This window comes from Wolffia australiana, chromosome 10 (genome assembly GCF_029677425.1).
Source record: "Wolffia australiana isolate 7733 chromosome 10, ASM2967742v1".
In the NCBI taxonomy this organism is placed as follows: Eukaryota; Viridiplantae; Streptophyta; class Magnoliopsida; order Alismatales; family Araceae; genus Wolffia; species Wolffia australiana.
In genome coordinates this window covers 12,255,454-12,326,837 of record NC_135844.1, presented here as the reverse complement: position 1 = coordinate 12,326,837, position 71,384 = coordinate 12,255,454, and the positions used below count along the sequence as shown (strand labels likewise).

The following is a 71,384-nucleotide window of genomic DNA, read 5'->3' as shown; positions in this document are numbered from 1 at the left end:
AATCTGTGCATGGCCCAATTGTATTTGACTCACTTTTTCCTATGATTGGCTACTCCAATCATTAAGAAAATGAATCATTAGGGCGTTGTGATTCACAACACTATGATCTACCGAACAGGTGCCTAACTTCCTTTTTTAAGTGTGCAGGGACACGTGGCGACAAAAAATAGTAATTAAAATCACAAAAAATGCAACAGGTCACGTGGACATATGCCGTTAGTAAAAAATCTGACGATTAAAATCACCATAAATGTTGACTATAAACTGGCCTAACAAGCAAACATGGCTTTATTCCATTGGTTGTAAAGGAAATTTTCTGGCATGGCACTGCAAGTCATAGTGCTTGGTTGTACATTTATTGCTTTAAAAATAAAACCTTATTCTTTATTTCTTTTAAAGTATAATGTTAGAACAGAATTCTGAGATGCAAAATTATGTACCCTATCATGGCCTTTTTTTGTGGAAATGTCTACAAAGTGAAATCCTAGGTTGATGCGGCACCTTGGAGAGAGAAAGAAACTAGAGAAATCAGCAGTGGGAAATGCTCCAAATTGTCCTCTTGATAAGTAAAGATCGAGAAGGTGCATTGTACAAAAAATTGTAGGGTAGTTATGTCTATCTATCCTCTAATCATCAATGTCCTCTGATCTATAAAGTAAAATTTTCATAATACAAAAATTATCTTTGAATTTCTTCTACATTGATAAGCAAAATGAAAAAGGTGATTTCATGATCCATCAAACTTTTTTTGATGTCATCATCATTGGTTCAGGTTCAAGTTTCAAGACAAATGAGAATTGGATGCCTCATGCAGCGGCAAATTGCCTCAGTCCTAGAAGAATATAAAGATCTAAGATGAGTATGCTGCACTTACATCGTCACCTTCTTCACAACGCCCTTAGTTTAGATCCATCCATCTCATCAATCCAAAGGTATTTTATCCATCTCATCCATTTCATCACACTGCAACCTTAATACACATCTATCTATCCATTGTCTCTATTCACCTTCTCATCTCTCCATTCCTATTGTTTATTACTCATCTCCTTATAGCCACAGTCTGCAATCCTTCCACATATCATTTCTTTTCAGAATATCTATCATTGTCATTTATCATACCTTCTCATATTACCATCACCCATCTACCTCTTTTTCTTATTATATGTTCCCTGCGAAGAAAACCCTTGCACATCACTATCTGGTTTTATTTTACAAAGTCAAGTTTATTCAAATTTGACTGAATAAATTCAGTTATCAACAACTTCAACACCCTAAAATTGAGTTCATCTCTCATATATTTTGGTGTGGAACCTAAGATACATGTGAAAAGTATGGCGTCATCATATAGCCATATCTTAATCTTCTAATCCTTTGACCGGCGATAGATTTGTTCACCTATTGTCAGTCAAGTGATTGGCAGATCATCAGTTTGGATGTATTTACTCCATTGGTGTAGGTTGTGTCCAGTGAACGGGTGCAGTTGGGCAACATGAGGATGATAGGTATACCATTTCTCTCTCATCGGTGCTATGTTATCACTAACTTCTGATGTCATTTACTCCTTGGCTGTTTGGCGCTTCCAACATCTCAGTTCAGATCCCCTATAGAACAAAGATAACAGACACAAAGAAAGAATAATAGGACTGCCTAGAAAGACCAACCGGCTGCAAGAAGCAAGTACACGATAGATAACTTACAGGAACAATCGCACCTGGATGGCCAAGAGAAGTGAGTGTGAGTGAAATCAAGAAGTAAATCCAGGGGACAAGCATAGAAATATGGGAACCAGAACCCCAATTAGTTGGGAGATGATCAATGAGAATGCAAGCATTGGCGCCCGATTGAACACCCAAGGAATGCAGGGCAGAACAGTTGGCATCACCGAATTGCCCAACGTCAAGGACCACCACAAGCTCTAATACTTTGTTGATACGAACCTTTTGCTAGGTTCGGATTGGAAGGAGAAGAGGATGAGGCGATGTAGGAAATTCCCGGGGTGGAGAGGTGAAACGGGAAGGGTAGGAGAGGAGGCCGAGCAGGGAGATAGGGATCAGCCGAGGACGAGCCCCCTGAAGATGCGGTGAGGTAGAGACAATCACAAGGACGGGAATCGTAGAGGGAGAGAGGGAGGACAGACCTAGACAGGGAGAGGGGAGACAAGAGTACTTCTTTCTTCTTCTTTGTGGCCGCCCTCCTAAAGGGAGGGCATCCCATGTAAAGGAAATACATAATTGCCAAATGACTGAAACACCCTATGGGCTAACATGACGAAACTACCCCTAAATAGGTTGAGGATCCTATCAAGGATCCTATCACTTGTCAATAGCCCTCTAGTTCCTTAGAGGTTCTAGGGTGTAGAATAGAAAGTAGAGAAAGATCTAGAGCAAAAGAAGAAAATTGAGACAGGTAGGCTTTTACGAAGGAAAAGAAGTTACATACAAGGTAGAAGCCCTACTTGACCAGATTAGTAGGCTCAATACGTGATTACAACAGCTAAGTGCCAATAGCTACATTAGCTACAAACTGTGTGCAAGCACGTGATGGGATGTGTCATACCATAACAGTAACTCATGGATCACCAAGAACTAATGATGGTAACTAATAAACTAAAATCATCATGGAAATTTCAAGGTTTCATTTTGGTGTGCAGAATCAGGAATAAGTTTCCAGCAGTGTTTCAGGATATCTTCATCTATAAACGGCCTCAGTTCCCACATTAGGCAGTAGCTTTCGAGTTCCTCTAATGACGAGCAGAGACCCAATGATAGTATAATTCTTTCCTGAAAAGGAAAGTTGCTTCAATGTTATCTCAAGGAATAGAAATATGTTGACCTTAATTGCCTATATCATGCATCACCTGCATTTCGAAGTCCTTTTTCAGTGCGGTGAATAGAACCCTCATCAGTATTGAAGGTTCAATAAAACTTGCTGTGCAAGGAATCACAGGTTCAGTTTCCTGTTGATAGTTCCCCATCGAAAAGTCACTCTGAAAAAAAGTAATTTTAGGCGATCAGAAGAATAATGATAATTCTTACTTTTCAGAAGCAAAAGAATTAGCAAAGGATATCTTTTAATTTGGTTTTCTTCCTCATCAAACTGTTATGAGATTTCTCTAATATTAGAAGCAAAAGAAACTTAGGAATCTTTTATTTTCAATGTCTGTTCATTGAATCGGTACAATTTTCTAGTATTTCAGAAGCAAGAAACTTAGGAAGATCTTTTATTTTACAAATCAGATTACAACGAGATTTTTCATATTCCATAAGCACGAGAATCGTATTGAAAGATATCTTTATTTCCATTTTGTACTTCATCAGATTGGTAAGCAATTTCTCAAATTTAAGAAGCAAGAGAATTCAGAGAAGAAATATAACTATTCTTGAAAAAAATAGGGAAGATCACATACTGATCTACCTAATGCTATTAACATGCATGATGACCAGAATGCCCCCTCTTCACTCCCTTCTAAACCAGTACACAACAAGGTTCCCCACATCATGAAGAATGTTATCTTTCAAGGCTGTCCTCTTCAAAAAACCACCTCATTATGGTGCAGACATACTGCCCAGAGTACCACGAGGAGCCTTCCCTCTTCCATCACCCTCGTGGATCTCCTTTAACAGATACAGCCCCAGAAAGCCTCGTATCAAACGGGCAAGTTGTCTCCCATAGGATCTGCAGCAATGCATAAATCGAATGGGCACATTGACATGCAAAGAAAAGTTGGGAGAAATCTTCTTGCCTCTTGTGCACATTGTGCATCCTGACATGTCATCTGGGTACACTCTTCCGGAGGTGTCACAAGTTGTCAGCTAAGCAACAGCCATCCAAAAATATTTGCCTGAACGGGAACTTTATGTTTTTGTAGAAGGCTAGATGTGGTGGTAGTAGTCAGATCTTCTAACAGTCCCCCTCTGAAATGGAGGCTCCTCTCCACTCCCAGCCATCTTGTGTCTTGCTCATAGGTCAAAGATGTAATAGCAACTGTTCCATGTCCAGCATGTCTTCTGCCCTCTGATCCGACAGATACCCTCCAAAGAACAGATTCAATGTGCCATCCTAACACTCGATGATCATGTGATGAGGTTCCCATACAAGGGTGAAAGGGCAAAGAAATTTCTCCCACAGGATGACTCTAGATGACCAATCTTCCAACTAATATCTAGAAACGAAGTCAATCCTTAGTTTGGGGTCAAAAAATTATCGCGTTTCAGGAAAGACAAGTCCCATGCCACGCCAAATAGCTGATTCTCCTCGAATCTGAACCGCATGCCAATCCCAATCCGCCCCGAGCTATAAATGTCAATGAAAGCGTCATGGCCACCCCTGTGCTTCTCAAAGTATATACACAGTAAGTAGGCCCCATTTCCTACAACCCTCTTACATATATGAACCAAAAGACATCTAACCTGAGCCTTGCCTGCCAGCTCCATGATGTCTATCCCCATCTCTAGCATCACGTCGAAGTCCCCACCAAATATCAATGGGGGCTCGTGAAAGGAAGAGACCATAGTCAGCTCCTCCCATAATGTCTCATAGAGCGGCATTTACTAGACCATTGACTGTTATCACAAATTGCCTAGTCCATCATCCCTCTTGGAAAACATCATCTTATTGCAGGCCACCAACAAACCCCCGAATCGACCAACCACACCCACTACCAGGAAACCCCCTAAGAGGCCTCGGCCCACCAAATTTCAATCCTTCGTCTCACAGCTTTCCAATATCGTCTCTTGCAAACAGGTCACCATGGCACTACAGTCGCACAGGTATCTTCCCACCACTCTGCACTGCCGATTGTCTTGGAGTCCAGGCACTTTCCTTGAGATACTTCATATCTGAACTGATGCCTCACCTCCAAGCATCTGCACCCTTCGCAGCCCCATTGCCTTGGCCGTCGCATGTGAGTTGATTGTTCTCTGCCTCCTTCCCTTCTGTCTCTAGGGAGCTCCTTCTCTGTAAGTTCTGCCAGACATGGCTTTCCTCTATGGACTGTGTCTCAATTCAGCAGATACCGCCGTCATCAGCCTTTGGTGGTTCTTATCCTCTGGCATCCGCCACTATAAACGCTGTGATCAAATGACAAATATACCTTATTTTTTAGTTTTCCTCCTATTACGACAACATTTCTCAATTTCCAGATGCAAGAGAAATACTACAAAGTATGTCTTTTATTTTTAAAATACTTTTAGTCGGAAATGTTGATCAGAGTTGAATAAAAAATCTGCATGAGGTAATGAGTAATCTGTCAAGAATACATGCCACAGATAAGACCTCATCAGTGATGAAAAGTTCACAATATATCCCATCAAAAAATATCTTCCCTCTTTTTTTCAAAAAAAATCGAAAAATATCTTAGACGAGATACAATAGAAATATCCTTAAAATGTCTAAAAAGTACCTCTTCTATCATACTATCTGCTGTAAAATATTTTTCTAATAAGCGTAAAGAGTTTTGATTCGCAGCTTGTGCTTTTGCAGCACTATCCTCTGACAGAGATCTAAGGTCATCAAGCAGCAGGCCCACTGAAAAAAATGAAAATCATAATCCATAGCAATTGAACGACGGAGAACAATCATAATTTTGACAAAACATGAGGAAACTCGAAGTTATTTGTATATATTATATTTATACATCATGAATGAATTCGAAGTTCGAGAATGAAATTCGTCAAAATAAAGGGATATTTCAAGATTGAAACCTTATAGAATATCCCATCAACTATTGTTAGTTCGTATTCTTTCTTTTAGTTATTTATGATTTTCTTCGGTACAGCCATTGCAAATGGGCCACAGGTCATAAGTGGTCTGATATTTCTAATTTTAGATGTTTGTCTCTAGATGGGTCAAGGCCCACTCCGTACATATCTCTGGCAAAGGCAATATGAGAATTCACTTTTTTGTATTTTCATTCATGAGAGAGACGGATAAGGGAGTAAAGGTGCACGTGTAAAACACAGGACCTTGGATAAACCACCACAGTCAGAGTGCCATAAAAAATACCTTCATGCAAGTGTCTGCGAAGTCCCTGCTCACAAAGGTTTACTGCCGCAAAGCCACACATGGAGAAAAAAAAGACAGGTTATATGGCCATTAGATGGGAAAACATTAGAAGCGTTAAAGAAACAAAAGAAAAAACCAGTTAATCATCTTTGAATCAATGCCTCGACATCTGTTTAGTCAAGAACTTTCAGCTCAAACAACAGATTATTGAAGAGAAGAAATTTCTATACATAACTAACAAAGAAAATTTCAGATTTATATGGCTTAATGGTATCAGAATGGATCCTAATAAGCAACACGAGACAATAGAATGTGACAGAAAAAATGTTAAAAATAATGATTCGCTTAGCATGGAGAGAATATTTTATCATTTGAAACGATATAGGAGAATGAAGAATAATAATTTGGCACACTGAAGACGAACTTACTCGTGCATATGTTTTTGCCGTTCATGTAAGCATTTCTGCATCCCCTTTCAACATATTGCTTCATTCCACGAGTTTCATTAGCTTTTATAACAGTCTGAATAACTTTAGACTCTTTTCCCAGAGGCGTTCTTCCAAAAAACCCTGATTCACAGAAAACGCATTTAGATAAGAGTCCATGTCACTTTTGTCGCCTGTGCAACACAACAAATTTCAGCACTAAGGGAAGAAATACAGGCATCTAAAACGCAAATTTTCTAAGAAAGAAGTACAAATAAAATAAAATTATTCAAATAACTAAAATCCATCCCCCTCCATAAAGATATCCGATGAAATCCACTGCAACTTAAAAATCCCATGTGGCGCAGAAACGATGAATAAAGGATCCTTCGACCAATCAATTAAGAAACCGGTAAGTGTTCAGAAGTACCCTTCCTCCTCCCAGCTGCCTAGGTACTGACAAAAGAGTTTCTTTAATTCACGGAGGTCATCTATATCACAAGTCGAAGAGTCTTCCATCAATTTCCCTGTCCATTCTTGATCAGTCCAAAGCTTCCTTCATTGGTGTATCCATGTAATGGGGGAGGGGTCCTTTTGATCTTCCTACCACAGGTGTCGGATAAAATGTAGGTATACATTCTTCTTGTTTTTCACTAAACCAACGGCATGAGAAATTATTATGAAGTCGATAATTCACGTTTCAATCAAATATAAATAAATCATTATACTTCGAGCCAAAAAAGCAGCATCCATTGGATAAAACTAAATGGAAACTGAGATTAGCAAACCACAACCAGAGTCAGAATTGATGTTCATGGATTGGGGATGTTCGTATTGACATTGATTAAGCAAAAAATATAAATTAAATGTGAGAGTAACCACAAAAAATGCTCCTCTGGTTATGTAGTTAGAACATACAGGATAAAGTACAGACCAAGCTCTCGTTGGAACTCAATGAGAAGTTGATGTCCAACGCTCCTCAGCTCCTCAATCTTTGCAACCCTGAATCAATACAACGTGAGAGATTGCTCTTCAGAAGCGCGGCCGAAGAGCTAATTTATTTTTTGAAGTTTTTTTATTCGGAGCATAGTAGAAACCAGATGAACTAACAAAAATATATCGGGGCCAAATATTAAACTGGCGTAAAGGAACACTTCTTCCTTCCTTTTACTTCAAGAACGTGTGCTACAGACTACGGAGAGAATATTCTTACGAGAAGTTTGATGGGATCTTCAAGAGAATGAAGATTCTTTCAGTTTCGAATAACACTGACCCTGCAGTGATACCAAGTTTTCCCGAAAGCACTATTTGTGTTGCATTTCAATCAGGTGAAGATTCAGAAATATGTACTGAAGCTTAAAATTACCTCGTCACGAAATCACGGAATATCAGAAATGTTGCGCCGCCCAAATCCCTCGATTCGCTGTCGATTTGAAGATCCATTTGAAATCCTACAGAAGAGAACAAAAAATCACATATATTTTAACTAAAAATCACAATAATTGCACGTAAAATCTGAAAGCTAGACTCGTATACAACGCATTACATCCCCGACCCATAACATCTACCCCCTTTCCTCTCTTCATCTAAAATGTTACCTTTCACCAATTGACCTTGATCTTCTCTTCGCGCGATAATCACCTGTAAGAGGAAGAAAGAAGGAAAAACGCACGCCTGTGTAAGGCAGAGGCATTTATACGAAAACTATGAGTAATGTATAATGATTTGTTAACAAATATATCAATATCCGAGTCAGATTAGGTTCAGAAAAAAGATGGTAACAAAGTTACTGGACTAAAAGTTAAGAAGAAATCAATGAACACAATAATAAGAGGAATTTCCAGAGGGGAATGACTAATGGTCTAAGATTTCATGCTGCTGAGAGAATGAAAAATCTGGCCGTAGGTGGTCTTTGTATTTCTGATAATTGTTTTGTGTGAACAATGGGGATCATCTTATGATGGTTAATGGGTTTACCTTTGCAGTTTGAGCAGAAGTTCAGTTGTGGGTTTTTATTAATATTTTGATAAAATTAAGCTATTCAGAGCTGTGAAAGATTAGATTGAAGATGATGATAATAAGATTTTTGAAGAAATAATGATGCAAACATGAGAGAGTTTGATTGATAACAGTATAGATATGTCAAAGAAGACAGTGGTGGCCACACATTTAGAGGATTTATATTTTCCATTTTCTGTTTCATATGGGGCATACTTGGAAGATGACTAAGAAGATAGTGGTGGCCACAAATATAAAGGATGGATACTTTCCATTACATGTTTGATATGGGGCATACTTAGAAGATGAATAAGAAGATAGTGGAGGCCACATACTTAGAGGATGAATATTTCCCATTATCTGTTTCATTTGGGGAATACTTGGAAGATGAATAACATGGGTGAAGTATATGGAGGAGATCCCAGTTCAATGGAAGTGAGGGGAAATCCCAGTTCAATGGAAGTGGCAGTAGCTGGTTCCCAGTTCAATGGAAGTGAGTGGTCTACTTTTTGTAGTTTTAGGATTTTCACCCTAGCTTATGTCCAGCTGCATGGTGGTTATATATGATTGTACATATGGCTGGTCTAGAAGTTATGGTTGTTAGTTTTTCATAAAGTTCTTGCCAGCTTCTAAGGCCAGTGAACTCATTCAAGTACTCCTTTAATATTTTTATTTAACCAAATGGATCAACCAAGACCAATCAAATGCTAACTTTGAAAGTGATATGAGGCTCACAATCCTAAATCAACATTTTAATTTCAACTACAAGTTTGAGATGACTTGAAATCTATTTCAGGAGTTTAATGAATGAGTACGATAAAATAATCTACACAAAATGATTTAAAAATCAGAACAGTATGATATAATTTTCCAAAAAGCTTTTCAACTGGCCTAATTTTCAACCCAAAACTTATTCAATGATGTTATTTCTTGATCTGTTTTTTCTCGAAGTGATTATTAGGATTTAATGAACTCAACAGTTAACGAATATTGGTGCAAATAAGTGTTTTGGCTTTTTTCACCCGCAAATACCTTATGTCAATATAAAATATGCAAACATATTTTAGTGCTAAATATATTAGAAAATAAAGTATTTGGAAAAAACTCATTGTAGGGATAACATTAATTGTATTAAAGTTATGTGTTCCCACTGAAAAAAACATTAGGATATTTTGACGAACTAAAAATTAAAATCAGAATTTCAATGGAACACAATATATACTCAAACATAATATTGTATAATCTATATCCATTTCGCATTTGTTGAGATGGAAAAATATTTACTGTGCTCGAAATTTCCCAAAATCCAAAGTATGTAACACATTGGTCAGATCATTGGAGATCTCAGAGAGATACTTTAGGCCATAAAGTCTGAATAAATGTCTGGTCTAAAGTATATGTTGGATTATGAGGCTAAGGTATAACCTAAGAGGGGATGAATTAGATTCTATAAAAAACTTGTTTACTCTAACAGAGTGTTTAAACTATTGACTTTCCTACTTGTCGAACAAGGTGCATGATAAAATATCATTTATCTTGTAGTGAGGAGATCCCGTCTAGAGTTTTAAGATCACTAACCAATATGTTTTTGAGGTCACTCAAGTCAAAACACTTGGTAAAATTGAATTTTTACAATTATCAATAGAAGAAAACTGTAGTTCAGTAAAGATCATTGTGAATCCAAATGCCTTTCACTGATGATCAATACCAAGTCCTCCAAGTTGGCCACTGCTTTCTATTGTTAGTTTCCCTAAGCCTTCTAGAATAATATTAAATGTATATCTCATGTTTTATTCAAGCGTGCACAATAATGGCCACAATTTAATCCAAACTCATGGCTCCATTAATTCTGGATCATAATCAATATGTATCATATAGTCTTTCAAAGGAATTTTATATGTGATTTGGTAATTCAGGAATATGCTAAAATGAATGTTTAAGCTATTTTGAATTTTAGAGATCCTAGATATTTTAGTACCTCTCCTCTACCTTTTGTGTTTATGGCTCTTTATTCTGATTGCGTGAAATCTTCTCTCGGTCAAAACTGACCTTAAAACCTTTCCTCAAACTTATTCAAAGCCAAATTTAAGCATTACACTTAAGAAAATGAATAGGTTGGCACATCTGTGTTTCTTCTATAAGACGTTGTCATTCTTATTGCATTTCTAAATTCTGGGCATAAAAAATGCACAAATTTAGAATGTGTATCATTAATATGGTGATCATTGGATAACCTCTTCTTCAATATCTGCACTACCCTGGTCAGTGAATTTAATCCATATTCTACAAGTCAGTCTCCCCTGAAAATGAGGGTAGATAATCCCATGTTGTGCATCCAATCATATTCATGTACTTCTTATAAGTAGTTGTAACAATAGCTCAATATCTAACCTCATTACTAGACTTAAGACCCCATTTTGTTTCTTTCTTCAGGTGACGGCATTCCTGACAAGTTACATACAATATTTAGAAGTGGAATTTAAATCACGTTTGCAAATTAGAGAGTCAAAGTCATAATAAGCTCCAAGCCTCATTTCCATCTTGTGATAAATAGTTCATCATCTCAAGGCATGTCTGATTTAGGCCAAGACATTCTAATAAAGTGGGTCATGCATAAATTGACCCCTCTACATTGACAATATCCAATTGAGTGAGAGTCATAAAATTTTGTTTTCCAAACAACTATCAACATTGATTAATATCATAGAGGAAAGAGGATATAATATCCTGTCAATTGGGCAAATAATAAATTATTTTTTATGGTTTACACTACAATAAGATAACATACCATGAGATCCAACATATGCTTGCGCATATAGAGGACCATCCAGTCAATCATGATATACCAACTCAATCTGCGCAAAAATATTGTGGCTTGCACAAAAAGTGAGGTGTTGATGTATATACTACTTGTATTGGATAATGCATCATTTATCACATACAATGATCACAATATCAACCACATATAATGCAAGAATGCTAATCCTACCGCGAGTTTTCTTCGTGAATATACAAGGAGTTATTTTGTGTGTTATAAACATATTGGCACTTTTTATCTGGCTGAACTTTTCAAAGATATTAATTAATTTTGGATTTTGATTTAGGTCATTAATGACAGGTTTTAGCTGTCAGAACTTTGATGCCACCCCTTAAGCAGAATACTCAGAAGGCTGTTATCAGTCTTAATTGATCACATGATTTGGGAAATGACCGGGCAGCAAGAAACAAGGAAATGAGTGATAGGCGGGATGAAGGTGGGCACATGAAAAATAAATAAATTTGATGAAGGATATATGAACATGAACCTATGCAAATAGAAAGTGGAGATGGAGCTCGATATGTGATGGAATGGTTGGTGCTGCTAGATTTGAACATGGAATATATGATTTGACATGTGAGGGCAAATACTCATACCTGAGAAAAGATTATCCTTGTAGATTTGGACATTGTTGGGATGATGTATTTGATTGCTTGGGAAGATCAATGTGATACCCCTTAGGGGTTCTGGATTCGTTGACAACACACCTTTGAGAGGGTAATGGAATATACTTGATAAGATTGTGAGTGATTAGGATTAATGCAGCATATCTTTGTAGACAAGATGGTAGGGGTAAAAGGGCAGGGCATGTATGGATTCAACAAAGAGAAACTTCATCATCCAGGGTAAAAGAAGGTAGGCAATTTTTATATTTTTGTACAATTTCATCGTGACACTCTGTCTCCATTTTTTTGTTTATTTCTATTTATTATAAAATAACCCTCATCATAAAAAGTCCATCCTAGGTAAAAAGTTAGTAATGAACATTTTTAAAAATAAGATCCCTCCACCTTTAACCATTTTAATTAATAAAATAATTACATATAATGCAAAACAGAGTCAACTTAAATCAACATGCATCTAGCTTGGTTTACAGCATCATTTAATCAAGGATGATCGTTAATAAATTATAGAATGTTTTTCAACACATTTTTTAAAATAAATAAATATTTTTTATGGCCATAAGAGTTGGTTTCTATATGAAATAAATGCCTAAAATTATAGAAAAAATATAAAAAAACTCAAAGAAATTTCTAGAATAAGTTGACCTCCTATTCATCATAATAAATAGTATCTTAAAAGCACAGAAAAATATGATTTTTTTATGCATGAATAATTTCTTCAATCACATTTATAAATTCAACTACTCTTCTTAATATGATAATGAGTGACTTGTAATTGCACATTATGTTTGCATGTTATCACATGCCCTGCATGGTTAACTTTTAGTCCCTTATCAATGACAATGCATAGTGAAGGTGTGGCCATAAATAACATTTACACATCCTCGAGGATGCCACCAAGTGAGCATATCTGAGAAGTCACAATTATGTTCTGCCTTAAGTGCTTCCAAAGTCTATGTTAATTACAAGATTTGGACTTACATTCACTTTGAAACCCCAAACAAGAATCTCAGTGCCTGAAATTGATTGGTATTCGGTGTACAAAGATAGGTAGATAGGAGATTCACCTCAACTCAAGAATAATTCACTATCCACCTTCAAATGTTGAGGATGGTGCATGATGTAAGACACATGTCATTCGATCTAAGTTTATGCTACATATGCAACATCAGATGCATGGGCAATAGCTACTCCAACAGAGATGACTCTTAACATGAAAGGGCATATAAAATTTATAAATTTAAAAGAATTTAAATTTTTAAATAAAATAATTACAAATTTTAAATAAAATATCTTCTAACTTGATTTCCAAAATGCCAACTCTAAACGTGCAAAAGCCGTAAGAATGACATTTCTAATCAGTCATTCGAGCCAGTAGTGATGCACTAAGAAATCATTGGAGAACTCTTATTTGATATTTTACTGCCTTGGTCAAGAACTTCATCTCATCATCTTCCTTGAGCCATCTCCTCTTATACCGAGGGTGGACGATCCCATCTTCATCATTCAATCATCTTTGTGAACTTCTTGATAGATCCAAACTAAGATTCTTTAGAGTACTATGATTAGGAATTCATAAGTCATAATCAAAGTACAATTGTTCGTCCACAAGAGATCTTTGGTGTCTCAGGTGTAAAGAATACTTATACAACTATGATGTGAATCAACCTAATTGACAATTTGGTATAATACCATTCCGAGATTCATGCGGATCAATTTAGTGAACTCTTTCCACTAAAGAGCACCCACTATCTATCCTTACTGTCTCTACACTAATGGCTACGAGTCCGGCCACATTTATCAAATGAGTAAGGCTAGATTGTGCTATTTTATCCGGATACTTTGAAGACTTTGTCGAGTATCCTTCGGAAAATAATATTTTGAACACATGCTTAAAGACTAATGATCTCTATATTACGATATCATCATAATTTACTAAGTCTGATCATGTATTCATGGACTTCATTATAAGCATCACACGTGCACTCTAATGAATTTGTTTTATTAATGAACATAGAACGAGATATGAAATGTGTGATTAGCTTACCGACCACATATATTTCCATTAATTTGATCTCACAATGGAGATGAGAGTCAAGGAACCACAAAAAAATACTATAAAAAGACCTAAATCAAAATTTATGTTTTTATGTTATCAATGATGCTTCCTCATCCAAATCCGATTAATGATGCTTCCTCATCCAAAACTGATAGCTGTTATCCCATTTAAAAATGGATGACAGTTGATGGTGCGCAACATGAAACAACTCATGTAATGGACACAATTTAGTTTTAACCTGTCGGACTTGTAACAGTACTTGTCAACCATCAACTGTTATTTCGTCTATGGATGAGAAATGGGGGATCAGACAAAAGATGGTACATAGGATCGTCCGCCGGTCTCTAGACATGATGATTATTTGCCATGGGACGAAAAAACCAGCCCTTCTGGGTGCTTTGGATGGCGAACAGTTAAAAAATTACAAAAATAACAAGAGCCGAGCGGGAATCGAGAGGCCAAGAGGGAGCTGAAAGGAAAAACAGAGCGGCAGTTGAGAGGGAAAGCCTAGCAGGAGCCGAGATGGAAAGCCGACCAGGAGTGCTCTTTTTTCTGTCTTGGAGGGAGGAGAACATTGCAGACAGGGAATAACAGCTGAAATTATTGAGGACAGGCCTGACTAGGGAACGGCACGTCCGTGACGTGAAGCCATGGACGTGACGGGATGGATGATAGAACGTGGCGGACGGTGACGTGATGAAACTTTTGTCAGGTCACCGTCACGTCACATGTCCCAGCAAATATTAAAAAACCGTCACTTTCTGTCATGCGTCCATGTATTGGGCGTCCTGTCACGTCACCGTCACCAGTGACGGGAAAAATCTCCTCTATCTCTTGCTCTCTTATTGCTCCTCTTTTTCTATCATTTGTCTTTCTTGGCAACCCTCTCACTCTTCCTCTCTGGCGCACTTCTCTCTCTCTCTCATTCCTCTCTCTTAGTCTCTCCCACTTTCTCTCTTGTCCCTCGCTCTTCTCTCTCTCTCTAGTTCTGCTGTCTCCCTCTTTCTCTCTTGTTCCTCGCTCTTTTCTCTCTCTGCATCGTTCTTTCTTGTTCCTCGCTCTTCTCTCTCTCTACATCTTCCTCTCTCATTCCTCGCTCTTCTCTCTCAAACATTCCTCTCTCTCTCTCTCTCCCCCCTTGCTCTTTTCTCTCTCTCTCTTTCCTCACTCTTCTCTCTCTGGTTCCTCTCTTGCTCTTCTCTCTCTCTCTATCTCTCCTCGCACTTCTTTCTCTCATTCCTCTCTCCCTCTTTTTAGCTTCTCTCTCTCTCTCGTTCCTCTCTCCCTCTTTTTAGCTTCTCTCTCTCTCTCTCTCGTTCCTCTCTCACTCTTTATCGCTTCTCTCTCTCCCTCTTTCTGCTTCTCTCTCTCTCTCTCTCTCTCTCGTTCCTCTCTCTGGCGCTCTTCTATATCTCTCTCGTTCCTCTCCCTCTTCCTCTCTGGTGCTCTAGTCTCGCCCTCTCAATCCTCTCTATCCCTCTTTCTCTCTCGAGCTAGTCTCTCTATCTCTCATTCCTCTCTTTACTGTTCCTCTTTCTCTCTAGCGCTCTTCACTCGCTTGTTCCTCTTGTTGATATTTAGTTCTATCTCTCTCTCCACAAACTCTCTATGTCGCTCTCCTTTTGTGGCTCGTTCTCTCTCTCTCTCTCTCTCTCTCTCTTTCTATCTTTCTCTTTTAAATGTATTTAGAAATTTAACGTAACGGCCATCATTGGTGACGGCCGTTCCGTCACGTCACGCGTCCAGGCTACTTCGTCACCGTCACGTAAGCCTCTTCACGCGTCACCGTCACCATCACGACCTCTGAATCCCGTCATCGTCACCGTCAGGTCATCCATCACGTTTCCGTTACGGTGAGGTGTGACGTGATGGATGACGTTGGACGATCCCTAGGCCTGACTATGAACAAGGCGGGTCCGACGAACTTATAAGAGTTGGGACGTGAGACGGGACGACCATTGTGTCGTCCCGTCCAGCGTCCCCGTCGGAAGTGTCGTGCAGTATAGCCGTCCGTCCCGTTACAGCACCCGTCAACCGTCCCCCAACTACCGTGAGGTAGTGGAAGCTGACGTCATCACAATGGCAAAGCAAGATCTACTTGGGAAACGGCAAGAGAGATGTTTTATTTCTATTCCGTCTAAACCAGCGCAACTTCCTCGTTTGTTCTTCCTCGTTCTTCCTCCCCCGGATTTCGACCACTGATTCTCGGTTTTTCTGTTCATGATCATCCTCGAATTCCGATCTACCGAGGTATATTGCAAGTTCTGTTCGTTCTTGTGAGTTGGAATTCGGCAGAAGAATGTCGGCATGGCTCAGCTCAGGCAATCCGGGATGGAGAGAGTCGGCGGCGCGGATCAGATCGGAATCAGAGTCTTGCAGAAGAATGGAAACGGAAGGATCCGGCGATCTGGACTGAGGAGCGGCGGCCAGCGGCGAGTATCCGTCTTCGTCATCTCCGTTATCCTCGGCCTAACCTTGATCTTATCTGCGTCTGTCATCCATTTCTTCTTCTTCCATGACAGAGGTACCAATCGCAGCAGTCTTTTCGCGTTTACTGAATCTGTTCTTTCTCGTACATTGCGGAGATTTCGATTTTACGATGAAATTTCTCATTTCTTCTTCCGTGAAAGAGGTACCACTCGTCGCAGCCTTTTCGCGTATTTTACGTCAGTTTTTTTCATAAATTGCATCGATTTTGATTTTTGCAGGGAAATTTCTCATTTCTTCTTCTATGTAAGAGGTACCACGCGCCGCAGTCTTTTCGCGTATTTTGTCGGTTTTTTCATAGACTGAGTCGATTTTGATTGTACTATGAAATTTCTCATTTCTTCTTCCTTGACAGAAGTACCAATAACGGCAGTTCTTTCTCGTATCTTGTGTCAGTTTTTTCATAGATTGCGTCGATTTTGATGATACGATGAAATTTCTCATTTCTTCTTCCGCAACAGAGGTCCCAATCATTGGCCAACTCTCACATATTTCGTGTCAGATCTTTCATATATTGCGTCGATTTTGACGATTGGATGAAATTTCTGCCGCAGAACTGCCGGAAGGATCGGATTATGATGAAGTTAGGTCCGATCCGAGGGGAAAGCTGAAGCGATCCTTGGCGTTCAAGGAGCTTGGTTTTGGCAAGGGATCTAGCGTGGTTGGGGGTGATTCTAGGTTTTGGGAACGGGACGATAGGCGGAGGGATGAAGAATACGATGAGAGTTCTTCGGACTCCTCAACTGAGAAGAAGATGGAAATGGAAGAGAAGCCTACTTCTGATCGGAGCAAGGGTAAGGCCAGAGGCATGTACAATGAAGCTGGACGAACAGAGCTTAAGGAGTATGAGGACATGTTCCAGGAGTCTCTGAATAGTCCAAAAGAACCCGCAGAGGAGGATAATCAAGGTGAATATGATGATGGATTTGAGATCGAGGACGAAGAACACAATAATGCCAGGGGATCACCATCTAAAAAAGGTTATAAAAGCGGCGTAGGAGATTCAGAAACTGCTTCTGGGAATTTGAAATTACCTGGGTCAGGGAAGAAGTCTGCTGGCGTTAAAGTGAATCCAAAACGCCGCAGATATTCAGGTATACCTCCGACTATTTATGTGTCAAAAAAAATTCTAATAAGCTTCGATTATAGATGACATTTTTAAAAAATATTCTGCAGGTTGTGAAATCAAATTCTCTAATTCAACAGATTCACTTGTGGAGCCTGTAGAGAATAGGAAGTTCTTTAGATTTTCATTACAGTATACAGAAGTCGAGGAGAGGCCCAGCGGATTAGCTGGCTGGGAACCTAGATTCTCAGGGCATCAGACCCTCCAGGAGAGAGAAAATTCTTTCTATGCCCGTGATCAAAAACTTAATTGTGGTTTTATTAAAGGCCCTACAGGCGATTCAAGCACTGGATTCGACCTTGCAGAGGATGATGCAAAGTTCATGGCCAGTTGTCATATCGCTGTATCTTCCTGTATTTTCGGAAATTCTGATCGATTGAGAGCGCCAAACAGTAGAACGGTACGTTATATTCTATTTCTTAGTTTTACCCAAAATATGCTCCCATATTTCTTCAAAGTTTTTGCTGGACTATACAACACAGTTATGGGTGCTTTTATATTAAAATTAAATTCAAGATTCATTTATCTTACACCCTTTTATCATCTGTATCACTTAATTATTTAAAAACGGACAGACAAACATTCTTCATTGCGTCACATGTAGACTTGGCTAGGTAGAGAGACGATCTCTGGGGTCAGGGGATAACTGCAGTTGAGAGAGAGTGATACGAATCTTGATCTAGGTTTGTATCGGAAGGAGTAGAGGACGATGCGAGGAAGGAATTCCTGTGGTGGAGAGGTGAAACGGGAAGGGTAGGGGAGGAGTCCTGGCAGGGGAGGTAGGGATCGGCGGGGGGACGAGCCGCCTGAAGACGCGGTGAAGCAGAGACGATCACGAGGACGGGGATCATAGAGGGAGACGGAGCACGGATGTAAGAAGAGATGAGAGGGGAGAGAGGACCAACATTCACTTAAGAGAATAACCTTCTGTCTGCCCTCCTCAAAGGAACTGTGCTATTTAAAGGAAACATAGAGGGAAAGGAAAAATAGCAAAAATGATGAGAATGCCTCCAATGAGCCGGGGAAACCTATCAGAGAGACTTCAGGATATAGGAGTCAGGAGGTCGACGAAACCCACACATGAGGACTTCTCTTGATGGACTCCACAACGATTCTAGAAGGTCTCAAAAGGAGTCATGAAGACTTGAAGAAGGCAATGATAACTACTTTTCAAAAAAAAAAACTACTCTCGAGAGGTTGGTGAGGTAATTGTAGATATCCAAGTAACTCAACAACCTGCATTGAGGGTTCGGAGGATCTAGGTAGGTGATAAGAAAGAGGGGAAGAGCAGGAAAGAGGGCCAAATGACGGGTGGATGTTACCGTAGAGGGTGAGGGTGGAGCGAGTGTCACCTGTAGAGGAATTGTTCTCTCTGCCCTTCTCCAAGGGAGGCTAGGCTAAAAGGAAAAGAACAAAATACCCTCAGAGGAATTTGGGGTTTGTTTCAATTAGTTGAGTTTGCTGGATGCAGCCATTTGAGGAAGTGTAGGATAGGGCGTTTCCAATATTGTCAGTAGGATCTCCGGTTTTTTGCCTATTTTTTCCATGGATATATTTTCCCTTATTACTAGGAGGATCCCTTATTAAATTATTAATGTGTAATATAGTGGGCTATATGCTGCCCCATCCTACTTTAGTAGGAATTTAAGGTTTGTCTTTATCTCATGGCTATATGAGAAAGCCATATTTAAAGGTTTGTCTTTAGCACTATCATTGACACATGACAACTGCAAATAACATGTCAATGAGTTGTAATGTTTCTTCATGCTCCTCCATCCAAACCCTCTCCTCTCAAGATTGTCTATATCTTGGTTTCGCTGTCACGTGGCTAAACTTACAAGGGTTAAATTTTCAGTTTTAGCAGTATGCTGACCTGATCTTTTTATCAAAGGCAAGCAGCCTTCACCAGCACAGCAGAAGTTGTTTTAGTATACATGAAGAAGCGGTGGGCTCGGCACTTGGCCTTACATCAGATTGGTCTGGCCGAGTGGCCTCCCTCACCCCCGGCTGGAGTAGTAACTCCACTGCTGTTCACCCACAGCGCCTACGCGCCCTTGGTTGGCCCTGCCATGGCACGCCATGCGCATATTGCAAACCCTATGTCCCTTTAGATTTGTCACTGTATGTGCAGCATCCGGAAGCTATGATGCCAAGGATGGGGTCTCCCTACCCCTCGTTGGACCACCACTGGTAAGGCTGTACTTCATGCAAGACTGGCATCAACTCTATGTACGTCATTGTCAAGGACCAGGACGGGCGTGCCAACCAACCATTATGTGCAGGGTGTATGTGTTAAGCTCCGTGTAACTCTAAACAATTTTGATAGAACTTAACAATGTTCTCACAGTATAGTGTCTGAGAAAGGTAGAAGAAGATAGGACGATAGGAGGAGGGAAGGAAAGTTGGGGGGGTTGACGACGCCTCCGAGCAGACGGGGTTGACGACATCTGGACTCGGTCTGGATGCCGCCCTCGAGCAGGGATGGTCGTCTGCAACGAGGATGGTCAGAAGGGCCTTCGAATTGGAGAAACGTGCGAGGCACTTACCAAGGTCAAAAGCCGTCTATCTCCCTTCGCCTGGTGGTTGAAATAGCCTCCACTAATGGGCCCCCAATGTGGGCCTGGGCCAACGTTCGTAGATGTGGTGTCGGATTGCATCAGTATGCAGCACCGCTGCATGGCTGTGGCCTGTTGCAGTGCATCCACCACTGTTGGCGCTAGTCGGGAACACACAAGTCTAACTCACATGCGACGCAATGTTGGCCACTCCTGGCAGTGAAAGCGTATGCCGAGTCCACTGCTCCTTGTAGCCTGGTAGCGAGAACTCCATCTGTGAAGGATGGAGCTCATCTTTAGCGCATCTTGCTGTAGTGCAAAATGCTGCCAGGGCATGTTTTCGCAGTCTCCCCAAGTCATCGCAGTGGAAAGCCTACAGATTATGGGCCTCACAGCCACCCTTTGGAATGATGCTTGCCTCTACTCGGGCTAGCGTCCTGGCAATGACGAGTGGATGATGAAAAAGTGTCATCGTTCTCATTGTTCTCATCGTTTGTCTGTGGCTAGGATAGCGATGATGATGATAGCTCATCAGTGTTATTTTTTCATGCACAAATGACAATGACATTTAATTTTACAAGTCTCTTTTTCTAGCTTTGATTTCTCTCTCTTTGACGGCCAGCATGACAATGGTGATGATGAACTGTATGGATGATGTGTACAGTAATGGATTTATCATCATCCTCCAACCCTACTTTTCACCCCTTCTACAACAGTCAAAGACGATGTGTGTGATCCGGGTCTGACACTGGGCCTCACCGAACCATAATGAGAGGTCAAGTTTCTGAAAAGGGGGCACATTTGGACAAACATTTTAGAGATATCAAATTCAATTTAGAGACTCCGCCTTCCTCCAGATTCAGTTATATAGGCGGAAGTCTTTGACAGAGAGGGCGAATTCTAGGCTCCAAAAGCTGGGCGCAAACCTATTTTTGACCTATTTACTGGAGTGATAATAATAGGGAAATTGAGAAACGTGAGGAAGTATGCTTTGACCCTGTTCCCTGTCCTGTTTGTCTAAAGCTTCCTGATATTGTAGGTGACATCTCTGAAGATTGACTGCTTGCCGTCATCTCTAACAGGCATTCTACTTCAAACATTTTATGATCCCATTATTATAGCTCTACCGTAACTTAGGAAACATATTTTCCGAGTATTTGTGCAATCTTAAAACAAAAAATCATCTTTCATGAAGATTCTTTGTGCAAACTTTGTGACGAAAGAGCTGGCGAAGAACATGTTTTGGCGAATTTTGTATCATGGGATAATAAACAAATGTTGAGGAAACTTCCTTCTAAAATGAATCACAAATTTGAGGCCTGATAAATTTGGGACAAAGAAAAAACTTTGAATGATTAATTGTGTATTTTTAATCATTGTCACCATAATTAGAGGCACGGTCATGATCCTCGTTCGATGAAATAACTTCTTAAATTGCATTCTCTCTTCATGTCAACTGCAGATCAAACGTTCATCGCGGAAACATGTATGCTTCGTGATGTTTGTGGATGAAGTATCCTTGAAGACACTATCCGTTGAGGGCCAGAGGCCAGACGCCATGGGGTTCTACGGCCTGTGGAAGATCGTCGTCGTTAAAAATCTGCCTTACTCAGACATGAGACGGGTTGGGAAAATCCCCAAATTTCTCTCCCACCGTCTTTTTCCCACAGCGAGGTAAAAATGTCCTGAAACACGAGTCAAGATTTTAGGGTTTAGGGTGCTCGGGAATTATGTTTTTCAGCTTTATTTTCATTTTTATTGTTTTTATGATATTAGTGTTAAGGATTGCGTGGTTTCCAGGGTTTTTAGGTTTTTGGGTTATGAGTTTTGGGGCTCTATCGCAGTAAATTGTAAACTATCGGTGGGTAAACACTTTATGTTTAGGGGGCTAGATTTTAGGTTTACGCCATTTGGGTTTTTAGAGTCTTTATGGTTTCAGGCTTAAGGATTGCATGGTTTTCAGGGTTTTTTATGGTTTTGGGTTAAGAGTTTTAGGGTTCATTCCGTGTTAATTTTTAGTAATCCTGAATAAACAATTTAAGAATGTTGGGTCCCATTAATGTTTTTTTCTTAAACGGGACAGGTATTCGATATGGCTGGACAGCAAGATGAGATTGACGAGTGATCCTCAGCTTCTGCTGGAGTACTTTCTATGGCGGAAGGGCTACGAGTATGCCATCTCCAATCACTACGACCGCCATTGCGTGTGGGACGAAGTGGTGCAGAACAAGAAGCTGAATAAGTATAATCACACCCTCATTGACCGGCAGTTCGAATTTTACCAGGCGGATGGACTGACAAAATTCGACCCTGCTGATCCCAACAAACTGCTCCCAAGCTGTAAGAATTTTTTGCATTTTTTCATTTTATTTCGGTCGGTGCTGTTTTTGATTTGTGCCGTTTATTCATATTTTATAGCCTCATTTTTCATTTGATTGACTTTTTTGTTTATTCCTCTCAGATTTATTTTAAATCTTTGATGAAATATTGCGCACAAACTTGATTCTTTTCTTCTTCTTTTGGAAGATATTTCTGAAGGGGTTTTCACCGTTTCTCGGCTGTCTTATTGTTACTTCAAAATTTTGTGCAGTTTCTCAGATTTTTTGCGGTCCTGGACTGTCTTGAGTTTTTTTTTTGTTTTATCCGTCTTTTTGTGTGGAAGCCCGTGAGGATTTAAATGCACATCTAATGCGCATGAAATATAAATCCTTTAATTTATTTTTTTGCAGATATTCTGAGGAATCTTTCATCTTGCGGTTTTAAACCGTCTCAAATTTTCTTCTTTTTGGTATATCCTTGTGCTGTTCCAGGAAATATAAAATGTACATCTAATGCGCACAAAATCTAACTTGTATGTTGAAGATGTTACTGAGGGATCTTCATCTTGCTGTCCTAAGCAGTCCCCAATTTCTTGATTCGATTTAATTTAAAATTCTAATTTTTTCCGTGCAAAACTGAAATGCACATCTAATGCGCAAGAAATATAATAAGTTTTATATTTTTTGAAGATGTTCCGGAGGGATCTTTTATCTTGCGAGCGCACACACCGATGTCAAACTTGTTTTCGTGCCTCTGGTACAACGAAGTGGACCGTTTTACTCCTCGCGATCAGCTCAGCTTCGCGTATACCTTTTTGAAGTTGAGGCGGATGAACCCTGATAAACCCTTTCGTCTCAACATGTTCAAGGTGCCCCTTTTTCTATACAAATATTTCCCAACTTATCGTTTCCTTTTATTATTCGGGCATATTTGCTTATATTCTTATTTCTTATAATTCCTTTCTTACTTTAATTTTGTTCTGATGTCTCAAAATGTTCAAGGTGCAACCCTTTTTCATGCAAATGTTTCCCAACTTGTCATTTCATTTTATTATTTGAGTCTATTTCTTTATAATTTCTGTAATATTACCTTTTTGACTTTAATTTTTTTTCTGATGTCTGAACATGTTCAAGGTGGCGCATATTTTATAAAATATTTCCCAAATTGTCATTTCCCTTTATTATTTGGGTTTATTTCTTTATATACATGTATTATCATAATATCTTTTGACTATTTCAAAAAAAAAACCTTTCTAACTAAATATACCTTTTATCTGTATTTCCAATAATATCTATACTATTCCCAATTTTTTTCCAATCATGTCACTCGCTTTTATTTTTGTAAATATAATTTTACCCTTAATTTTTCTCTGGTGTCTCAACATGTTAAAGGTGCCCCCTTTTTCATTCAAAACCTCCCAACTTGTCATTTCCTTTATTATTTGGGTCCATTATTTTATTTTTATTTTAATAACTACTGTTGTTTAATCTTTTTGATGTCTCAACAAGTTAAAAGTGGACACTTTTATACAAAATTTTCTATCTTTCAACTTTCTTTATTAGTTGGGTCCATTCATTTTTAACATTATTACTGTTTTATAATTGCAAGTTTTTTTCTGATGCCTCTTGTTCAACTTCTCAGGATTGCGAGAGGCGAGCGATAGCAAAATTGTACCATCACAGAGGCGAAGATAAGAGGGCTCCATTGCCAAAAACCGACTAGAAAACGATTAGAAGGTGGCCTATTTAGTTGTAATCCCTTTTTCTAACTCTATCTCTATTTGTTGTTACATTATATTGAGTCTTCCATTATATTGAGTTTGATTAATTAATGGTCATTTTTTAAGATCTATTAATCTCCTCTTGAATGAATGACTTGGCACGGCAGTCATGATCCATAAACCTTGGATATTTATTCCATTATTAGGCCATTAAACACCAGTACAAAAATCCCCGACATAAACTTAGATGTCGACAAAGAGAGAAAATCTCAGCTTGGAACAACACAAGTAGACGAAGACTAAACTAACCTCTACAGCTCATCCTTGGGTGAAACGTCTTCTTTCGGCGGTGATGTTTTATTTTTCTGAATAAAAGATAAAATGTCGGCCTTCGTCCTGTTGCCTTCATACTTCAAAAGATCTCCGCCGGAGGTCCTGAAATAGACCGTGGGATACCCACGAACCTCAAACTCACTGGGCACGTCATTGGCAGTCGCATCCTGTCACCAAAAATAAGGTAAGAATTGAAAAACTAATACATTTTTACTTGTTAGCATCATCTTAGCAAAATAGATTTTAATTGCGAATTATACCATTTTTGCGATAATCACTTCCGTCTCGTTCTGTAGATCCAATGCCACTTCCTCCAATATTGGGGCAAGCTTTTGACAATGCCCGCACCACGGTGCGTAAAACTCGAGCAGGACTGCGGTTTATAGAATAAGAGATTGTTTAATGAAATACTTGTTAGTAATACTGCTTAGTTAGAACAAACCGTTTTTTCCAGAGTTTAAGACCAACTCAGGCAAGCTTTCAGCCACAACAACCTTGACTGGTTCATTGTTGACCTCAGGTATGGGTTCTGACTTTTTAAATGGTTTCACATTACCATCCTGCAGAATCAAGAGTTACATTTTAAATAGGATTGAATTTTCTTATTTACCCTGCCCATCTATAAAAAAAGTATTAACCGCTGATTACCATGTAATCCTTTATCCATGATGCGATCTGAGAAGACTCCAGATTTTTTGTGAGGTATTTCTTGCCATCTTTATCCTGAACAACGATGAGAGGCGTCTGGTCCTCCTTAAGGCCAAAGTACTGAGAGGATAAAATCAACGCAGTAAGTCAACCTGCAATGGAAATTTTAAAATACGAATGAAGTTAACCTGAAATGCGCCTTGACTAGCATCAAGATCGCCCATTAAAAAGCTGATACTTTTTCCCTTGTAATCTTTGGCCACATCGGCGTAAACAGATTGGAACGCCTCGAAGTCCCCGTGGCTGAAATTCATGAAGAGCATGGCCTGGATATTTGAACACCAAAGGTAACTGTAATAAGTCTGATGAAAAAAGTATAGAAATAAAAAATCCAGGCCTTGCCTTTGATTTCTCGGTGTTGAAAAATTTGATCACAAATGGGTGGTTGTTAGGGTCTTTGTTGAAAATAGTCACAGTTGGTAAACTTGCATCCTCGATGAATTTCTCCAAAGCCTCGGAATGGAAATCCTGTCGAAGTCGGAGATTAAGCATCAAAATATCTCTTTGGGTTAGTGAATAATCACTAAAGAACTTGATTGATGTTGGAATCACACCTGGAAATCAATATATCGCTCATCAAATGGTTTAAACAGTCTGATGAACGGCCTTTCCACTGCGGTATCTCCTCGGGGAAGAACTTTGGGGTCTGATGTATGACCAAAGTCGTAGTCTGACCGTAGCTTGCCTGCGACGTTGACGAAGGTCTCAAATTCTTCGCCGGAGAACTCAGAGAAGACACCAACCTACAAGAATGATCAGAGCATTGAGAAATGTCAGCAATCATGACTTATTTCAATGAGATTAAACAAAAGCTCAAAAACAATTGCGCAATAAGAGAAGAAACAGGGATAAGATCCAATCTCAATAAAACCTGACTCCATTAACACTAACATCCTCCCTACCCTTATAAAGGATAGGAATCCCAAGAAAGATAACAATAATACCCCTACTTTGAGATAGGGGAAGCTAGAGAGAGAAAGAAGGAATATTAGATGCTGAAGAAGCTGAGAGATCAAGAAAGTGACCAGAGAGACGAATAAAATCCACCCTCAATCAAATTAGAGGACTTTGGGTGAATCCTAAGGCAAGGAAATGACAAGAATGCCCCTACTTCTAGACTGAAGAAGCTAGAGAAAGAGGGGCACAAGAGAAGAGAAATAAGATGATAAAGCAGGAAATAGAGCAGAAACAATAGTTATAAATAAAACCAGAAAATATTAACCCTAAAGTGACAAGAATATCCAAAGTTTGAACACTTACAATGTATACTTTCTTTTCATTGAATAGATTTTCCAGATCTTCTGAGGATTTAAGTTCGCTTGATGGGGGACCAGCCTGTTTCTTCAAATAGGCAACAATTCCTTCTGCGTCGCGTGGGCCTTTGTATTCTTGCACATCTTTGCCCTCATTTCTCAAAATGACAAGCGTGGGGTACCCTTTAACACCATATTTAGAGGCAAGTACTTTGTTAGCCTCAACATTGGCATCAACCTTCGCGAGAATAACCTTTGTATCTTGTTTATTTAGAATAACTGCTGCCTTCTCATACTGCAAATTCAAGAGACAGTCGAAAAACATTTAAGTACTCGGGGTAGGCGGTTAATAGCGACATAGTTTGATATTGGCAATTTGAAAAACATTTGAATTTGAAGTTTGATCACTGAAGATTTCTCGAAGATCAAAGGATATTATATGTATTATATATTAAATCATGGTTTTGTGAATTAATGGCGGTCTAAAAAAACATGGAAATGTTGAAAAGCAGTGGTCTGATCAAAACACAGATTTTTTTTATGATGAATAAAGTGGATCATGGCAAATGTTACCTCGGGAGCAAGTTTCTTGCAGTGCCCACACCTGTTTAAGGAGCAGAGCATTAGTTAGATCGCGGAGAAAAAGTTAGGAAAAAAAAGGGAAACATTAAAACTGCGCCACTTATGTGTTATAGTGTGCTTATGGAGAAATTTTTCGATAGAAGAAACACGGAAAGTCATGCAATGCAGAAAGAAAATTACAATTTTTTAGAATGCACGAGAACAACGATACTTAGAGAAAGATAAAGTCACGCTCCCATGTAATGCTTCCCGGGCAGCAAAAATATATTATTTACCGAGAGTTTACACCATAGAAAAGTTCATCGGTAAGATGTGCATTCATTGAAGGTAAAGTTCCCGAAAGAAAAACAAAATTCGTGATAAAAGAAGCGCATGGCAATACATTATTCCCATTCACTGACAGTGGCTACATAGCTGTGATAAAAAAGACTAAATCCGGTGAAAATATGCGTATTTCTTGCAGGATATTTGGAACTAAATGTATGAGAAACATCGGTACGATGCGCGTTTATGAAAAGTAAAGCTCTAAACGAAAAAATGAACAAGAAATTGAGAGGAAAAGAGGATCCTTTCCGATTAATTATCCCCCAATCGCTGGCTCTGGCAATCTATACTAGCGGAGAATAAGCCTAAGGTGTCCAGACCTAGCTGTATGAGAAACATTCGAAAACGTCCACGGTGCGGGAAATGAGGAAACCGAAAACGGTGCAAAGCGATCCAAGAAAGAAAAACAAAAAATCCGAAAAAGAACAGAAGTTATCATTCAAAAATCAAGGGAAAAAGCTCACCAGGGAGCATAGAACTCGACCACGATGAACTCATGCTTCTGAATGGTGTCAGAGAAATTAGAAGAGTCGAGAGTGAGAACAAAAGAAGTCTCTTCCGCCGTCGATTCTTCGGCCACAGTCGTAGCAGGAGAACAGCAGATCAACAACAGAGCCGAGACGAAAGCAATCCATATCCGCGATCTCGGAGCTGCCATCTCCTCTGTTCTTCGACCGACCTTGAATTCAAAAACAATAACTAGCCACCATTCCACCTCTGAGGTTTTATACCAAGATATATATATATACACACACACATATATATTAAAAAATAATCTATACATATATACAAGTCTGCTAAATATGTCTTAACAAGCTTTGGATGGGTCCTACCTTAAGAAAAAAAACAGAGATAATGATTATTCCTCATATGGTCACCTCCCTTCAAAATATCTAAGTGAATGATGAGGTAGGGTTCGACCAACTGATATCCGTCCGATATCCGATATCGGACAACCGATATCCGATAACCGGGAAAAAATGGGACGGTGCCGGATATCAGATATCTGATATCCGTCTCTGAGGGGTAGATGGATATCAGTACCAGATATCGGGGGGGTGAGGATGAAACATGTATAGGATACCGGATATTGAATTTCGATATCCGGATATCGGAACCGGTATCCGGAAATCGATATACGGTATCGACAGTAAAATAAAAGCTTTTTCGTATCAATCTATGATTTATGTACATCTGCGTCGAATGGTTTTAGTGTATTTTAAATCTCAGTTAATATATAGAGTGCAAAATTTTTATTTTCTTCCATAACAGGATTCAAAGTTTAATGTAAACTCATAATCCCGTTATCCCACATGGAAGAAATTAGAAATATTTCTCTGTATATATTAAATGAGTCCGACTATACATTAAATGGTAAAATTATATTTTAATCTAAACTCGCTATATTTCATGGCCCTTTTATTTTTTCATTATTTAACACAATATTACATCGTCCAATAAATAGAAGTGAAAAGTTATATTTTCTTCCATATGGGATAAAGGGATTTGGAGTTTAACACCAAAACCGAATCCTGTTATCCCATATGGAAGAAATCGAAAATATTTGGCTGTATATATTAAACGAGATGTGTAATCAATCAGAAAGTTCTCTTATTACTCGCTTGCCCACATTAATCCATTCTAATCGCTGAATATTTATCAATTAAAAATATTTTGAAGTATCCTTTCGATGTGGATATCGAAATCCGATATCCACACCCGATATCCGATGTCGTCATCCTCCCCCCTGAGACGGAGGCGGATGACAACATCAAGACGGATATCGGTATCGGATATCGGCACTGTAGCAACTGATATCCGACACCGATATCCGGTATCTTGATATCAAAAAAACATACTGGAAATTCCCTTTCCGGTATCCGATACAGCATCCGTCCCGATACCGACATCCAGTACCGGTATCAGGACGGGCGAACACAATAGATGAGATTGACCATTGAGTTTTTTTTGGTGGTTACGGGGTTTTGTGAGGCCATCCTTCGTCTCTGCTCCCAAGGTAGAGGTAATCATTATCAGGATTAATTTGAAAATCCTATGAAAATCATTTAAACAATTTATAATGATTATGGAAATTTTATTCAATTAAACAAATCCAAAAATATAATTGTATAAAATTTCCATAATCATTATAAATTGTTTAAATGATTTTCATAGGTTTTTTCAAGCATAAATGTTATGTGTTTGCTGCACATTTTAATGTGACTAATTTTTGTAAATTTTATAAATTTTCATTTGATTTAAAAATTTTAAATTATCAAGTGGTATGATTAATGATGTTTTAAAATTATTGACTTAAATTAAGTTTAAATCTAATTTTGTATGCACTCAATTTATTGTATATGTTTTCATATTTCTGTGATCTATTTAATCCTTTCAATCGTTTGGACCAACCTGGTCTGTAGGGTCCAGTCAATTCGGCAGAGACATGATCTTCTGGCAGAGAATTTCCAAAAGGTAGAACCTCCTCGGGGATTATAATATTTTTATTAGGCTAATTCCGAGCAGTTATCCAAGCACAAATCATAATATTTTTGGCGTATAAAGTCCCACATGTAGGAGCTAGTGTTCGCCCAACCGATATCCGTCCGTCATCCGAAATGGGACAACCGATATCCGATATCCAGGAAAAAATGGACGGTGCCGGATATCAGATATCGGATATCGGGCGATATCCGTCTATAAGGGTTAGAAGGATATCGGTATCGGATATCAAAGGTGGAGGGACGAGGCGGATATTAGATGCCGGATACCGGTTTTCGATATCCGGATGTCGGAGACGGATACCAGATGCTGGATATCGGTTTTCGATATCCGGATATCACAAACCGGTATCCGGCATCTTTTTTCAGTCCACCGCAATCCCATATGGGAAAATTCTAAATTCTATGGGAGTTTATATTTGCCGCAGCATTCTTGCATTTGAATCTCATTATCGCCGCCCACAGATGCTACGTGATGAATAATTAAGTGAGTCCTTTTCACATATTGTTGTCATATGTCAAATTTCATATGTGAAAAATGCAACATTTATGTGGGCCTTAACTAATGTTAGACCGAAATTAATATAATGGTATCTTAAGAATCTAAAACTTCATAATAATGAGGGTAAAATTGCGTATTGTGTAATTGTTTTTTTAGACTTAAAATTAACGTATTAATGAAATTAATATATTGTAATTCTAAGAAAATAAAATTTCATAATATAATTAATTAATTTAATAAATAATATAAATAGGTACTAAGAGGAATAATAATTCTGCCGGTTTAATAATAAGGGGACACCAGGACAGTGTAAGATATTAATATATATTGTTTTTTTAGACTTACAATTAAGGTTAGAACGAAAGTAATACCACGTATTTTAAAGAAAATAAAACTGCATAATGTAATTAATATTTTTAATAGATAATAGAAATGGTTAGTAAGATGAGTAATAAATCTGACGGTTTAATAATAAGGGGAGAGTGTAAGATATTAATAAAATGGGTTATTTTAGACTGACGAATAATGTTTTAACGATATTATGAAAATAAAATTACATAATATATTTAACACCTTTAATAAATAAGTGAGACAGCTAGTAAGAGGAATAATAATACTGGCGATTTAATAATAAGGGTAGAAAGTAAGATACTAGTGGAATGGTTATTTTAGACTCACAACTAATTTTTGAACGAATTTAATATAGCGTAATTTTAAGAAAATAAAATTACATAATATATTTAACAAGTGAAACTGCCAGTAAGAGGAATAATAATACTGACGATTTAATAATAAGGGTAGAGTGTAAGCTACTAGTGGAATGGTTATTTTAGATTTACAAATATTTTTTGAACAAATTTAATATAACATAATTTTAAGAGAATAAAATTACGTAATATATTTAACACCTTTAATAAATAAGTGAGACAGCTAGTAAGAGGAATAATAATACTGGCGATTTAATAATAAGGGTAGAGTGTAAGATACTAGTGGAATGGTTATTTTAGACTCACAACTAATTTTTGAACGAATTTAATATAGCGTAATTTTAAGAAAATAAAATTACATAATATATTTAACACCTTTAAGTGAAACAGCTAGTAAGAGGAATAATAATACTGACGATTTAATAATAAGGGTAGAGTGTAAGATACTAGTGGTTTTGTGATCTGAATCTTTATAGTAATGTAAGCTATGAATAGAATTAAAAATATAAGAGAGGATGAAGCGCATACCATGGCAAATGCATAGGAGAATAAAGGTGCAAGATATGATTTATATTTGCTATAGATAGTAGAAATAGTTAGTAATAAGAGTAATAAATATGGCGGTTTAATAATAACGAGAGAATGTAAGATAGTAGCAGAAGGGTTATATTAGATTTACAGTTTAGCATGATATGTAATTATGAAGATAGAGGGCTAAGTATACTACTTGGCATGATATTTAATTATAGGGATTATTTTTTTGAGTGATAGTAAGATTATTTATTGGATAGATAGAGGAATATAGTAATGACGGATATGAAGATTTAACAAGAAGTGAATAGGTCTATTTATTTTTATATAAGTTAGTATATTTAATTTGTAATTTGAATCTTTATAGTAATTTAGGGATATTCAAAAAAAAATTTGGAAAATGTTTCAAAAAAAAATTATAAATTTTTATATGACAGCAGCTATGTCAAAAACACGCACTACCCATAGAAATCTCCCCATGGCTTTGTCAGAGGTTAATGCTTACTTGGTCATCACCAGCGTTGCACAAGATAAGAAATAAGTAACGATGATTATGTAAAAGTAGGAAAATGTAGTTCATTTAAGTGACGTGTACCTCGAGCACATGCGACCACACCATCTTGTCCGTCGTCACCATCCGAATCTAGCGCAACGTCATTGTACCACCGTTTGTTGTCCGCACGGAGCCAGTACTTCACAGTCATTAGTGTTTCGATGCTTATTGGCGACATACGCGATCGCTTATATGTGACAATAGCATTGCCAACCGAGAACATACACTCGGCAGGAGTGCTCGTCGCACTTATGGACAATAGGTCTCTGGTAACGGCCGCAAGTAAGGGGAAACACTTCGCCCCCGTGCTGGCCCACCAAGATAGTGGAGTGAACACACCCTCATTAGGCATAATCTCCATAAGGTATTGTTTGAATTCGTCCCACGCCGGCCTCGTTGACGCAAGTGTCGGTTGCATGTGCCGCATAGTGCTCTTAAGCCAAGTGTCCAACTCTTTGCCTCTTGACTGCCCCTCCTCAGCGGCCCCTCTTGGTCCACAACTCGGCGAGTCACCTGGTAACAACGACCGTACGTATGCGACGGTTGCTTCTTGGATGCCGGGCGGAGCATTGACCCTTTGTGGAATGGATACATCAATGCCGCGGCAGTGATTGCATCGTTCGCCCACAATATCTCAGCATACTGTGCAAGCTTGTAGTGCATCGCTTTACACGCTTGCGCCATGTTGGCACGATCTCCTTCATGCAACCGTCGTACGGATGTGAAGAAGGTGCCATCTTCGATTTGCTGCACCACTTCCTCCATGTGAACCTTTAGACCGTCTATGAGGTACAAGACATCGCAAATCGCCGGCGTCACTATCTTGCAAAAATGATCAGTTGATACGGCAAAACGTCCATGGATGTGACAGAACTCTTTCACCAACTCCCACTCGTCCTTCGACAACTTCGGTGACATCGCCTTCCGGCCGAAAGCCTTCGAGACTTCGTCAATTACATCAGGCTTCTTCACGGCGGGCGTACCATAGCGTACATGTTGTTCCATCGAGTTGGACAGTCTAAGACGACCATGTTGGAGTCCTCGACTTCGGGGTCGTCTTCACATGCCATTATATAATGTTCTCTCCGTTGCGTAGAGCTCCGACTACTACGCACTAGTGTATGCACCTTTGTAACTACATCACCCAAACATAACGGTCGGCGTGTTCCCTCATTATCGTCAAATGCTGAGAATATATCATCGAGTTTGTTGTCCTGGTCGTTGTCGTAGTGCTCTACTGTCCTTGTCACGTCACCTTCTGCGGGTTCTACAACTTGGGCCGAAGGAATATCGAAGCTTTTTATTGCCGCTTGTACGACAATGTTCAGAATGTGTGCCACACATGGGACGTGCCTTCGGGCGCTAAACGCCGGGTTAACGCTCTTCATCTTTCTCGCCATCAATGCCGACATCCTCTTATTTGCCGTGGCATTGTCAGTAGTCATGGCGTAGACCTGCATAAGTACGTTACACATTTAAAGTCACAAGTTCAACTAATAAAATGAGATAGACGCTGAATGTTGACCTTCGGCCACAGACAGAATTCATCTAGGGCCTGGAGAACGATGGACGCCATGTTCTCCCCATCGTGCTTGTCGATGATTTCTCGGATGGCAAGTACCCGCTCTTTGTACACCCATGTGTTGTCCACCTAGTGGACGATGATGCCTAGTAGTCCAGTTCTGTTCTCTACTGTCCATGCATCTACGATGAGTGGCACTCGATCCACATTCTCCCAAAGCTTCCTCACATCATGTTTCATGCGACCATGCATTTGGATGGTCCACTTCTTTATGACCTTCGCACTTGGAGGATCCAAGTCGATAAGTGTCGTGTAACGCAACATATCCTTGAAGGCGACATTGTCAACAATGCTCCAGGTTGAATCAGTCATGCATACGAATCGTGCAATGAAATTCTTCGTCTCATCTGGAGTATGCCCTCTAAACGGCCCTCATCGGCTAGGCTCTCCCTGTTGTTTGCTCTTCATTCTGTCAGTGATACGTGGCTGATCATGGTCTTCCGACGCTTCGCCCTTAAGTTCCGTGTGACGAGCTAGATGGCAGGATTTGAAATGTCGCCAAAATACGTTGGTGCTTTTTTCGGCTTGCCTCTTTATTGGTTTCCTCTTATTGTGGGGATTCAACTCCGGGCACAATAAGCATGCATAGTATCCATCTTCCATCTATTCGAAGTAGTCAATGATGACTGAACGATTTGAACGAGGTTGACTCTGTACGGCACAAGAAGTTCCCGCGTCCGTACGTTGAGGGCCTACATCTCCTGACCTGGATCTGTCTTGGGTTGGGTCATTGCCTCTAGATGGGTTCATGTTTCTGAAGTCATACTTTGGTAAGCTAAAATTCAATACAATGGCATCACATGATGCCAAACTGTGGTTTAAACTCTGAATTAAGTAACCGATGCAATGAATAAGACAAATAAATAAACAGTGAATTATAAGAGAGTGAAAGAGACTAGAAGAGCGGTGGAGAATGAGATTAGAGACTCAAAAATAGAGAGTAGGAGACATTTAGAAAGGACGAGAGGATATTTGAACGAGTTGATAGTAAGTTCAAAGATCATAGAGTTATGGAGAAAGGGAGAATGAGAGGGAAAGAGGGGAGAATTATAGAGACAGAATGTATGAGAGGGAGAGAAGAGAGGGGAGAGGGAGTGGTAGAGAGTTTTAGAGCATGGCAGAGAAAGAGGGGGGAGATAGAAGGAGAGTAGAAAAAATACAGCAGAGGGTGAGAGAGAATGAGAGGGAGAGAAGAGAGAATTATAGAATCAGAATGTATGAGAGGGAGAGAAGAGAGGGGAGAGGGAGAGGTAGAGAGTTATAGAGCGTGGCAGAGAAAGAGGGGGGAGATAGAAGGAGAGTAGAAAAAAACAGCAGAGGGTGTGATAGAATGAGAGAGGGAGATAGAAGCAGTAATTCAGAATGTAGAATGAGAGGGAGAGAAGAGTGAATTATAGAATCAGAAGGTATGAGAGGGAGATAAGAGAGGGGAGAGGGAGAGAAGAGAGGGGAGAGGGAGAGGTAGAGAGTTTTAGAGCGTGGCAGAGAAAGAGGGGGGAGATAGAAGGAGAATAGAAAAAAACAGCAGAGGGTGTGATAGAATGAGAGAGGGAGATAGAAGCAGTAATTCAGAATGTAGAATGAGAGGGAGAGAAGAGTGAATTATAGAATCAGAAGGTATGAGAGGGAGAGAAGAGAGGGGAGAGGGAGAGGTAGAGAGTTTTAGAGCGTGGCAGAGAAAGAGGGGGAAAGATAGAATGAGAGTAAAAAAAAAACAGCAGAGGGTAAGATAGAATGAGAGAGAGAGATAGAATCAGAAATTCAGAATGTAGAATGAGAGGGAGAGAAGAGAGAATTATGGAATTAGAATGTATGAGAGGGAGAGAAGAGAGGGGAGAGGGAGAGGTAGAGGGTTTTAAAGCGTGGCAGAGAAAGAGGGGGGAAGATAGAATGAGAGTAAAAAAAAACAGCAGAGGGTGAGATAGAATGAGATAGAGAGATAGAATCAGAAATTCAGAATGTAGAATGAGAGGGAGAGAAGAGAGAATTATAGAATCAGAATGTATGAGAGGCTGAGAAGAGAGGGGAGAGGGAGAGGTAGAGGGTTTTAGAGTGTGGCAGAGAAAGAGGGGGGGAGATAGAATGAGAGTAAAAAAAAAACAGCAGAGGGTGAGATAGAATGAGATAGAGAGATAGACTCAGACATTCAGAATGTAGAATGAGAGGGAGAGAAGAGAGAATTATAGAATCAGAATGTATGAGAGGGTGAGAAGAGAGGGGAGAGGGAGAGGTAGAGAGTTATAGAGTGTGGCAGACAAAGAGGGGGGGATATAGAATGAGAGTAAAAAAAAACGGCAGAGGGTGAGAGAGAATGAGAGAGAGATAGAAGCGTAAGATAAAATGAGAGAGATAAGAGAGAATCAAAGAGTCAGGGAGAATAAGAGGGAGAGAAGAGAGGGGAGAGGTTGAGAGACAAACAGAAGAGATGGAAAGATATATACATCGAAACCCAAACTTAAGAGATGAAATGGCAACATAAAATGAAAAATCAATATTTTCCAATTTTGAAAATAAAAAACACCACCATATCATTTTTTAAACACCCATAAGTAGAATCATCACCACCAAACAAGCAATAATCCAGCTCGAATTCCAGAAGAACAACTAAAAAACACAAGAACAGAGACAAAAGATTCAATAAGAAGAAAAGAGACATAGAGGTGAAAGATAAGAAGACATACCACTGTAGCCGCCACCGTCCGTCGTCCGCCTCCGCCGTCCTCTGCCGCCCAGCTTCGTCTGAGCTCTGAGCCTCTACCCGTGTATTTTCGATGCAAAAATTTGCATCAAAAGTACACGGTGGATATAACAAAAATAACAAAAAACATTAAATCCGATGTGGATATCAGTTTTCGATATCTACATCCGATATCCGATACCGGCATCTGCCCCCTTGAGATGGAGACGGATGCCAACATCGGGACGGATGTCGGTATCGGATATCGGCACTGTAGCAACCGATATCCGATATCCGGATATCAAAAAAACCGGATACCGGAAAGTGCCTTTCCGGTATCCGGTACAGCATCCATCCCGATACCGGCATCCGGTACCGGTATTGGGATGGGCAAACACTAGTAGGAGCTATTGATGAATGGATTTTAGAGCCAAACCAATGATTGCAAGAGAACTCATCCATAAATCAGTTATTAGTATGAATACCATAAACAAATGTAATCAACATTTGTTGGAAAAAGAAACCTCAAATATTTAGGACCAGATAATTGTAGAATATTCTAACTTTCATCCTATAAAGTCAAATATAACATTTTCACATTTCTTTTTATCTTTAATATCTATGTTAAACTTATGTAGTATTAAAATTAATTTAATGAAACTTGTAATAATAAAATCATATGATTCAGAAAATAACTATTCTGCACCAATAAAATAAGACCTATTTTTTATTTTAAAAAATAGTAATTACTTTAAAATTGTGCAGTACTTCATTTGTGCGTCCAATAAGGTCTAATTAGTTAAGTAAATGTTCATTGGATTCTAATATTTCTTCTTCCCCATAAATGCTTTACTGAAAAATACAAAACATCACACATTATTTCATAAGTTTTTCTCTAATCTAGATTATACTATTTACTCCACATTAATTTCCTATAAGTCAGTTTTGGCATGTAATCCATAATGAAATAAACATCTTTAGATAGAAGGTCATTGATAGGTTTTTAAAAAATTTGGAAAATATATTTGTGAACATCTTTTAGAAACCTACATGGTGAAGGAACTCCCTAAATTACCTTATGTTGATAAGAAGAGGTAGCTCCTTGATTGCATCAATCTTGGTCTTGTCAACTGCCAGGCTGTGGAAAATCCTTTATATATTTCTCCCAACTTAGTACACGATTATTTGCAGTAAAAGTTTGAAGTTCTTTAATTAGGTTTGCTCAGAAAATCTCAAAATAAGTTTTAAAAAATAAAAAATCCATGAAAATATCAAAGACATTCTCCTACTCAATCTAACAATATGGCATTCAAACATCTTTGAAACATGAAAAAGACATTACAGAGTCCAAAAGGCATTCTTCTAAAGGACACAGTTGTATATGGGATGTTTAAGTGGTTTTCTTGATCATCATGTTGTATATTAATTTCTTTGCTGATTTAATAAACATAAATAAAACTAAATAGTTTTTGCCTGAGTTTTTTTCCCAAAATATGGTCAATTAAAGTTTAAGGACAATGATCTTTTTTAGTTACTGAATAAAATTTTCTATAATTTTTTAAGATAATGTAGTTTGCGACCAATATTTTCTGAATTTCCTCCCAATTTCATTTACTCACACAGTAGTAAAATATTTATTGGGTACCATATGACCCATGAACGATCTTAAATAACATAAAAAATCCCAGCATCCAACCACTTAATGATTTCTTCTTTTAAGATTTTTGGCATATGAGCATGTAACTTATGTTTTCTTCCCTAAATGTTTTAGATTATTTTTTGACAAAAAATCTATGCTCACACACATGAAAAAAAATTACTCTAAAATCATCAAATTTCTGACGTATAATTAACTTATGATCTTTTAATGAAATTAAGAGATCACATTCTTACCTATGGGTCAGACCTGAAGAGATAATAACATGAAATGTTTTTTTGGAATCTAAAATCCATATTTTAAAAAATAAGCCAATCTTTTAGGTCTCAAAATTTTTAGGAGTCTCTTAAGGGAGTTTAAGGGAATCACGACCCTGTTCTCTATGATTCAAATATTAATACCAAGAAGATAGCCATTTGATTACTCTTGGTCATCCTCATATATATTTTTTGGGGCAAAAACACAGTGCCGGGTATGGCCAACACTAGGGTTGTGCCCACAGACCCTACTCACGAATATAAGTGTCCCTTGGACACCACCGAAGGGGTTTTTATTTATAAAGTGAATTTTTTATCAGCCTTTATAGGCGTAGAACGAGTATAAATGTCCCAGTTACACACAGACCCTACTCACGCCCCACCCATGGTGCATGAATGATACCTAGGAGGATCCCAAAGAAGGTTGCTTGGGGGCCGGCAGGGTGCTGGAACCCCACAGCGGTGGTGGTGCAGGGGGTGTCCGTAGTCCGCCCGTCTTCATCAGATGTCAGCATTGAGGGGCGCTATGGGTACCACAATCAGGCGTGAGGGCGAGCGCTCACGTGAATTCATAGAACTCATGTGTTAGATTCATCATGAATTCCCATGGGATACTTTAGGCGCTTAGAAATGTTCAGCTCTGATTTTTCTTTCCTACCTTAAACAATGTGTTTTATAAGAGATGGGATACCTAAAATGATTGTTGAATAAATAAGACATCTAATATGAAAAAATCAAAATATTAAAATTATATTTTCAATTCTAACTAATGCACCATTTAATCTTCCATGCAGATGGCTCACTTATCCATTAGATAGTGATATTTTATGCAAATAGGTTATTTCTCACCAAACCTGAATATTTTAATTAGGGGGTTTGACATGATATTTACACTTTCTAAACCTCATATTCTCCATCGTCAAATGTTTTATGGGGTTCAGAAGTTCCTTGTCATTTCTTAACCAAGAAATTGCATGGATATTTTCTTTATTATCAGAAAATCTTGGTAAAATAAGTTCAGTACAAATTTGAGATGCCTTTTTAGGATTTACCAATGGTTGAACTGGATCTTAACCTTTTTGAGAGTCCACTGCAACTCCCTAACCTCTTGCATAGTTGACTTTATCTCTCTTTAAATTCTCCATCTCCATTATTATGATGTTTGATTATCCATTATTATAATTTCTTATTTTTTCACCATCATTCTCTTCAATCGTACATCCACCATTTCTGGCATCTTCATAGTAAACTTGTTACATTTAGGTGGTGCAACTGACAAGTTCATGTTGAGGATGTTGATGAGTCTGAGATTGATATCGGGGTTGATGGAAAGGAGCTTTGGTTCAGGGTTATAATTTGAATTTTCATGATTTAACTAACCTCTTAAAAGATTTTCATCTGCATTATCCATGATTTGAAAAATAATAAAATTGTGGCGCTGACAAGAGAATAGTTTTTTTAAAATGATCTTTTAAACATTTTTTTGATCATGTATCTTCCTATTCATTTCCCCTAAGCTCATTTTCTTCAACCTCCTAGCTTCCTACTCTATTTACAACTCATTGCGTAGGGATAAAAGAAAAAATAAGAAAACATAATTATGGGGTTTAACATTTTTTTGATCATTTTGATGGGGGACCATCCATCTTCGAAGACCCCGTCGAACCAGTTCATCGAGCGAGGGCTCACGCACGAGACCCAACCTTCGGAGTACCCGGCCTCGTCAACGTGCCACAAAGGTTTGGCATTATCTTTCCTTGCATTTTCCTTGTTTAGTTGGCCATGTATGTCGGCTACGTAAGTGTTTGTTTTTGTTTGTTTGCTCATGTTTAGACCGCTGTATAGACCTACATGTTTGTGCGTGTGTGAGCCCATGTGTTGGCGTGTTAGTGGGTTTCTCTCTCGTATTAGGGGGGGTCCTAATTACTCTTAATTGGGCCTTCTCCCCTTTATTTTTTAGGGGGAAGCCCATATTAGCCCCTATAAAAGGTGGGGCCCGCCCATAGGAAGAGAAGAGAAGAAAGATTGAAAAAATGTGATTTTTGAAGGATTTTTCCTTTTTTTAGTGTTTTCTTAGTTTTCATCGTATTTATGAAAGTGCCACTTCAAAGTTAGGAGAGAGAAAAAAACCCTAGAGTTCGCCGAAAACCACCGCCGCCTTCGCCAGGGTTCTAGCTGATGCTTCTGAGGCTGCCCATCGCCACCCTAACACTGCCCGCTACCGCCCAAGTCCACTTGCGGCCGCCCCAAGGCTGACCTCAGCCGCCCAGGTCTGCCCGCGGCCGCCTTGGTCCGCCGGCGACTGCCTAGGCTGGCCGCTGCCACCGCAGGCCACCCATGGCTGCCACATGCGGCCACGGTTGCCGCAGCCGCCATAGCAGTCGCCCGCCGCCACCGGAGCCCTAGCGGGTGCCGCAGCTCGCCGTGGCCGTAGTAGTCTACCGAGGTCGCCGCAGCTCTAGCGGGCGCCATAGACCGCCAGGGCCACTGCAGCTCGCCGTGGCCGCTGCAGCCTGATCGGCCATCGTTGCCCCAGAGGGCGCCGCAGCATGTCGCCACCCCCACCGGAGTTCTGGCTGCCATCGCTAGCAGGCCTTCCCTTCCGCAACTGCTGCTTCCTTATGCCGCTCGTGTCATTGTCGCGACCACAACCACATCAGCGACCGCCGGCCGGCGTCGCAGCAGCAACCGAGGTCGCAACTGCCATCTCTAGTCACATCTACGGGCCTCGCCACCGTGTCTCACTACTACTGCGCCACTATGCTTTGCTGCCATTGTGCCTCACGACTGCAGCGCCACCATGCCTCGCTGCTATCGCACCATCATGCCGCTACGTCATCGTGCCGCCGCACCCTCCAGTCATCGTGCCTTTCAAATGCCACGTTGCCGTGCTGCCGCACCCAATTGCCACACCCATCACTGTAATCGCCGTCACACCCATTGTCGTCCTTTATTGCACAATGCACCTACCTGCGCCGACCTCGGGCCTATGTGCTACTCACCTTCTATTGCTACCGAAATAAGCATTCCTGTCTACCGCTATTGGTACGCTCCTAAACTCCCACTCATTATTATATTATTTTTTTTAGTGCCTCCAAAACAATTTCTCCACCGCTAGGGTTAGGATAGTGATAGTTAGGAATACGTCAGTGGAAATAGGTTTCTATTGGTACAATCTTGGTTGGCACTTGAACGGTGCACGCACGAGCAACAATAGCCGTACTCGCACTGTCTGCCCTCAACCCCTCGTCCGGGTCATCAAGAGCCTAGTGGAATTCCCAAGTTGCACTTATCGTAGCCTAGTGTTCGTTGGAGTCTGTCAACGCTGAATTCATAGTTCTCAGTGATTTCACCATTGCATTATCATTGGCCTTACGTCCACTACATGCATTATCACTTGCCCTCCCTGTGGTGTAACACAAGCCGCTTGATCCCGGTGCCCGTTGTGTTACATCACATTTTCTTTTTCATCCCTTTCTTAGTTGGACACACATGTAAATAAAATAGCATTTCGAGAGAAAAAATTAATCCTCATTTTTCTCTATGCCCTTATGTTGTATTCTTATCGTTTGTCTATTTTTGGGAGTATGTTATCTTAGTATTATAATTTACCTGTTAAAATTTACCAATTGATAAGCTCAAAAAATTAGGCTTTTAATTTTTTTTTTGTCATTGGTATTTTTGAGATTTATCAATAAAAATATAAACCTGTACCCATTTAGTATTTTTAGCTATTGATGAGTACGGGTTGTCTTCATAGGGAACCATAATTAAGGATTTAAAATTCTTAAAATTGCGAATATTGTGATCATATGAGATACATATGAAATACAAAGACGAGTGAAAAGAAAATGCAATGAAAGATATTGATAATTAGTACTATAATTAAGATGATGATAATAGCTAGTAGATAGTAAAACTTACAATTTAAGAAGATCAAGTGAGTGTGAGAATGAAGTAGCGATAATGCGAGGAATGACGTGAGTGAGGTAACAACTGAGTCATATAAGGTAAATGATGTGTAAGTTATTGAATTGATGTTGATGTGAAGGTGGTTAGACATGATTAGAGATTGTATGGATGTGATCTATCAGGAGATGTGACAGTGAAACCAATCTAGGCTAATAAAAATGTTGAGAAAGAATAATGTAAGGCAATGATATTACCCTAGATCCTTATGTTCTGTCAGGATCACAGGGATTTTTGAGTGCAGGTACGCTCTCCCTCTTCTCTATTTCCTCTTTTCATACCCAAGACACCAAGAACAGGCTTGATGGATCTTGAAACTCTATTTCTTCCAGTCATCCCACATGAATAGGGAGTAAGTTTAAGGATGAATTTAAAAAGGGTACACACCTCTATTTATAGATATAAGGGTATGGATGAAAAGATGGGGTAAAGAGGAAGCATCTCTAAAAATTTCAGATAAATGGTACCGAGAGATCTTCGGATATCAAGCATTGAACTTGGAGTAATCCTACCCGTCTATTTTTTCTCTCCTCGTAATTAGCATTTATGTTTCCTTTTTTCCATTAATGGTTAAGATGTCCAATAATCAGATATTAATGATTGGTGAGATCACCTCATTTTACATGGTCACCTGCTCCAAGAATGCCACATGTGATTGTGAAAGAAAAAAACAAAAACATCTTTTAACTGTTAATTTAATCGTGACTTGGTGACGTGTTGCTGTGCACCACATCTCCATCGCTCTCTTTTTTATTCTTTTTGTATTAAATGATATGCTGAAAATTGTTCCTCTCTCTAGATAAAGCATCATTCTTTCAATGGTTCTGTGATGTGGCAACAAGTTTTCGTGTGGCACATTAGCATCATTGTGAGTTTTAGCCAGTTGTGGAGGTACACTTGGGCCCAACATATATCGCCAATTTTTTTGAATTTTCTCTCTTGCTTTTGCTATTTTTTTCTTCTAAATCTACTAATTACATTTATTGTGGTTTAAATCCCTCTTTTCTATTGGTCCACGTTGACATTGAGAATAAATAATTCAATCATGTCAGTTAATGAGTGGCACATTATGGCTATGAAATACAAGGCCCTAATCACAAAATTCAAATTAGTGTTAAGCTAGATGTATCAATAAGTAAAAAAAGGTGGTTGAGTAGTCAACATAAGATTCTTTACTCTTGTTATAGCTGGAGATTGACACGAGGACAAAGATGCATAAAATCCTTGGATAGTATAGTGAAAGGTATTTTATAAGGTATTATCTTATGATCCCCATTACACATTATTACGAATTGGAATGAAAAATTAGGTTTTAATACTTAACCATATCAGAAGTCATTTTGGAGTCTTGCATTGATGAAGTATTATACATACGCAATTACCAATGATGGTAAGGCTTCATGAAAGAGGGTTTTACTACTTTGTATATTGTTGAGCAAGACTCCAAAATGACTTAGGCACCACATGGGCTAGAAACTTAACCATAAAAAACTATCAGGAATTTTATGAAAATACCTTAAATAAGTATAAATAAAGAGGGGCACCCATTTTAGGTGCACATGATAGCTGGACCTGAGTGCCCCCTTGTGATGTGATGACTTGATTGTGTCACTTTTTGGTGAGAACATTTGCAATATCTTGAATGAGAGTTAATGAGGTTGAAGATTAGATTTGTTGGTGTATTGATCACGTGGGTGCGCCTTGAGGCCGAGCACATGAGCAGTTTAAGGAAACTCTCCCAGAGATCATGGAATCAGTTCCACACAAATTCATGTGATCATCTAAGTTTGTATTATATGAATTATGCATAGATTTCCTTCTTCTATTTGTATGACATTATATTTCATTATATTTCATGTAGTCAATCAAAGTCATAGAAACCAGACGATCAAGTGGTTTTCATTATCTAGAGATTATGATTAAGGATGCATAAGGATACCAATTAAGTAAAGTGAATGCGATTGAGAGAGATAAATGCGGAGAAGAGAAAATATAGAATAGTAGAGATTTGATGAATATGATTGGATAAAGATAGAATGGGTATGATTGGTGGTCATCAATGCATGATTACAATATATGTTTGATTCAATATGATATATATTAAAATTAAGATATTGAATCTTCACTTCAGGGCCTATGTGCCAACATATGGCTATAGTCTAATGGATGAAATAAATTGCCATTAATGATTATTTCAACTTAACCATTTCAAACTTCTTAAAATATCTCAAGAATATGAAAGGAGAACGTTTAATTACACATTGGCCAAAGGTTTTATTTAGTCATCCATTAATGGAGAACGTTTAGAATGAGAATGGAGAACAGAACTAAGAGTGCTCAAAGATAGGAGATGGATGCAAAAAATATTCCAAAATATGCATACATCATTAAAAATGAGGGTTCCCCTTACGTTTGATTGCATTTGTTCCCAGTAGTCTTGGGAAACAACACGCTGACAGCGTCATATTTGTTTTGTCATAAGGTAGTGGTTTACATAATCCAGAGATAATTTTTATAGAAAAAGATAAATTAGAATCTAAATGGACCTTTAAAACAAATCAAAACTCAATGATCGCATCATCTTTTATGGACTGAATATGTAATTCATTACTTCAGCTTGAGAGTCTTGCTTTGATGTTCAAGTGTGCGGCTTCTACATGTATTCACGTGATTCTGGGCACAATTGAATGTTATCCAATTTATCTTGATAAGCCCTGTTATTGATCCACCATTTCCATCTCCCCATTTTGATTACATTAGGAAGGCTCCATAGCAGATATGGGAAAAGAAAGATGGCACCTTGAAGATACCATACATGGTTGAATTAATTGAGGAATTTTTCTTATTTATATTTCACAAGGTTTTAATAAAAAAGTCTTAACCTTAACCTTAATGTTTTCTTATAGACCATTTGTATGTAACCCTCTCGGCCCATGTATCAATCTGAAATTTTAATTCTAATGGCTTGATATGATAGACTTTACTAGATAACTTTATTAATTAAAAATATCCATATATGGATTAGTTAATCAAAGATCGGCTTAACCCTATTGATAAGTTGAGTTGCCAGCCTATGGGATGCCATGCTACATGTAGGGCCCTAGATGATAGACAGGAGAACCTTTATATAATCAGTTGTAGTGTACATAAAATCTGTTATCCACTTAATCATCCTAGGAACAATCCTTAACGTCTCATCAGTGATCATAGATAGTGCTGATGCATTAAGAAATTATCATAAAAATATTTGTTGATGTCCAACTTCCTTGGCCAAAGACTTCATTACATCATCATCCTTGATGTATCCCCCACAATCCAAGGGAGGATGATTTTCAATTAACCACTCAATCACTTTCATGGACTTCTTACTACATCAAAGCTAATACTGATTTGCATTTGGCATCAGAAACTATTCTAGGAGAAGTTCAAATCCGTTCCGTTTGGATATTGATCGGTTTTGGTTTGACATGGTTATGCATTAATGGTTTCCAGAAGAGTCAATTTCTCCATAGCTAAACCTTTTCTTACCTTGCCATCTTGTGGTTAAAGACTTGTAATTCATTGTTAAAACACAAGCGTCCATTTGTAATGTGTCTTTGGTTCCCCATGTCTAAGGATTGTTTATACAATTTTGACATGAATCAACATAATTAATGTTAATTATATGCCATTCAGGCATTAATACGGACTAACCTTGCAAACTCATTTACCAAAGATAATCGACCAAAAATCTCCACACAAATGGTTACATGATCGATCATACTCATCATATGGGGGGGACTTGACACTGATATTATTTTCCTGATATTTTTTTGTCCTTCATGATTATCTTTTGAATATGAATATTCAGAACATATTTTTATAGACAAGTGATCTCCTTATTATAATCTCATCACAATGCACTTAGTCATGAAATTCATCATAAATGCCATGTGTCTAGTACATGATTGTACTATATGATTAAATATTGAACGAGATGTGGAATGTGTGATTGACTTTCAGGCCACATTTTTTTCATCAGTCTTATACTTGGTTATTTCACAGACCTAACTACCTGATTGAGTAGGTATAAAATATATGGTTGGGCACAAAATGTTGTTGAGTGGTTCTCTTTTTGTAGTCCATTTAGAGGCACAAAAACTTCAGTAAATCATCTACATGTTGTGACCATCATGCTCTTAATGGTGCCTCTCTCTATGACCCATCAATCTCCATAAGAAAAATATGTCTCTATATTATTTTTAAATAACATTTCTACATATGAAAACACAAAATCAATAAATATCGAATAACTCAAATAAATCAATCGTTATTAAATCATAAAAGTATTACTATGATCAGTATCCCATAGAATCTCCATAAATAGGATATAGTTAAAAATATATGATGTATGATAATGAAAGAAAATATAAGATAAGGTGCACTATCTCAAATATAGTCTGCGTAAATTTTCTGCATATTCAAATATCTTTTGTTATAACATGATGGATTCATGATTCAAATATCCAAAGTCATATCTAATGGACTACATTATTAGAAAAATTATCATGCTATTAAAAATGTATAAAACTCTTGTATGTATATGAAGGAGAAACAAACATTCTTGTAGTGGGCATCAGAATCTTATCAACTTGTACGACAACATTAGTGTAGCACAAAAAATCATAGTAAGCTTATTGAGCACCGATCTCATGGGACTTGTGATACCATGTAATAATCAACTCTAAATTTCTCCCCAAGATCTAGTGGTTTTGTGGTAGCACAATAAAAAGTGAGTTTGGTCCCACCATAAATGCAGTATTGTACGCATCTTATCATGCGGGGTATGATTAAGTGAAAACTAAGCCATCATGGGAAACTTGATTTCAGATAATTCAAGGGACATGTCAAGCGCAAGAGGTTTCCTTCATTTTTTAAAATAAAATATGCATATTTTTCTATCTGTGCATGTTGGAGCACACGACAGCACTCCACCTCTTGACATAGAACTCCACCTCAAGAGGAGACAACCCAAACTTTGACACACCGTCATCATTAATGACAGGTCAATGATCAAACTTTTATTTATTATTTATGTTAACACTAGGGCTTTTCGAGGTTTTTTTTAGAAATAAAAGTCCATCGTTGTTGTTTGGCACAGTCACTTGTGCGGGAATCTATCCTGCTACTCCCACCATATTCGCACCCATGCTGCCACCATTTCCCCACCATTGTTGTGTCCACATGCCACCACTGCACTTTTGGTGCCAAACTCGTGTCGTCACCACGCCCCGGCTGCCACTATTGCGTTTGCACATCTAGTGCCACTAACACACCACCACCACACTGCCACCTTACGACAATTGTACTACACTGTCATTACAACGCCAGCTTCGTCGTCACTACACCACGTTGATGTCACTGCTATTGGGTCCTTGCCCCTGTTGCCTCATGTTGCTCGTGTCACTATTGCCATTACCTCCATTGCTTCCCCATGATGCTGCCATTGACCCTGCTGATGGATATTATGGGTTCGTCAAGCCAATCACACCACCATGTTTATTTAAGTTCATTAAATAAAATATTATGTTCATTACTATTCTAGTGTGACGTTTATGATAAAGTCCATAAATATGTGCAATGACATAGTGAATTATGATGAAATCATAATACAATGATCACTAGTTTTTAAACATGCACTCGAGATATTCCTATTCGAGGGATAGTCAAGATGAAATCAAATTATCCGAATAGAGTAGCACTAATTAATCCTACTTATTCGATAAGTATAGCTGATCCTACGGCTGTTGGCGTGTCAACACTAAGGATAAACAGTGGTTGCTCTTTGGAGAAAGATTTCACTAAATTGATCTGTATGAATCCCTGAATGGTATTATACTTGAACATCAATTAGGTTGATTCATGTCATGGTTGTATAAGTGATCCACTGACTTGAGATGCCAAGGACATCTAAAAAATGGACAACTACAATTGGACTATGACTTATGAGCCTCTAACCATGGAATTCAAATAAATCATAGCTTAGAGAGGTGATTGAGTGGTCAAGACGGGATCAGCCACCCTCGATATTAGAGGACATTAACTCAAGGAATATGATGCAAAAAATCCCAAGCAAAGGTAGTGAGGATATTCGAGAAGGTGTTCTCCAATGATCCCCGGTATGCATTAGTAATTATCGTGTATGTATAGTCCCTCATCCACTTGATGCTCCTTGGACAACCTAGGGTATGGTCACTTGTCAAACCCTACTCGGTGATCTGAGTTAGTACTGATGATTCGGAAATCATTGGAGAACTCTTCTTCGATATTTCATTGCCTTGGCCAAGGACTTCATTGCATCGTATTCCTTGAGCTGTCACCTCTTTTACCAAGGGTGGATGATCCCATGTTCACCACTCAATCATCTTCATGAACTTCTTGATGTACCCGAACTAAGAACGTTTAGAATCCCATTACTAGAGACTCGTTGGCCATAGTCAAAGTACAAGCGTCCGTCCACAAGACGTCTTTGGTGTCTTAGGTCTGAGGACCACTTACACAACCACAACGTGAATCAACCTGATTAAAAGTTTAGTATAATACTATTTAGGGATTTGTACGAATTAATTCGGTGAACTCTTTCCACTAAAGAGCACCCACTATCTATCCTTAGTGTCTCCATAGGCTACGGGATCGGCCATACTCATCATATGAGAGAGGCTAGCTAGTACTATTCTATCCATATACTTCGATGTTCTTCCATGGACTTGTGTTCGGCCAAACACATCACTATAATAGCTGATCAGTCTATAGACAACCGTGAGGATTATGTCCTTATCCAATATATGTTGCCTCCCTCTACACTCTCTCCACGACATGATGCTGTATGTCGCATGCTTGAGATTTTTCAGAATGGTTTTGTGTGGTTAGCAACCACCTAACTGGCATACCATTTTTATGTTGAATTCCATTTTCATGTAATTATTTAGTCATGCTGTAAAATTTCATATTTTTAATGATTTTTTGGATTATTAAAAAATAAAATAAAAATAAATAATATATAATAAATAAAAATAAATAATATATATAATGAATAAAAATAAATAATATATATAATAAATAAAAATAAATAATATATATGATAAATAAATATAAATAATATATATATAATAAATAAGAGGCTCCCATGGAGCCGCCAAGGTGAGGAGCCAAGGCTGCACCGCATGCGCCACCCACAACCTTAGCCAACGTCGCAGCCACAAAGGAGCTGCACCCGTAGTACATGCAAGGCCGCCTCCACAAAGGAGCCCAAGGTAACTTCTGCCCTAGCCCAAGGTAAGTCCAGGTTATTTCAATTCATATTGTAATGGATTTCAGGATTTATATATCGCTTGTGTTTTCTAAAACTGGCAATATAGGATTTTTGTAAGACAACCTTTCAAAGATGATCAAGCCGAGCTATGAATGGGCAAGAGTGTGATCATAACCCACTGGGCCATGATCTTTAGAAGACTAGACACAAACTAAATCGGGCTTCTAGCTAGCCTAGCTCGAAGCCCGTATCAGTTCGGGCTTTTCTTGAAATGACGATATAACCTGGACCGTCAATCTTCTTTTTGAAGATCGAACGGTCAACATCAGCTAATAATTATTTTTTATATATTTTCCTTTTGTTTTCAGGTGATAGCTCAGCAGGGCGCGCTGTCGTGGACAAACCAGGCGCGCATTGACAATTGACGCTGAAGTGGCACCGCTGATGGAGCATAGTCCATAGGAAATAAAAAGGGTCCACAGCTACGATTTAATCATAACCATTGAAGCCCCAACACATGGATCTAAATGTCCAAGGGCGTCGTCAAACTTTTCCCCCTTCCACCATTGTCTTCGTCACCAGAATAATGGCTCTGGCGACGAGAAGACAGATTTCTGCTGATTCATCATCGAAGACGGTGGCAGGAATGTCCCATATCGGCCAGAAAGGTCATTGGACCATTCCTGACCTATAAAATGCTCTCAGTATCACCAGAAAAATGATCTTTTGCCACCAATATTTGAATTGAATTTTTGAGATAAAAATAACGACAGAGGGGAAGATCCTCCATCTTCTTCTAGTTTCTCCTCTGTCTCTTGGTCAATGGTGGTGACCGAGTCGTGGTCTGAAGAGAGATTAGCAAGAGAGAAGAGTGGAAGAGGGAGAAGAATTAGTGAGAATTCTTACCTGAAGGATGACATGGCCGGATTGGGGTTTGGAGCCGTCGGCGACCCCGAGCTGCTATAGAAATCTGATAAGTAATTTGATTTTTCTTGTTAGAAGTTTAGTTCATTTAAGGTTTTAGTATACTCAACGATTGAAGAATCATCTCTTCAATCCATTCCCTTGTAATCAAATTAAATTGATTTTGAGCAAAAGCTAAACTATAAAGAAATATCTCATTTAGGCATTTCTTCAAACACTTACTATGCTTGTTTTCTAAACGATCTTTAACAACAACTTTGAATATTTTTAAACCAATTAAAAATTGATAAAAATATATAATATAATATAGGAAGATAAAATTCCTATTCTATATACATAATACATTGAAAATATAAATAAAAATACATTTAAATTTGATTTAATTCCTTAAAAAATACATATAAATCCATTTTGTTCTCTTAGGCATTTCATCGAGCATTTTGCTTTCAATATTTGACCCTGCATTTTATCCTATAAATTGACTTCTAAGAATTTTTCAAAAATATACTAAGATCACTAATATACCTCCACTACACACATGTAGAAGTTGGGGTCTAAATAAATTCTTTGAAGGAAGTTCCTTTGAAAAATCCCTTCTCTCTAGATCCCCTAACTCCTTAGTTGAGTTCCTTCTCCTATAATTTGAATCTTAAAAATTCTAATTTTTTTTCTAAAACCATTAATCAACCTCTATATGAAATTAGAAGTCTAAATAAATTAAATAGGGGGAATTCTCTTTACAAAAACCTAGATAAATTTTATATTATTCACCATTCATTAAATTACCTATTAGTATCATCCTAATAGATCCATCCTTTTTTCTCTCCAACTCATAGTCAGCTTTACCTCTAAGTGCCAATCCCTGTGAGACAACCTTACTCTCACATATTTATCTTTGGGTAAGTTTACAAATTAAAATATTTATTTTATTGAAGAGAAAATAATAACAACGACACAAAATTAACACCCCATTTTCGCCTTCGTCATTAACCAACATGGATAACCGCTTAACCAATTTGTTTGAGGCTGGGTGTTAGTGAACTTGCTTGTTAGAGACTCAAGGATGTGATAGGACTCGCCATGATCATAGCGACCCATATCCACTTGAGGAACAAGCCTGGGCCGTGATAAGAATCATCATTAACATGATGATCCTCGGTCACTCGAGAATAGAACTTGAGGGCATGATAGGGACTGTCTTTATAGCAATCCATATCATCTTGAGGATAGACCTTGAGGTCAGGATAGGAGTTGTCTAGAGCACGACGATCTGCATCCACATGAGGATAGATCCCAAGGTTTCCAGAGGAATTGTCCCACCCATGACAATCCTTATCCACTTGAAGATAGAGCCTAAGGTGATGATAGGGATCATGCTGAATGGGATGATCGTTATTCACTGAAGGTTATGCATTGAGTTTGTTATATTGATTGGCCTCTTCAATATCAAGACAACTGTGGGCAGCAGATCCAAAAGAGTGTCAAGGGAAATGAAATATGAGGTATCATGAAATCAAAAGGAGTACCTTGACAGGGAATTAAAATCAAATAGATTCTTCAAGAAGTACAATATGATGAGATTATGCTGGGTGATCAAGAAAGCATTTTCTAGGACAACCTTGAATTCTTGATCTAACTCAGGCCATGATCCTATATATGATTGGGCACAAATGATACATAAACTTTGTGAGAATTAAGTGTCCATTGCAACATTGGATAACCTTTTAGATCTCTGGCATAAATAAATGTAGGATAAATGTCCAGTGACCGAGTATATTATGTAATTCAAAAATTATTATCTGAGTTATAAGGTAAAAGAAAATCCACACATCAACATCTCACATTTTTGAACTAGATGTAACCAATATCTTGAGACAGAGTTGTTTGTTCAAAAGGCTTTTACTCTTGACTAGGCCTATAAGATCGTAGAAGACCTAGAGTTATGTCGACTCCTTCATAGTAAGCCTACCAAAAATGGCCAATTGACTAACCCAGAATTAGGGGTAAAATTATGTCCTCGTGAAATAGGGTTTAATGAAAAATATTTATAAACCTTCACTCATAAATTAATTTAATTAGTTAGTGATCTCCATAGAGAACGGGTATTAGAGAAAGAGCTCTCTCTATCGGGTGAATTTGAGAACATAAGAAAAATAATGTTTTAGTGTACAAGTTAGTGAATGGGCGAAGATAGTGATTACGATAGAAGTAGTCGTGATTTGGGAAGATGATACAGGCATCAAATTACTAATAGATTGTGATCAATCGAGGTGAGGCGAGAGGGTAAGAAGTCGTGAAGTAGTGACATGTGACGAGATAATGATAAGAAGAAGAAGAAGGTAATGATAAGAAGAAGGTACTTTAAGCTTCAATAATTAGGGTTCATTAACTTAGGGTTTAATAGAATATATGAGAATGGAGAGACAAGAAGGGACAAATATGATGGTTTAAGGCATGGTGATAGGGGTTGTGAGACTGATGTAGAATGAGGCATGAAATGGGAGGATAATGAGTTAGATTCTCTTGAAAAAGTAGGGAGGAGACACATTATAGGATCGCGATGATAGGAGGTGATTATGGAGATAATAATGGATGAAGATATGTGATGGTGATGGATGATGATGCTTGTTGAAATACCTAAGTGTGTTGAAGAAGAATCAATGCAAGGCTAGAGGCTAACCATATATCCCTATATTTTGTCAGGATCAAGGCATCTTCCTGACATAGATCAACTCCCCCACTTCTCAATTGATCCTCTCAAAGCATCAGAGACACCAAGACACCCTTCATGGACCATCAAAACTTCATTCTCTTCCAATCTGCATCTCTAGGAGGAAGTGAGCTTAAGATATTTTTTACAAAGATGGGGAGTCAGTTTCATATGGATAGATAGAGAACATGAAGACAAAGCTATCCTTAAAATTTCAGCGCAATTGGAGTTCTGGATTGTCAAATATCAAGCTTGGAAGTTGGACAATGCCTAGTAATTGATTTAATAAAAACATTTCTCTCTCCTTATCTTTATCAGCACCATCACCTTATTTGGTTAGGGTTTTGTCTCCTAGCATTCAATATGTTGATTAGCTCAGATTCTTCCCCATCATCTGCAATTGACGTCTCCTATCATGCCACATGTCACCTCTAGGAAAAAGACAATAGTAGAAACCATTATATTATTTAAATATACTATTTAATTTTCTTTGTCGCAGCTGATGTGGTGGCGCACCAGCATGAGCCACATCACCAATTTCCCCTTTTAATTTAATAAAGGGATAAAACATGTGTGCCACACATACATGTGGTGTGATATGTGGCTAACACATCAGGGCTACCATAGTTGTTGAGCGGCCAAAAAGAAAGAAAATATGATTTTAAGTCTTTGCTCGGTTCCTAAGAAACATTTATTGAGAAGAAAGTGTCCCATTTATTTATTGGTCCACGTCACCTATTGCTAGAAAAAAATTAAAATGAAAATACTAGCTTTAAATGCCATTATGGCATTGAAAATCATGATGCCATTACAGTTTTGGTTAATGGTTGGATGATGTCAATCATTATCCCTAACCGAGGTTGGTCACGTTGAACAAATCTAATGACGACCCATGATGTCGAAAAACATTCTAAAATATTCTAAATTGGTTAAAAATCATTTAAAAATGGATAAAAACACATATTTAATCAATTTTAATGCAAATAAACATGTAAATATGGTCATATTAAGCTAATAAATATGCATTTTTCCATTGCCCAACCCTATGGAATCAGGTGTACACATGCTACCCATGTTACCCTACTCGAGCGTGTCCACACATTTTAGCTCCATCTCACCCTGCAACCGCACACTTACCCACTCGTACATGTCCCTACACCTCAATCTTCAAACCTGTCATCTACTTCCAGCCGTACCTCGTCATCTCTAGATTTACCCATTCTTCCCCATCTCAGATTCACTAGTCTGGTATGACATGATTCAAGTGCCAAGGATGTGGCCATAGAGCCTCCTAATGCTCGTCTAGAGCATTACACATTGGAAATAATTATTTTCAAGTTGTGGATCCCCTTGAAGATCAGTCTTTGATGAGGAAGAATATATGATTTAAAGCTATGTTGCAGATGATGATGGTTTAGTAAGTTTTATAGGCATCACCAAGTGCCCACTATCACTACCTCAATGTGACCCATATAGCTCCATTAGGGGAATTGTTTGCTGCACTCTTAGCCAACCTTCTACAGATGATTCTGCAATTGAGGACATTCATATTTTATACTTACGTAAAGGTTGATAACAAGATGTATAAGAAGACGGATGTATAACAAGGTTGATATTTTATAGTTGTATCAACATCATTTTATGTTTTGGGTTATATGTGATCAATCACCCTCACACATAATATGTTTAGTGGATTTGAACTACCCCTATCCTCGTAAAAATCCAATATCTCATTCTGGCGAAAGTACAATCCTATGAAGAAAAGGTTTTGTGTGGTGTGTTACCAATGAAGGTTGGCAGCATTATCTTGGGGTGCCCTTTGTTTTATGACAATGATGTGTCACTTTGCTAAAAGTAACATAATATCCTTCTCACATAAGAGGAATCCTTATACCCTAACCCTTAAGACACCTACACCGAAGTCCACTTCCTTGGGTTGTATCTTATTAATGGGCATCAATTCTGAACGGAATTGGATAGTGAGTTGTCTATTTTTCTAGCCATGATTTCTGATCACTCTAATGGCATTTACATTTCACACCACCAGAGATTTCTGATTTATTGACTGACTTTGAGAGTGTTTTCCCTGAGGAGGTACTTAAGGCCCTACCACTCATCTGTGATATTTAGTACACCATAGATTTGATCCCTGGTACATCCTAGTCTAATCTCCCTCATTATCGCATGAACCCTACCCAGTACGAGGAACTTCACCATCAGGTTCAAGAATTATTGGACAAAGGTTTTATCTAAGAGAGTATTAGTCCTTGTGAAATCCCTACATTTTGACTCCCAAGGTGGAACTTGATGCATGTGTATTGATAATAGAGCCATCAATAAAATCCATGTCAAGTACAAATTTCTGATTCATCGCATCAATGACATATTTGATACGAATGATGGTTCTGATATTTTCTCAAAAATTGATTTTAAGATTGGTCATCATCAAGTCAGAATACCCTCCAGTGACGAATGAAAAACTGCTTTCAAAATGATGGATTATATGAATGGAAGTTAACCCCTTTTGGGTTATCGAATGCTCCCATCACCTTTCAATGGTTTATGAACTCTGTCCCTAAACCTTTCATTGGATAATCTGTCATGGTATACTTTGATGATATTTTCATCTTTAGCAAGTGTAGGAATGATCATACCCTTCACTGAAGACAAATATGCAAAGTTCTCAAGGCCAAGCATATATAGATGTATCCTATGATGTGCTCATTCCTAGTCCGTTGTGTTTCATTCCTTAGATTTATCCTATCAGCACATGGCATTTCTATGGATCACACTAAAGTAAATGCCATCACCAAATGACTTACCCAAAAGTCCCCATACATCTATAATTTCCATGGCCTAGCTACATTCATTTTCCACTTCTTTCCAAAATTCTGCACCATTATAACGCATGACAGAATCCTTAAAAAGTAACCACTTTGGATGCCCTACGTTGGCTGAAAAATTATCTGAAGACATCAAGTTCAAAATGACGCAAGCACCCATCCTCCGCTTACCATATTTTAACAAGGTCTTGAGGTTCTCATGTGATGCATCTGGATTAAGTATCTACATTAGTGGTGTCATTACCTACTTCCAAACGAGTTTGTTAGTTATCTACTTCTGATGAAGTATCTTCATTCCCAGAAAAAGTTAAGTCCTAGAATTGTTTTGAAATCCAATCATATACATTTGTTTTGAAACATAAGGGGGGAATCAAGAATTGGGTTGTGGATGCATTGAGTTGGTGAACCCATTTGCTAAATGTTATGCAAGTTGAAGTGACCACCTTTGAACAGTTGAAAGAGTCTTATTCAAAAAGCCCTTATTTTTCCCCTGTAATCCTATCCTTGGAGCAAATTCCTATACTGAAGTCCAAATTCTATATTCTTGAGGGTGGTTTCCTCTTTTACGATCGTCAGTCTTTTAGATATTTGCGTAGTTTGGGAGATACATGGTTGGGGCTGAGTGGACGCTTTGGTTGTGACAAGATCATCGCCTGAGTTGAGTGTCGATTCTTTTGGCCTAGATTGAAGCGAGATGTCGCAAATGTTGTATCTTAGTGGAGAGATTGGGCTTCGTCACACTCTTGGCCATCATGATTCGATTGTGGTCATTGGTGATCCACTCTGAAACGTGGCCACACAGTCTAGAACTTCTGATGTTTCTCGTGTTTTCCAACACTATTTTAATGAAGTTGTTAGTCTGAGACACCTAGTGATGGAGGACCATTGAGAAGCTCTTATTCAAGCTCGCAAGCAACCGCGATGTGACACCCAAGCCAAAGCGAAGAATCCAACCTTCAAGTACACGGCTTTTCGATTTATGCAGTTTATTTTATTTATGCATTTCTTTATGTGTAAGGACATTTAATTGGCCACCTGTTTGGGCCTAGTCTTTGTTCTATGTTGTAATTAGCTTTAAGTTGGCCCATTAGGGGAAGGTCTCTCAATTGGACCATTCCTCTTAATGATCCATTAAGGCACCCACCCTTCAATAAAGGGGGGTATGCCCTAATGGAAGGCCAGACTTGCATTTGGAAAATTCGAGTTGTGTTTTGTTTGTTTCTTTCCCTTTCTATTTGGTGTGTCCCACTACAGATCTGCCGGAGAGGAACGGTTACAGTCGAAAGTCACTAGTAGTGTTCGCTCGTCCCGATACCGGTATCGGATGATGGTATCCAGATGGATGCTGTACCGGACAGGGAATTTCCGGTATCCCTTTTTTTTAATATCCGGATATCCGATATCAATATCGGTTGCTACAGTGACGGTATCCGATATCGATATCCATCTCGATGTTGTCATCCACCTCCGTCACAGGGGGGAGGACGAGGACATCGGTTTTGGATGTTGGATATCAAATTCTGATATCCAACATCAAAAACATTACTTCAAGTATTTTCGATTCGAAACTTTCACATCTCTTTTGATTCAAAAGTTTTGAATAAAAAATACACGAAATAGAAGGTCTGGCGGTTGGTGGACGACGGACGGTGGTAAGTTCTTCTTCTCGTTCTTCCCCTTCGCCCTGGAAGTCATTTTTCTTCTTCCTCTTCCGCTATTTCTCATCTTCTTCTTCTCTCGCTATTTCTCAATTCTCATTTTCTTCATGTTCATTAAAATGTTGAAATTTCTAGTTTGGTTGCATGTATTCAAAGAATTTCAATTTAAATTTTCTATAGCTTTAATTTGTTTTTATCTTCCTCAATTCTAGTTTTAACTATTTTGTTTTTTGATATCTTGTGACAATAACCATGTTATTTTGACGACTATGTGGATTCATGTTTTTATCTTCATTAAAGATTATGTTTAATTCATCTGTTGGATTTTATATCTCAGTTTGTTTTATTAATTCATCTTTGATTTTAACTATTGTATGTTATTTACCCAATATACTAAGTTTTCTAGTTGAAGAGAGTTGTATATACATGGGGTTGCATGTTATTTTTATATTTCAATTTCTCCCTATATCTCTAACTTTCTCTCTGTCTTTCTCACTCTTTATCTTTCTCTTTGTCTTTCATTCTGTCTCACTTTCTCTTATTCTTTCTCCATCTCTAAAACACCCTTTATCTCTTACTCTTTATGTCTTAATCTTTCTCTCTTTCTCTTTTTTTTTAATGGCAAAAAATACGGTGCCGAGTACGTCCAACCTTGCGATTGTGCCCGTAGACCGATCCAGCCGTGCCCTGGATGCCACCCAGGGGATTTTATAAATAAGTAGATTGTTTATCAGCATTTATAGGTGTGGAGAGAGCATAAATATCCCAATTACACTCGGATCCCACTCGTCCATGCCCATGTGCAGGAAATAGAAGAAAATACATAAGTGATAACTGGTAGGTACTCGGAGAAGGTCACTCCTGTCGGCGTTTCTCTGGATCCCCCCACGACGGTGATGATGCAGAGAGTGTGTGGATACCTCCCCGCCATTGACAGGTGGCATCAATGAGGTGCGTGGCGAGGACATCAGTTAGGCGAGAGAGCGAGCGCTCTCACTTCCCGTGCTTCATGCAATACGCCAATCGCGGGGGCCTATCACCGGGAGAGGATCATTCATGCCAGTAGGAGTGTGTGAAGCCAGCATAGCAGATGCAATGCTTGAAGTGTGCAGTGTGCAGTCCAACCCGTCGTCCGCTAATGTCCACGTTGAGGTGCGCGACAAGTCAGACAATCCGGCGAGGGGATGTGCTCCCCTACCTCTAGCGCTCCATGCAATTCGCCACTCCCTTGGTCCCTCCTTTGATAGTGTGCGATGCGTGCGAAGAGCCAGCAAGCCAAGATGTTCAACGTGACAGCATCCACGAGCTGTCGAAGGGAGTTCCTGCGAAGAAAAGAAAAAGGAGGTATGGGTTCGTGTGTATACCGCGTGATTGGAAAGGGCATCTGTTGTCTGATTTCCCTCACGAAGCTGGTGATGAACACTAGTTGTGCGAGGGGGCACCGCATAATGTCCTGCCATACGTGCTGTAGCCACCATTAGGAGCATTTACATGCATGAAGCATGTCATCTAGTACCTGTGAGTCCAATTCTACAACGATATTGTGAAGGTTTCGTTCCTCGCTGCGGAGTAAACCATCATGTATCGCCATAGCCTCAGCTACTATATTAGTTTGTATATCATACAATAGGAAAAAGTAAAGAGAATACTCCTTGTATGATCACGTAGGATACCCCCTCCCCTTGATGGCCCCGAGTTCCCTTTGGCCGCAACATCCACATTCAGTTTGAGGATGCCGATTGGCGGCGGACGCCAACGAACAACCTGTAGCCGAATGCGAATGGGGGCGAGGTCACCGGAATGCCCCAAGAGCAAAGGAGGGCGCATGCGAGGGTTGAGTTGTGGGCCCGAGGTGGTATGAGATGGTAGGTGCGCTGTACCCATTGCTTGACTCGTCACATGATATCCAAGGCGCTCATGGGAGTTCGTGCAAAACGAAAAGAATTTTGCCCTTTCCAGATCTCCCATAGTAGGTAAGCTATGGTGACGTGTAGGATGGGGCTCCGTTTAGAGCGTGTTGGTGAGAGAGTCATCTTGCCAAAACACTCAAACAGGGTCAGTGTAATACCATGGAGTGGATGCCAATGGTGTGTGATTTGGCGCCAATGATCTAGGGTTGTCTCACTATGGAAAAAAGATGCTCCATAGTCTAAGTACGTGGGGATGCGGGGCAACAATGGCAACGCGAACTGAAGGAGTGACCTATATGGGTCACCCGATCATCGGTGGGGAGGTCATAATGTAAGAGACTCTAGAGGAAGAAGGCGACGCGAGTAAGGATCATTGGATGCCAAATGCGGTGACCCCAGTGCTGGATGGGGGATTTCTCACGGAAATGCTCCCAAGAAGATCTACATGAGTAGGACCCATCGGGTTTAAGCGTCTAAATAGCGCAGTCGTGAGTGGTCTCGATGAGAGTACTCTAGACTTGGGAGAGCGTATCAGAGGGGAGGCCATGTTGTTCCATAGGTGTTGGATGTTGCCCGTGAGCAGCTGGGCTACTGTTAGTCACGGTCTATGTGGTACAAAGTGCGACTGGCAAGCTAAAGGCTTGTCGGTAAGCCAAGTATCATACCATGCACTAATCGCACCTCGACCAACATACCAATGTGTGACCTAGGCTATCTCTAGCCAGTGTCATTGCCACATCTGTCATCTGCGATGGCCCCGAATGTCCATCTCTCTACGGGCCCACTCGCCATACTTGGCGGAAATGAATCTCCCCAATGGGTAGTGCGTGGTGTGTATTTGCCACGCAAGCTTCTTTTGAAGCATGTCTTGGATGTCTTGGAGGCGTTTGATCCCTAGACCTCCCTCAACCGTCAGCCAACAAGCTTTCTCCCTAGAAACCCAATGGTGACAACTCTATCCCTCGAGGTGACCGGACCATAAGAAATGTGCGCATAATCACTCCACTGAGTGGAGGACTGTGAGAGATAGTGAGTGGACCGCGAGGGTATGCAGCGTGATACTCATGAGGACGTGTCAAATAAGTTGGATGTGTCCTCCAGGGGATAGAAAATGAAGTTTCCATCCCTCTAGTTTCTTTCTCAATTTGGCCAGCAATGCATCAAATTGAGAAATTTGATGCCTCGCCCATTCGAAAAAGATAGGGCATCCAAGATAGTCAAAAGGGAGGCATCCTTGTTGGTACCCAATATAGTTTTAGATAATCTGAGAGCACTTTATAGTGGTGGACAGATCGACCATAAATCTGCTCTTTGAGCCATTGACGAGTTGGCTAGAAGCTTGCTCGTATGTAGTGAGGATACTCATAAATTCCTTAATGGATTTTTTAGATCCATTGAGGAAAAGAATGGCATCATCTGCAAATGGAGAGTGCGAGAGGATCTGGCATCCCCTTTTCATAAAATATGGTTGGATCAGGGCACGGGTGATCGCTCGTGTGAGCGATCGGCTGAAGACCTCCTCCATCAATATGAAAAGAGGGGGTGAGATAGAATCACCTTGCTGTAGACCTCTCATGGCTGTGAAGAGGCTAGTGGAGTTTCCGTCCACTAGGAAAGAGAAGTGATTCCCTATAGTGCAGGCATCGACGAGATCAATGAACGCATCAGTGAACCCAAAGCAACGTAACACTTGGGTAAGGAAATTCTACTCAACTCGATCAAAGGCCTTCTCCATATCCAGTTTGATGATGATGTTCGAGCCCCGAATTTGTCTAATGATGGGGCTAACTCGTGAATTCACATGATACTGTCATGGATATGTCAACCCTTGACAAAACCACACTATTGAGCTGAGATAAGTCTATCAAGGAAGGTCCCTAGTTGATTTGTAATCATCTTGGATGCAACTTTGTAGCATGCATTACAAGACTAATAAGGTGAAAGTCTCTGAAGGAAGTTTGAGTGTCCACTTTTAGAATGTGCGCCAAAAAAGTGGATTTCCAACTTCGAGGTAAGACTTGACGTGTAAAGACCTCCTTGATAGGAAGCACCAAGTCTGTGCCTACGATATCCCAACATGCATTATAGAATTCTACTGAGAATCCATACGGTCCCGGAGCCTTGTTCCTACCTAAGGAAAAGACTACCTCCTTGATCTCTGCTTGAGTAGGAAGGTGATAACTTGTAAATTAATATGATTAATTAATGAATTTTACACTCTATTTATGTGTTTTAATGATTTTATTTGCATTTTATCATGTTAAAATAAAGATAAATCAGTTAATCTCTCATTTTATTATTATTTCAGATTTTTTATCATTTTTTACATGGAATCTAACATCATTTCAGTGAAGAATTATTTCTTACAGAGCTTTAATTGCTTGGTTTAAGGTCAGTAAGTGATCTCATGATTTTTTAGAATTTTCCACTATTTTTATATATTTTTCTGACCATTATTTAGCCAAGAAATGATTTTTTACATATTTAAATAACATATATATTATTTATCTCGCATTTAAAATCTATTTAAATATTTATTTATGAATATCCACGTCATTCGCCCAAAATTCGGGCGAATGAAGGGATATATTGATTTAAATAATATAAAGAGAGAACATAGAGAAGAGAATAGCGCCTATGATTTATTATTATATAGAGAGAGGAGAGAGAGAGGAATAGTCAACATTAAAGGCTATGATTTAAATAATATAAAAGAGAGAAGAGAGAGAAAAGAATAGCGGCAGAAGAGAGAGAGAAGAACGTGGCATTTAAATACCGAGAACAAAAGTTCTTTTTTGTCTTTTTGTGTTTTTTTTAAAAGCAGTTCAAATGACGAGCGACCGACGTGGACAACGAAGCCTGCACGCGATCCGAGGACGGGGAAAACGAGGAAATCAACCCAGCCAACCAAATAAATCCGATTTTTAAGCAAATTCAAGAGATCCAATGGCTCAAAATTACCCTCACTAAAACCTTGATATCTTGAGATTTACAAGTCCAATTGGGCTGAAATTTTGAGGGTAGGTTCGTCTTTTCCTCCTCTACAATCCAGACGTTGGATCTTTAAATGGAGGTCTGGAAAAGGGCGAAATTCACTTTTGGATGATCTCCCCCAAGCAATTGGCCAGGAAGGACATAGGAGGGATTCTTGAAGTCGACAGATCTTGCTTCTGAACTCAATTTTGTAAGTCTCTGATTTGTATTTCAATCATCTTCTTGAACGATTCTAAAACGCCAAGGCATAGGCGAAATGTACATGCCCTAGAAGTTTGTTTTGAATGAGATTAGCACTTCGTTTAGATTCCAATTCAAGATCTGGTTTTGGATCCTTAATTCTAAATCAATTAAAAACATTACTGATTCATTAGATTTTTTATTTAGGGTTGGATTTCATCTTTTCCCCAATTTCTTCACTTTCTCTCTCTAGGTTGATTTGTTTAGTTTCTCTCTCTAGATTTCGATTTTTATTGAATAGGAATTTAATTTAATATATAAAAAACCTAAAAATAAAATTTGAATAAAACATTCATCTATCTTTAACTCCAATATAAAAATTTCTTTCTTGATTATTTAATTCCCAATTTTAATTCATAAAATTGTTTTAAAATTTATAATAATTGGGAAATTAATAATCTGAATTAATCTGAGCTTAAAATTATAATATTCCTATCTTGAATTTTCTGACCCAAATATTAAAATCAAAATTAAGTTTTACTTAATTTTGATTAATTAAATAATATTATTAAGGATAATTAAGATTTATAAATTGCAAAATTAATTCACTCTTGAATTAATTTATTCAAATTGGATAAAAATTCTCATTTGTTGCCTCCCTGTGGTTCGACTCCTTACTTGCTCTATATTCATATTTAGTGATTAAGGGAAATTATAAATTTTATTGCATAAGTCTAAAAGCCCAAACAACAACATATTTTACGTACATTTTTAGGCTTATCAAAAGGGCTGTGAGTAGTGTGCTTTCTTGGTCAGTAACCAAATGAGGGATGGAGGCGAGTAGGTCCTCACTCACGACAGTTGATTGTGAGGATAGGAGCGAGGGACAGTACTCCATGCCAGCTGTCGCTAACTGGGCGGGGTTCTGGTTATAAGTCCTTAATAGAGTCGTACAATTGGGACAGCCTCTAAGACGGATCGAGGCATGAAAGAAATTTGTGTTTCTATCACCTTCTTGCAGCCATTGGATACGTGATTTCTGGAGATAGAAAATCTCTTGTCGTCGCATAGCATACTCAAGCTTTTCTCTAAGGCTAAGCTGGCGCTCTTCGAATGATGTCCTCAAGGAGGGGAGGTGTCCATATCTGACTCCTGAGAGATGGAGGCATCGTGCTCCTCTCCCGTAGAAGTGTGATCTCTAGTATCCCCACAAGTATCCTCGGAACTGGTGAGCGAAGTTTGGCAGTTAGTCAAGGATTCATCTCGATCGAGCGGTATATGGGATGGATGGAGGTCGTGTAGTGTGGTAAGTATATCAGGTGGGGGTGATTATATGGCTGGGATGGGATGGGGGGATAGGGCTGTGGGAGGGTGGAGAAGGTGGAGGGGATGGAGGTGAAGCGGCTAAGGGGGGGAGCAGGATGATGAGGGGGAACAAGGGGATGGTAGAGAGGGTCGAGGTGATGGAAGAACCGGGGAAGATGATGAGGTGCAGGGGGATGCAGGTCAAGGGGATGATGAGGGGCAAGAGGGTGTAGGTTGAGAGGGAAAAGAGGGACGGTTAGGGGTGGTTCCAGAGGTGTGCCCGACCTCCGTGTAATCTCGCATATCGGGTTCGTCTAGAACGTCTAAAAAGGCAAATGTATTTGAGGTGAGGGTGGGTGTCCTAATCTCTTTGCCCTTGCCCGACCTGGGGTTGATGGAAGGAACATCCTTAGCCCAGGGTAGGGTTTGGGGGCGCTTATCAACACCCTTCTTCACCCATTGTGAAGATGTGGGTGTAGGCTTGGCCGGGACAGGCTTAGCCGACATAGGATCCTGAAGCGTCACACTCGACGGTGTGGGGATGGGCCTTGTAGGTGGAGGCAGTTTTTGGTTAGGGGGACGCCCTCGGGGAGTGGGCTTTGCCACTACGATGTATCCATCATAGGGCAAAGGGGGGAGGTACTCCTCTGAGGAGGGCGAGGTGGCATGCGACTCCTTCTGGCGACATGTGTGAAGAGGGTGACCTAAGAGGATACAGTGTGTACAAAAGTGTGGGAGGTTCTCATACACAATGGGCTGGCAAATCAACTCATCGCCATTGCGAATGAGAATCATACGATGGACGGGCTCCAATAGATCTATCTCTACACATACTCTGGCATATCCTAGGAGGTTGAACAGATGTACGCCTTTGTCAAAACGTATAAATGTGCCAACAACACTAGCTAAGGATTCCAGAGTAGTGGGAGTGAAGAGATGTGGCCGTAGTCTAGGGAAATTAATCCACACTAAGACAGAGAGGGGGCAATGATCTCACAAGCTGCTCGTCTGCTGGGTCATCCATCGATAGGTGTGCATAATGGAGTCACTGATCGTCCAAGTGGTGCGGCTCCAAACCTTTCTGAAGTCAGCTTTGAGTTGGAAGCGAAGGAAAACACTCCAATGCTTGTGTGCTCCAATTACCAATGGACCAAGGAAGTACCCCGGTGGTAACACCCTAAATTTGGTCTTTATTTCATGCTATTAGCACAATTTTATGCATTTAAAGAGCTTAAAATGGGGTTGTTATCATATATTTACAAAAATTTAATGTTTCCAAGTGCTTTCTGATTTTTCCCTAATTTTTTGTTAATTTTATGAATTTCTAAGATTTATTTGAGCTTGAAATAATTATTTCTAAATGAAAATGGCAGGTTTAAAATTTAATTTTGAGCTTAATTACATAGCGCAAAGTTTACCCTCATGATGTCATCAATAAGGGGACGCTTCGTAGTAAATCTCCCTTTGAAGGTGTAAGCAGATGGTGTTGCCATTCGCGAGACCTCCTCTTTAGAGAATGCCACTACTCGCACTCCCTCAAAGTCGTTATAACCCTCTTTGGGGTTGTAACATCATAAATAGGAGGAACCATAGTTTTGGGTAGTGGTTGGGTTGTGGTCGTTTGCGAAGGTCCCACCACTCTCCCTGCCCAGGTCATTGATGTTGTTGGTCTAGGTAGTTGCCCATTTGACACAGATCTGCGCTTCTCATTCTGTGTGTTCTGTGCTTTCGAGCCAATAGGACCCAATCTGAATGAGTCAACTCGATCAAGAGTGGCCAAAGCAATGACTTGGCTCGCGCCAGCGAAGCCCTCTCAGCCCAACTCATGTCAGTCCACCTGAGTCAGGCCAGTAGACTTGATCGGGTCGATTTGATCAGGTTTAACCGATTCAAGAAGAGCAGGGCCAACAAGTTTGCCCTCGGCGACATGATTGGAGTTCAATGTGTCGTGTAGGTCAGACTCAGCCGAGTCGACTCTGTCAATTTGGCCAGAATCAGCCGGAATGACTAGGTGGGGCCCGACCAACTCTGCCATGTCAACATGATCGAGGTCAACCGAGCCTACTGTGACGGTGCAAGTTGACTCAACCATGTTGACATAGTCAACTTGGGTTGAGTTGACCTATTTGACTAGGGTTGACTCAACTGAGTCAACCACATCGGGTCAGTCAAACTCAGCCAAGTCAACCAGTTCAAATCGATCAAACTTGGTCAGTTGGACTAGGTCGACCTAGCCTAGATCAGCCTGATCGACCAGATTGGACTCGGCCGATTTGATTGGGTTGGCCCGGTCATACTCGGCCGAGTCGACCGGGTCGACCTGGTCAGAGTCGGCTGCATCCGACCCGGTCGACTCAGCCGAGTATGACCGGGCCAACCCGATCAAACCCGACTTGGGCAGACTTGGCCGAGACCAGGTCGAGCCGATCAGAATCTGGCAAGTCGAGCAGATAGGCCCTTCTAGGTTGATCGGTTTGAACCTGACTGAGTCGCCCGGGTCGACTCGATCAAACTTGGCCGAGTCGACTTGACCAGAGACGACTGAGTTAACTCGGCTTAGTTCATCTGAGTCAGCCGACTCTATGTTGTTGGACTCGGCTGACTTGGATTGTGGGCCCTGTTGCTGAGTTGGCAAGTGTTCCAACAGATCTACACCATCCATTCTGTGTTCCGATGAAAGATCTGACGACGATGATGATTTCTAAGAGTCAACAATTGTACCCGGCACAGTTGGCAAGGCATTCAACAACACATTTAATGTGTTGTCTGGTTGCTGGGGTGGCGGCATTGACGTGGAACATTGGACAGAGGGGAATGGTGCGATCAAGCCTTCAAATTCAATCTCATCCGTTGGATCTGGCGAGGTCAAATTGAGCCCCCTGAGGTAAAAAGTTGTAGTTATTGAGCCATCGGGAGTTATTGCCAATGGCACAATTTTTTTACCTTGTGGATGGTGGTCCATGGGTTCATCATATGGACAGTCGCGATTGTGACATGTGGGCGTCACGACGGTCCAGATGGGCCCATTAATCTCATTCTGCACAGCATTAAATGTTGTCGATGACACAATGATATCTCCTTTAATTTTTTTTTCATTTTAATTGAGCAATTAGATGTGTTCAGGCTGTCGAATCCGCTGGCCTGGACGCATCTCACTGATGACGTGGAAGAAACACGGTCCACTAAAGCTTCAATGGACTGTTGTGTCTCCGCCAACTGGGCTGCCAAGTTTGGCGGCCCCGCCGATGTGGCAGCCACGTCAGATGGGCGCCCATGGAACCCATGTGACTCAATAGCCTGCTTTGGATTGTAGGCTGCGAGTTTTCTATCACGGTAAAGACAACTTTGAAATGAAAAATACAGGCTAAAATAACAAAACCATTGTGTAGAATCTCTTACTCTTTCTGTCTTAATCTTTCCCTCTTTCTTACTCTTTATCTTTCTCCGTGTACTTCATTCTCTCAGTGTCTCTTGCTCGTTCTCACTATTTCTCTCTCTCTTTTACTCTCTCTCTCTGTCTCTTTAACTCTTTCTGTCTCACTTTCTCAATCTCTTGGTCTCTATGTCTTTCTGTCTCTCTCTTACTCTATTTCCTAATGTGTCTCACTTTCTTGCCTTCTCACTCTTCATATATCATTGTCTTTAGTATCTTTATCTCTCTAAATGTGTGTGTGTGTGTCCCTCTCTATGACTAGATCTGGACCCAAACACTTTCCATCACTCATTCTCTATGTCCCCCTATCTCTCTTATTTTGTCTAATTCTCTCTCATTATTTTTTACTCTTTCTCCCTCTGTGTGTCTCTCACTCTTTATCTCTTTGACTCTTTTAGTCAATATCTCTATTTTTGTTTCTCTCTTGTTCTGTGTCTTTATTTTTCAATCTCCCTTACTCTCTCTTTGTCTGTCTCACTATCCATTTCTTACTCTTTCTTTCTTCCTCTTTCTTCCTTTCTGTCTCTTACTCTTTCTCTTTGTCTCTCTTACTCTTTGTTTGCCTTTGTCAGACTAAAAGACTCTGTGACTATTTCTCTCTTTGTCTCTCTTACTCTATCTTTGTTTGCCTTTGTCAGACTAAAAGACTCTGTGACTATTTCTCTCTTTGTCTCTCATTCTCCCTCTCTCTCACTCTTTCACTCTTTGTCTTTCTCATTCTCTTTCAGTCTTTCTCTAGGTCTTTCAGTCTCTTCTTCTTACTCCTCTCTCTTTGTCTATCTCTCTCAGTCACTCACTGACTATGTCTCTCTTTCTCATTCATTCTCTCTATTTTTGTGTCTTCTAGTCTTACTTTCAGTCACTTACTAACTCTTCGTCTCTGTCTTCTAGTCTTACTTCCAGTTTTTGTCTCTTTCGCTCTCCCTAAGTCTCTCTCCGTGTCAATCAGTCCCTCTCTCTTGCTCTCTCTCTCTCTCTGTCTATCTCTCTTAGTCACTCACTTACTGAGTCTCCCTTACTCACTTGTTCTCTCTGCCGTTGTTTTTTAATTTACTTCTATGGTAGAAGTTCTACCTTCCTCTCCTATGTCATTTTTTTGAATTCTCTTCTTCTTCCCTCTTCCTCTATAATCTAATATTCTATAATTGCATCTTCTTCCCCTCCTCTGCTCTTGTGCCCTCTCCGCCACGCCTCTCTCCTTTCTCAAATCTCCTCCCTTCTTCTCCATCTCTCTTCTCATGGTTTCTTCACTTTTCAGTTCTCAATTTTTCCAAGAAATTGGCCCTGCTGTTGTTGCTTTTTAATTTACTTCTACCTTCCTCTCCTCTGTCATTTTTCCAATTCTCTTCTTCTTCCCTCTTCCTCTCTACTCTTCTATTCTATAATTACATATTCACTTCTCTTCTAATCATTGCATAACTTTTTTCTTGTAAGTTTTTTAGATTGTTCAATTTCCATAAAGTGTATAGTTTTTTTAGTGCGTTATCTTCATTGTATTTCATATTTTCTGCGTACATAGTTGCAAATTGCTATACCTTCTTAAGATTTTTAAGCATAGCTCAGCAACATGCGTTGATGTATGAAACAATCGTTGCTAACCAAATATGCTTCATAGAACCATGAACCCACCTAGAGGTAGTGCCCCACCCCAAGACTGCTCTAGGGCAGAACCTAGTTGTCCTGAAGGTACGAACGCATGAACATCTCGTGCCGTACAGAGTCACCCTCATTCGAACTGTTCAGTCATCATTGACTACTTCGAAAACATTGGTGATGGGTACTATGCATGCTTACTGTGCCGTGAGAAGAACCCGCACAGTAAGAGGAAAGTGATCAAGCGACAGGCCGACAAGAGCACCAACGTATTTTGGAGACATTTCCAATCTTGTCATCTTGCTTGCCATGCTAAGGTTAAGGGCTGGGTGGTGGACAACCATGATCAACTGTGTATAACGGAGGCAATGCACACCAAACAACAGGGAGAGCCAAGCCGACAAGGAGTGATAAGAGGGCATACGCCAGATGAGATGAAGAATTTCATTGCACGATTTATATGTTTGACTAATTCACCGTGGAGTATTGTTTAGAATGTCACATACAAGGAGCTGTGGCGCTACGCGACACAGTTGGACTTGGATCCCCCCAATGCGAAGGTCATGAAGTAGTGCAAGATCCAAATGCATGGACGTATGAAAGAAGAGGTGAAGAATCTATGGGAGAAGTGGACCATGTGTCACTCACTGTAGAGGCGTGGACTACATAGAACGGTACTGGACTTCTAGGCATCACAGTTCATTGGGTGGACGAGAAATGGGTGTACTGAGAGCGGGTACTTGCCATTCGAGAGATCGTTGACAAGCACGAAGGGGACACCATGGCGTCCATCGTTCTCCAAGTCCTGGAAGAATTCTGTCTATGCCCAAAGGTCATCATTCAACATCGAACTTATGTTAGTAATTAAACATGTGATTTTACATGTGACCGGTATTTATGCAGGTTTATGTTGTGACTAGTGACAATGTGTCTGTAAATAAAAGGATGTTGTCATTGATTGTGAAGAAGATAAAGAGCGTCCACCTGACGTTTAGCACCAAAAGGCACGTCCCATGCATTGCACACATTCTGAACATTTTTGTACAAGCGACAATAAAAAGCTTCGGCATTAATTCGACCCACGTAATAGTGTTCGATGAAGGTGATGTGAGCAGGATAGCAGACCAGTACAACAACGACGAGGACAACAATCATAGAGATATATTCTCAACGTCTGATGACAATGACATAGCACACCGTCTGTTATACTTGGGTGATGTTGTTGGGAAGGTGTGGACACTAGTGTATAGTGTTTAGAGCTCTACGCAATAGAGAGAGGAGTATGCAAAGACATGTGAAGATGACCCTAAAGTTGAGGACTCTGGCATGGTCGTGTTGGATTGTCCAACCCGCTGGAAAAACACTTACTCTATGTTATCCACCGCCGTGAAGAAACATGATGTCATTGATGAAATGTCGAAGAATTATGGCTGAAAGGGGAAGGCAACGAAGATGTCAAAGGATGAGTGGGAGTTGGTGAAAGAATTCTGTCGCATCCTTGGGCAGTTCGCTGTATCCACCGATCATGTTTGCAAGATTGTGACGCTGGCCATATGTGATGTATTATTTCTCATAGATGGCCTCAATCGCCAATGGAGGAGGTGGTCCAGAAAAATTGAAGAGGGCACTTTCTTCACCTGTGTATAGCGATTGCATGAAGGAGATCATTCTAACATGGCGCAAGCATGTAAGGCAATGCAACGCAAGCTAGCGCAGTATGCAGAAATATTATGGGTGAATGATGCAATCACCGGCGTCGCATAGATGGACCCATTCCACAAAGGGTCAATGCTCCGTCAGGGCGTTAGAGAAGCAACCATTGCATATGTACGGTCTTTGTTACCATGTGACTCACCGAGGCATGAAGCGAGTGGGCACGTTGAAACTGAGCTCTCAAAAGGTAGAGAGTTGAACTCTTGGCTATAGAGCACTATGCGAAAAGTCCAACCGGCACCTGTAAACGAGGTCGGCATTATAGAAGTTCAACCAATACCTAATAGAGGTCGTGCCTAAGGAGGGAGTGTTCACCCCACTATCTTGGTGGGCCAGCACAAGGGCGAAACACTTCTCCTTACTTGCCTCCATTACAATGGAGTTGTTGTCCGTATGTGCAACAAGCACTCCTGCTAAGGGCATGTTCTCGGCGGGCAATGCTATTGTCACGTACAAGAGAGCACGTTTGTCACCGATAAGCATCAAAACATCATCACTGTGAAGTGTTGGCTGCGTGCGGACAAGCGATGGTACACTGATGTGGAGCTGGATTCGGATGGT

General features: G+C 39.5%; 3 protein-coding genes across 3 annotated transcripts; 1 reads left to right on the top strand and 2 right to left on the bottom strand.

Moving 5' to 3' along the window:
- Positions 1-2,592: 2,592 nt before the first annotated feature.
- Positions 2,593-8,318, bottom strand: LOC144708823 (FAD-binding protein). The gene is made up of 8 exons (XM_078582264.1): positions 8,027-8,318; positions 7,795-7,879; positions 7,363-7,430; positions 6,432-6,572; positions 6,004-6,045; positions 5,402-5,526; positions 2,858-2,986; positions 2,593-2,780 (listed from the first exon to the last, which is right to left on the bottom strand). The coding sequence occupies exons 2-8, from the start codon at positions 7,869-7,871 to the stop codon at positions 2,616-2,618; spliced, it is 747 nt and encodes a 248-aa protein (XP_078438390.1). The 5' UTR covers positions 7,872-7,879; positions 8,027-8,318; the 3' UTR covers positions 2,593-2,615.
- Positions 8,319-16,046: 7,728 nt separating this feature from the next.
- EMB2756 (transmembrane protein (DUF616)) lies at positions 16,047-24,250 on the top strand. Its single transcript, XM_078582437.1, has 7 exons — positions 16,047-16,450; positions 16,968-17,507; positions 17,590-17,939; positions 21,557-21,768; positions 22,178-22,434; positions 23,103-23,281; positions 24,055-24,250. The coding sequence occupies exons 1-7, from the start codon at positions 16,234-16,236 to the stop codon at positions 24,133-24,135; spliced, it is 1,836 nt and encodes a 611-aa protein (XP_078438563.1). The 5' UTR covers positions 16,047-16,233; the 3' UTR covers positions 24,136-24,250.
- A 53-nt stretch (positions 24,251-24,303) lies between these two features.
- LOC144708971 (protein disulfide-isomerase-like) lies at positions 24,304-28,051 on the bottom strand. The gene is made up of 10 exons (XM_078582438.1): positions 27,798-28,051; positions 27,001-27,031; positions 26,435-26,722; positions 25,729-25,917; positions 25,517-25,642; positions 25,303-25,440; positions 25,115-25,234; positions 24,909-25,026; positions 24,727-24,839; positions 24,304-24,633 (listed from the first exon to the last, which is right to left on the bottom strand). The coding sequence occupies exons 1-10, from the start codon at positions 27,989-27,991 to the stop codon at positions 24,445-24,447; spliced, it is 1,506 nt and encodes a 501-aa protein (XP_078438564.1). The 5' UTR covers positions 27,992-28,051; the 3' UTR covers positions 24,304-24,444.
- Between the last annotated feature and the right edge of the window lie 43,333 nt (positions 28,052-71,384).

Excerpts from the sequence above, each read along its gene's own strand:
- EMB2756 (XM_078582437.1), top strand. The coding sequence starts at position 16,234 with ATGGCTCAGCTCAGGCAATCCGGGATGGAGAGAGTCGGCGGCGCGGAT. Across the intron at positions 16,451-16,967 it reads CTTCTTCTTCCATGACAGAG|AACTGCCGGAAGGATCGGAT; the intron begins GTACCAATCGCA and ends TTTCTGCCGCAG. Across the intron at positions 23,282-24,054 it reads TTCGTCTCAACATGTTCAAG|GATTGCGAGAGGCGAGCGAT; the intron begins GTGCCCCTTTTT and ends TCAACTTCTCAG.
- LOC144708971 (XM_078582438.1), bottom strand. The coding sequence starts at position 27,991 with ATGGCAGCTCCGAGATCGCGGATATGGATTGCTTTCGTCTCGGCTCTG. Across the intron at positions 25,235-25,302 it reads CTAGTCAAGGCGCATTTCAG|TACTTTGGCCTTAAGGAGGA; the intron begins GTTAACTTCATT and ends TTATCCTCTCAG. Across the intron at positions 24,634-24,726 it reads AAGTGATTATCGCAAAAATG|GATGCGACTGCCAATGACGT; the intron begins GTATAATTCGCA and ends TTTTGGTGACAG.
- LOC144708823 (XM_078582264.1), bottom strand. The coding sequence starts at position 7,871 with ATGGATCTTCAAATCGACAGCGAATCGAGGGATTTGGGCGGCGCAACA. Across the intron at positions 7,431-7,794 it reads TTCCGTGATTTCGTGACGAG|GGTTGCAAAGATTGAGGAGC; the intron begins GTAATTTTAAGC and ends GTATTGATTCAG. Across the intron at positions 5,527-6,003 it reads TCGCAGACACTTGCATGAAG|TGGGCCTGCTGCTTGATGAC; the intron begins GTATTTTTTATG and ends CATTTTTTTCAG.